At 44.7% G+C, this 72,089-nt stretch overlaps 1 protein-coding gene across 1 annotated transcript; it reads right to left on the reverse strand.

Moving 5' to 3' along the window:
* Positions 1-20,385: 20,385 nt before the first annotated feature.
* LOC123405390 (3beta-hydroxysteroid-dehydrogenase/decarboxylase-like) lies at positions 20,386-56,709 on the reverse strand. The gene is made up of 9 exons (XM_045099096.1): positions 56,338-56,709; positions 54,449-54,538; positions 46,257-46,390; positions 23,852-24,010; positions 22,963-23,085; positions 22,802-22,881; positions 21,907-22,111; positions 21,726-21,803; positions 20,386-20,723 (listed from the first exon to the last, which is right to left on the reverse strand). Exons 1-8 carry the CDS (start codon positions 56,594-56,596, stop codon positions 21,756-21,758), a joined length of 1,098 nt encoding a protein of 365 aa, XP_044955031.1. The 5' UTR covers positions 56,597-56,709; the 3' UTR covers positions 20,386-20,723; positions 21,726-21,755.
* Positions 56,710-72,089: the final 15,380 nt, after the last annotated feature.

Here is a 72,089-nt window from a genome sequence, read left to right on the forward strand (position 1 = left end):
TGAGTGTGTAGATGCACTAGTGTCATGCTTATAAGGTGTAGTGTGATAGGTTTTGAGTGCATAAATATCTTGTGGTGCATATGGTGTGAGGAACACCCCCCCCCCCCACATGAACATAGTTCATGTACATCTAAGTTGTGAGCATGTGTTTGTGGTGGATGAGCTCCCTACTTGAGTGATCTAAATAGATGCAATATTTAGTGTTGTCCAAGAACATATTTTGATGTGTGTAGTGGAGTGGATGTGTGTGTGTGGGACACCCCACCTTTGCAAGCAAAGCTCTGCACCTTCACATGTCCATATGTGAGAGGGCATGGTGATTTGTATGTGTGGATAACTTGGTAGAAGTGGTTGTGAAGTTGATGTGCATGACACAAACATGGGGTTCAAACCCCCATGTCACTTTGTCATTGTGCACATGAACACAATCTTTGTAGTTGTTGTCTTAGTAGGAACTACATGAAATGATGCACTAAGTACTAGGCATGATTTGGAGTAGTGTCCTCTTCCTTAATTTGTGGTCATTTGTTCCAAGTAAGTGTCCACATATTATAGATGATTTTGGGGTAGAATATCCCAAGGAATCTAGTGGTGGAGTTTGTTTTGCCATTAGGATACTTTATGGAGTTGACATAGTCAGATTTGTTGCAAGTTTGTTCCTTGATTCCATGGAATAGGTGGAGCCCAAGGGCATGAGTTTTGTGTGATAGTAGTAGGGGTTTTGCTCTACACCATAGTGGTGTCATTTATCACTTGGTGTTCCTTGATTGCTATCAAAAAGCTTCAGAACAGAGACAGAAACTCACGTGCAGGAATTTTCACTAAGTCCGTGAGATCTGATGGTTTTGGGAAAGTTTGTGGCCTTGTATCTTCTAGAGTTTAATTCCTTTTGCTGTGATTCGTGCTGGTGCTTGTAGTGTTCTTGGTTGGCAACAGTCACATATGTTATTTGTCATGTTTGGAGGCCTGTAGCTATGTTGCATGTAGCTCCCAAAGAGCTAAGATGCAGATTGTGGCAGATTATGTAGTATAGTCATTTTGAACAATGTGTGTGCTTAGTTGATGTTGTGGTGTTCTTCCATGCTCCAATCCATTCATGTTGGGTTGTTATATGTCTTGGCAACCTGGGAATACCAGATATGTGCCAATTGTGAGTGTGGTGTTGAATCTTCCACGTAGAGCTTCATATCTTGTATCGTTGATTCCCGTTGATCCGTAGCTCCGTTTGCAATGTTCTTTATATGGTTTTGCATCATTTTCACGAGCCGCAACTGTTCATGTCATTCTCATGAACGTCAAAATATCTTAGTGTAAAGTTCTGTCCAGAAACTTGCAGTAGATTAATTTGCTTGTGCTAGTGATAGAATTAGTGATGCATGCCCAATTTTCATGTCATGCATCATGTGATTTTTGCATCTTGTGGTGCTGCTGTTCATTGGTTGTTATTCTCATGTTGGGTAGCACCAGGATCGGAGAAGGAATACGTGGAGTCAGGAGAGTACGTGCAGGACGATCCAGAACCATTCCAAGCTGAGGATATCACAGGCAAGATGATATGACCTTGATTCCATCTCTAGACTTGTTATGCTAGTTTTCGTTTCCATGTCGTATTGCTCGCTTCCAACCACTGAAATTAAATTGCCTCTTCATATGCCATGAGCCCAAACACCGTTCTCCTTCCTAGCAAAACTTGTATGGCTAAGTAGGCTTTGCTCAGCTACTAATGTTAGCATTGCTAGTTGCAGGTGCTTTGACTTATGTGATAACATGAGCTTTGATATCATTATCTTAAATTCTGTTATTTAATTAATGCACCTATATACTTGGTAAATGACGGGAGGCCTAGCCTTTTGCTGGGTGCTTTGTTCCGTTATTGCCGCCTTAGTTACCGGTTACCGGTGTTTGATTCCATAACGATCGCTCCTAACACGTTCGGGGTTGTTATGGGGACCCCCTTGATAAATCGCGTAGTGCTAAGGCTTGTCCAGCAGGACCCAACTTTGGTTTTAATCTTCTAATCGCATAATAATCTGCATAGGGAATAGCTACCCCGAGGAATTTAATCAACAACCCGGGCCAGTGCTCCTCAAGAGTGTTGGCTCCACCTGAGCGATGTCCGGGGCCCCACTGGTCACCCAGAGGTTTAGCCATCCCGACGTCTAGCTCATCCGTCGTGTCCTGAGACTGAGATACGCGGCTCTTATCAGGGTCGTCAACACGACGGGAGGTCCTGCTAGCCTTGTCTTACCTTAGCGGTATATCTTGCGTGTAGGAATCCCAGTGAAGCTTTGGTTCTCCCAGAGTTGAGGTTTTCCTCTAAGGAATCCGATGAGATCACGAGATTCGTGATAGAGGGTGCCTTTGCAGCCTGTGTTCGTTTGTGATGGACTAGTTGGAGCACCCCTGCAGAGTTTAATCTTTCGGAAAGTCGTGCCCACGGTTATGTGGCAACTTGGAATATTTTGTTAACATCCAGTATTAGAGAACTTAAACATAAACTAATAAAACTGCCAACTGTGTGCGTAACCGTGACTGTCCCTTCGAAAATCTCTCTACGATCGGGAACACGGTGGGGTTATGAATGCCGTAGGTAGGTGTTCAGGATCACTTAGTGATCAAGTAATCCCAACCGCTAGTGTAGACCACCTTCACTTCTACTTTGCGTAAGTTAGCCACTTAATCAAGCATAGGATGCTGCAGCCTGATACACTTCACCCCTACCCTACCTAATAACATGACTAGTTCTGGCACCAAGGTCTTAGATTGCTGAGTCCCCGTGTCTCATGGATTCCTCCGAAACTCCCAGCAGGTACAGGTACCCCAGAGACAGATGATCCCAACGGCACCCAGCTGGCCTGGCAGTACGACGAGGAGACAGACCGCCTCTGCGTGAACTATCTAGAGGACTGAGCCGTGGTCGTGATCGTGGGCCTGCAGACAGGGTAGCATAGCATTTCCATGTTTTGTAGTCCGTAGCGGAACTACCTTGATTGTATATGTGATGTACTCTGAGTTATTAATAAGAAGACAGTTGAATCCCGAATTGTCTACTTGTATTATTATTTGTGCTATGTTACTTGCTTACGAAACGCTTAGATGCGCTTCTTTCCTATTCGGGGGCCTCGACCCCCAGATCGGAAAGGACCGCATCTTGGTCGTTACAAGTTGGTAATCAGAGCCTTACGACCATAGGAGCCTTTGTGTGATCGTACTTGGCCGAGTCGAGTCTAGAAAATGTTTTGAGTCTTAGTTATATCGGAGAGTAGGATTCTTTTTTCTCCTCTTCTATGCTCTGGTGAGGTTCCCGTCTTAGGAAATCTTTAACTCTACTCCTTTTCTCTCTCAAATTTTTTTTTAGAATCACGCGGGTATTTGTGAAATCTATATGATTTCGATGTGACGGAATCATGTCCTGGTGCCTCCTATCTACTCTAAGTATCAGGGAGTTGAGCTCCAAGGATTATCGCGCACATCGCCATCATTCAGATTTTTGGGTATCTAAGAACGGAGGGTGTTCGTTATTGCTTCAATACGGGTAGTGGTGAGATAACCCCGATGTCCCCAGTACTGGTGTAGATTGTTCGGGGGTATTACCACACTTTGTATCGTTGTGATCACGAGGATCTGTTGTAGATGAAGGTCTAAGATGCTGGTTGTGTGTTGAAGGAAGTGATACAGGTGACGGGTTAGTTTAGGAGTTGTGTGAAATACTCCTTGTATCCGTGTACCTGATTGCATGACCAGTTATTTCGGGAATTCATAGGTGGGATATCTAGTAGTATCCTATAGGACTATCTTCTTACAGACGCTTGATTGAGGTTTGGGAATTCTCGGTCATATGTTTGTTCCGAGCAGTTCCAGCTCACACTTGTTTGCAGTGGTCCTTATCGGAATTTTGTCGTCTGTTACTTTGAGGATGCACTCTTGCTATGTTGTTTGAGTGCAATGCTAAATTCTATTTAGATATTCTGTCTTTTGATTCAGCAATATCTTCAATTATTCCGTGGACTAATATGTTGTCCGTCTTCAGGATGGCTCCACCGACTCGTCAGACCCCAGGGCATGAGGATATGCCGCCTCCACCTCCTCCTCCTCCACCGCCGCCGCCTCCTCCTGCAGAGGCCTGGCAGGCGATGATGGCAGCTACTAATGCAAACACTCAGATGTTGTTGCAGTTGATCCAGGAGAGAGCCAATCATCAGCAGGGCAATTTCCAGCAGGGTGGCAATCACTTTGCCAATCTGAGTCAGTTCGTGTCAAACCAGCCTAAGACGTTCACTTCTTGCGACCAGCCGTTTGATGCGGAAGATTGGATCCGTTATATGAACAAGCATTTCGAGTGTAGCAATGTGCGTCCGGAGGATTATGTCAAGTTTGCTACGTTTCAGTTGAAAGGGCAGGCTTCTATTTGGTGGCAGCAGCTTAAGGACTCCAGAGGTGGCAGGGTGATGTCTTGGGACGAGTTTTGTCGTGACTTCAGGTCCCACTACATCCCTTCCAGTTTTGTTGAGGAGATGCATGAGAAGTTCAGGCGTTTGAAGCAGGGCAGCAATTCTGTGTACAAGTACAATGTCGAGTTCCACGAGCTGGCCCGTTACGCGTTGCAGGATGTCCCGGATCAGAAGAGCAAGATCTATCAGTTCAGGGGTGGCTTAAAGGAGGACTTGCAGTTAGCGCTTGCGTTGCACGGTCCTGAGGAGTTTGATAAGTTCTACAACTTAGCTCTCAGAGCAGATGCAGCCTTGCTCAGGGTGGAGAATTCCAAGAAGCGCTTCAGATATTCCAGCTCTTCCTCGACTCAGGTGGTTCAGAAGCAACAGAAGTTTTGGGTTTCTCCTCCTCCTCCTCGGCACTCACAGCAGCTGAAGCACTCAGGTGGACGTGGTTCTTCCCACCCACCCAACCCTAGCTTCCAGCAGAGATACCAGCATCAGAAGCAAGGGCCTCCTCAGACTCAGTTCCGGCAGCCAACAGATGTCACTTGTCACAAATGTGGGCAGAAGGGTCACTATGCCAACAAATGTACTTCTCAGCTCCGTCTGCCACCTCCTCCTCCAGGCAAACCTCCAAGCAATGCTCTTGTCAAATTCAACCCCAGATCAGCTCGAGTCAACATGGTGAATGCAGCTGAAGCAGACAACTCCTCTGATGAGATCATGGGTAACCTCCTCGTCAATGATTTTCCTGCTAAAGTGTTATTTGATTCTCGTGCTTCGCATTCGTTCCTCTCCATTCCATTTGCATCCAAGCATAATGTTCCTATTGAAGAGCTTCCTAGCCCGTTGTCAGTAGTTTCACCGGGCAAGTTCATGCATGCTAGTACCCGTGCTCCCAATGTTTCTATCAAGATGGGCAATTATTCTTTTCTAGCCTCTCCATATGTCTTGGGCAAGTCCGACATCGACTTGATTCTTGGTGTGGACTGGTTGGCCATGAACAAGGCGTCAATTGATTGTGAAGCTAAAGAAGTCAAGCTTACCCACTCTTCGGAGGATGTGATTATATTCGTGGCGCGCGATGATACAATCCGTTTGTTCTCCTTGAATGAAAAGGGTGAGATCAATCCTATTGAGAAAGTTCCAGTAGTCTGCGAATATCAAGATGTGTTCCCTGAAAAGCTACCAAGCATGCCTCCGCACCGTGAAGTTGAGTTCGTCATTGAGCTTAAGCCAGGCACAGAGCCAGTGTGCAAACGGCCGTACAAGCTGGGTCCAGAAGAGTTGAAGGAACTCAAGAGGCAACTCGATGAGCAGGAGCATTTGGGTTTGATCAGACCAAGCTCGTCTCCGTGGGGATGTGGTGTTCTATTTGTCAAGAAGAAGGATGGTTCGGACCGGCTGTGTGTCGATTACCGCCCATTGAACAAGAAGACAATCAAGAAGAAATATCCACTTCCGAACATAACTAAGTTGTTCGAACAGTTGAAAGGTGCTAAAGTATACTCCAAGCTTGATCTCAGAATGGGCTACCATCAGATTCGCATTCGCGAGGAAGACATTCCGAAGACGGCATTCAGGACTAGTTTTGGCTCGTATGAGTATACGGTCATGTCTTTTGGTCTGGCTAATGATCCTCCGACTTTTTGTCGATTGATGAACTATATTTTCTCACCGTACAAGAATGAATTTGTCTTGCTCTATCTCGACGACATTCTGGTCTTTTCTGAGGATGAGGAAGAACATGAGAGACATCTCAGGTTGGTGCTTGATAAACTGAGGGAATACAAGTTGTATGCCAAGTTTTCCAAGTGCGAGTTCTGGCTGAAAGAAGTGGTTTACCTTGGGCATATTATCTCTGCCGAGGGCATTAAGGTTGACCCGTCCAAGGTTCAGGCCATTGTTGAATGGGAACCTCCGCAGAATGTGAAGCAGCTTCGAAGCGTTCTTGGTCTTGCCGGATATTTCAGAAGATTCGTTGAGAACTTCTCCAAAATCGCCAAGCCACTCTCTAGTCTTCTTCAGAAGGGTGTCAAGTATGTTTGGTCTCCAGAGTGTCAATTGGCTTTCGATACATTCAAAGAGAAGCTTATCTCCACTCCGGTATTGGCCCCTCCGGATGATTCCAAGCCGTACCAGGTCTTTTGCGATGCTTCTCTCCAGGGTCTCGGTGCAGTCTTGATGCAGGATAGGAAGGTGGTTGCTTATACCTCCAGGCAGCTGAAGCCTGCGGAGAAGAACTATCCTGTGCACGATCTCGAGCTAGCAGCTGTTGTGCACTCCTTGATGACTTGGAGACATCTCTTGTTGGAACGTAAGGTTGAAGTTTTCACCTATCACAAGAGCCTCAACTACATCTTCACTCAGCCTAACTTGAATCTTCGGCAAACACGTTGGGTGGAAATGCTCCAGGATTTTAATCCGAGTGTGGAGTACACGCCAGGCAAGGCAAATATTGTGGCAGATGCATTGAGCAGGAAGGCATATTGCAACGGTCTGATTCTGCAACCTCTCCAGCCGTGTCTTTCTAAGTCTTTTAGGAAGCTTAATCTTCAGCTAGTTCCTCAGGGTTTTCTTGCGAACCTTCAGATCTCTCCTACCTTGGAAGATCAGGTCAGAGCAGCTCGGCTACTTGACGCTATGGTGAAGAAGGTCAAGATTGGCGTGGGAAAGAGTCTCCCCAAGTATAAGTGTTTCACTGTTGATGCCAGGGACACATTGTTTTTCGAGGATCGCCTTGTCGTCCCGAAAGGTGATCTCAGGAAGGTGATCATGGAAGAAGCTCATAACTCTCTGCTCTCTATTCATCCTGGAAGTTCCAAAATGTACAATGACTTGAAGCAGACTTTCTGGTGGACTCGTATGAAACGTGAAATTGCACAATTCGTAAACGAGTGTGATGTATGTCGAAGGGTGAAAGCAGAACATCAAAGACCAGCGGGCCTCTTGCAGCCTTTGCCGATTCCCGAGTGGAAGTTCGATCACATTGATATGGACTTCGTCACCGGGTTTCCGAAGTCCAAGAAGGGCAATGATGCTATCTTCGTCGTCATCGACAAATTGAGTAAAGTGGCTCATTTCCTTCCAGTCAAGGAGTCCATTTCAGCAGCTCAGCTGGCAGAGTTGTACACCTCCAGGATTGTCTCTTTGCACGACGTACCTGTTGGGGAACGTCGCATGGGAAACAAAAATTTTCCTACGCGCACGAAGACCTATCATGGTGATGTCCATCTACGAGAGGGGATGAGTGATCTACCTACCCTTGTAGACCATACAGCAGAAGCGTTAGAGAACGCGGTTGATGTAGTGGAACGTCCTCACGTCCCTCGATCCGCCCTGCGAACAATCCCGCGATCAGTCCCACGATCTAGTACCGAACGGACGGCACCTCCGCGTTCAGCACACGTACAGCTCGACGATGATCTCGGCCTTCTTGATCCAGCAAGAGAGACGGAGAGGTAGAAGAGTTCTCCGGCAGCGTGACGGCGCTCCGGAGGTTGGTGATGACCTTGTCTCAGCAGCGCTCCGCCCGAGCTCCGCAGAAACGCGATCTAGAGGAAAAACCGTGGAGGTATGTGGTCGGGCTGCCGTGGAAAAGTCGTCTCAAATCAGCCCTAAAACCTCCGTATATATAGGTGGGAGGGAGGGGGCCTTGCCTTGGGGCTCAAGGAGCCCCAAGGGGGTCGGCCGAGTCCAAGGGGGAGGACTCTCCCCCCCCCAAACCGAGTTGGACTAGGTTTGGTGGGAGGGAGTCCCCCTTCCTTCCCACCTCCTCCTTTTTTTTTCTTCCTCTCTTGATTTTCTTCTCCTTGGCGCATAGGGCACTTGTGGGCTGTCCCACCAGCCCACTAAGGGCTGGTGTGTCTCCCCCAAGGCCTATGGGCTTCCCCGGGGTGGGTTGCCCCCCCCCCCCCCCCCCGGTGAACTCCCGGAACCCATTCGTCATTCCCGGTACATTCCCGGTAACTCCGAAAACCTTCTGGTAATCAAATGAGGTCATCCTATATATCAATCTTCGTTTCCGGACCATTCCGGAAACCCTCGTGACGTCCGTGATCTCATCCGGGACTCCGAACAACATTCAGTAACCAACCATATAACTCAAATACACATAAAACAACGTCGAACCTTAAGTGTGCAGACCCTGCGGGTTCGAGAACTATGTAGACATGAACCGAGAGACTCCTCGGTCAATATCCAATAGAGGGACCTGGATGCCCATATTGGATCCTACATATTCTACAAAGATCTTATCGTTTGAACCTCAGTGCCAAGGATTCATATAATCCCGTATGTCATTCCCTTTGTCCTTCGGTATGTTACTTGCCCGAGATTCGATCATCAGTATCCGCATACCTATTTCAATATCGTTTACCGGCAAGTCTCTTTACTCGTTCCGTAATACAAGATCCCGCAACTTACACTAAGTTACATTGCTTGCAAGGCTTGTGTGTGATGTTGTATTACCGAGTGGGCCCCGAGATACCTCTCCGTCACACGGAGTGACAAATCCCAGTCTTGATCCATACTAACTCAACTAACACCTTCGGAGATACCTGTAGAGCATCTTTATAGTCACCCAGTTACGTTGCGACGTTTGATACACACAAAGCATTCCTCCGGTGTCAGTGAGTTATATGATCTCATGGTCATAGGAATAAATACTTGACACGCAGAAAACAGTAGCAACAAAATGACACGATCAACATGCTACGTCTATTAGTTTGGGTCTAGTCCATCACGTGATTCTCCCAATGACGTGATCCAGTTATCAAGCAACAACACCTTGTTCATAATCAGAAGACACTGACTATCATTGACCAACTGGCTAGCCAACTAGAGGCATGCTAGGGACGGTGTTTTGTCTATGTATCCACACATGTAAATGAGTCTTCATTCAATACAATTATAGCATGGATAATAAACTATTATCTTGATACAGGAATTATAATAATAACCATATTTATTATTGCCTCTAGGGCACAATTCCAACAGTACCTATGATGATCTCTTTAGATCGCGGAAGTATCTTCACTTCCAAGTTCTGGGACTCCTTTCAGTCTGCTATGGGCATGAAGATCCGCTTCAGCACAGCGTTCCATCCTCAGACTAGTGGTCAAGTGGAGAGAGTGAATCAAGTTCTTGAGGATATGCTGAGAGCCTGTGTTATTTCTTTTGGCATGAAGTGGGAGGATTGTCTGCCTTTCGCGGAGTTCTCGTATAAAAATAGTTATCAAGCTAGTTCTGGCAAGGGTCCGTTTGAAATTCTCTATGGAAGGAAGTGTCGTACTCCGCTCAACTGGTCCCAGACAGGCGAGCGTTAGATCCTTGGCAATGATATGATAGAAGAAGTTGAGGAGATGTGTCGGATCATTCATGACAACCTTAGAGCAGCGCAGTCCCGTCAGAAGAGCTATTACGATAGCAAGCACCGTGACATGTCGTATGAGCTTGATGACTTTGTCTATCTCAAGGTGTTGCCTATGAAGGGTATGCAGTGTTTTGGCATCAGAGGCAAGCTTGCGCCTCGTTTTGTTGGCCCGTTCAGAGTGGTTGGCAAGAGGGGCGACCTTGCATACCAGCTCGAGCTTCCGTCAACCTTTACAAATGTCCATGATGTGTTCCATGTTTCTCAGCTTCGGAGGTGTTTCAAGACCCCCGAGCGCACTGTGCATCTTCAAAATATAGACCTTCAGCCTGACCTTTCTTATCGTGAGCATCCAGTTGCGGTTCTCGAGGCGACTGAGCGCAAGACCTGTAACAAGACTGTCAAGTTTCTCAAAGTGCAGTGGTCACACCATTCCGATAAAGAGGCTACGTGGGAACGCGAGGATCACCTTCGTTCCGAATTTCCCCATTTCTTTTAGTCTTAGATCTCGAGGGCGAGATCTTCTTTGTAGTGTGGGAGAATTTGTAGTGCACCAAGTGTAAAGCTTCCCCTTTTTTGTAACCTTCCATGTGGGACCACCTTGACATTGTCATGAGAGCTATCTATGCATGTATGATTTCATGTGTCACCTTGTATTCTTCTTTTGCCTGCATGCATCCATGCCATACCATCCTTGCCATACCTTATGATTCTATGTCATGATTGCATGTGATCTTGCTAGGTTTGATTTTGTGATCTTGCGATTTCATGTGTTGGTGCACATGTCATGATGTGGTGTGAAGTAGTGGGGTGTGGTGCTTGGCATTATTTTCAAATCCCCCCCCCCCTTGTTAGTTTCAAACCTTTTCTCTCTTTTATTCCCAAGCTCAAAATTTCACTTGCTCTTTACCTGGTTTTAAAATGTCCTCTGTTTACTAAATATTGTGGGTATTATGTTGTGCAAGATTTGGTGTTTTGCTAGGTGTTCTAAAGGTGCAATGAATCACAAAACAGTTATTATAATTGCTGTTTTGTATTTATTTAATTGCCCCATAAAATTCCTTTTGCATTTTTTTAATTAGCTCATGTATTTTCAGATCCACGGGCATTTTTGTTTTGATTTAATATTCAGTAGTTTGACCTGTGGGCTTTTTCTTTTCTCTGTGCTTTAGTTAAATAGGAAATAGCCAGAGTTATATTTTTCTCTTATGTGTCGCTCTGGTGGGCTTCCTCCCACCCAGAGAGGCCCATCTTCCCCCTGTCCTGTGCGCTAGGCCAATCCCGCGTCCCTCTCTTCCTCCTCTCGACGTCATCCCTGTATGACTGCATCTCCTCCTCCCGTTCCTCCACAGTGCGATCCAGTGGTCGAGCGCCCTCCCCGAGGTAATATAACACAGAGGGAACCTTCCTCCTTCCCTAGGTTTCCCTCTCCTTCCTCCAGTGCGCCGCCACCTTCTCTCTTCTTCTTCCTCCCCCTCTGGTAAGCCTCTGTACGAGTAGCAGAGAGAGAGAGAGTTCGACCGCCGCGTCTACCCCGCCGTCTACGTCGAGCAGCGCCGGCGGCCATGTCCAGGGGCACGGAGTAGGAGCCCGCGCTCCATCCCGTCCTCGGGAAGGCCACGGAGCGACCTCATCCACGGGCAGCTCCACGTCAATGCCGCGCTCTCGGTGGACTCCCTCCTTGTTCCTCTGCTGCGGTTCATCGATAGGGGCTTCTTCATCAGCGATCTTCTTCCCCTCCAGAGTCTACTCCATCGATCGGCGCCCTTCCTCCTTCCCCTAGGTTAGCAGGAGCTCCTCCTTCCTTCCCCTCCGTAGATCGGCCGAACCTGGTAGTGCTAGCGTTCTCTGTACGTAGCTTGGTAGCAGGGCGTGGTGCATCGCGTGTAGCTGAGATTGTGGGTGTGTTGCGCAGGGGGATGCTCCCTCTCCCCTCGTAGTAGCAGCAGGCGACGGCCTCCCTGTCGTGCAGCAGAAGCAACAGCAGAGAGGTGCACCCAGCGTCCCTATCGCCGGCGAGCATCAGTGCACGCGCAGGAGCAGGGTAGATTCAGTTGAGGTGCTAACCTATCTCGGTTTAGCCCTCCCCTCTGCCAGACTTCTATTCATAGCATAGTGGTTGGAGTATCGTGGTTGTTCTCGAAAGGTGCAGGGTTCGAGTCCCCGATGGTGCACCGCCCCTTTTTGGGTTTTATTTCCCTGTTCGTTAGTAGTAGCATCAGCAGAGGGTCAACTAGCTATGTGCCCCTCTCTCTGTCAAAACCATGACAACAGTAGAGTGGTTGCACCACACGCCACCAATCAGGAGGCCCTGGGTTCGAATCCGAGGCCTGCCCTTTTGATTTTTTTTCCTTTCCTTTCTTTCTTTTAATTTTCCTTTGCTATTTGTTGTTCCACCTTGTGCCTAAATAATAGGCATAAAGGAGTGCATCTTGTTTTCCTTTTCCTGTCCAGAAGTTATATGGTGTAGGTAAGATATGTGAGTGTGGTGTATGTGTTCATATGTGTGTATGCATGGATGTATGAATGTGAGTGTGTGGTGAAGCTAGCCTAAGTGAGTGTGTAGATGCACTAGTGCCATGCTTATAAGGTGTAGTGTGATAGGTTTTGAGTGCATAAATATCTTGTGGTGCATATGGTGTGAGGAACACCACCCCCCCCCCCCCACATGAACATAGTTCATGTACATCTAAGTTGTGAGCATGTGTTTGTGGTGAATGAGCTCCCTACTTGAGTGATCTAAATAGATGCAATATTTAGTGTTGTCCAAGAACATGTTTTGATGTGTGTAGTGGAGTGTATGTGTGTGTGTGGGACACCCCACCTTTGCAAGCAAAGCTATGCACCTTCACATGTCCATATGTGAGAGGGCATGGTGATTTGTATGTGTGGATAACTTGGTAGAAGTGGTTGTGAAGTTGATGTGCATGACACAAACATGGGGTTCAAACCCCCATGTCACTTTGTCATTGTGCACATGAACACAACCTTTGTAGTTGTTGTCTTAGTAGGAACTACATGAAATGATGCACTAAGTACTAGGCATGATTTGGAGTAGTGTCCTCTTCCTTAATTTGGGGTCATTTGTTCCAAGTAAGTGTCCACATATTATAGATGATTTTGGGGTAGAATCTCCCAAGGAATCCAGTGGTGAAGTTTGTTTTGTCATTAGGATACTTTATGGAGTTGACATAGTCAGATTTGTTGCAAGTTTGTTCCTTGATTCCATGGAATAGGTGGAGCCCAAGGGCATGAGTTTTTGTGTGATAGTAGTAGGTGTTTTTCTCTACACCATAGTGGCGTAATTTATCACTTGGTGTTATGTATGTGAAAACTATGCCTAGACAAAGTGGGCATGTGGCTGAAAAATTCCAGTTTAGTGAAATCTGGAATTTCACTAAGTCTGGGATTTTGAAAACATTTTCGTCTCTTATAGATGAGGATGTGCTGGTCATTGTATTGAGAACTAGCCGTAGTTCAGTGCTAGGATTTTGAACCTGATATGTTTTTGAAGCTCCCTGTCAAATTGCAAATCATTTGGACTCCAGTAGGTTGTGTTTTGATTGCTGTCAAAAAGCTTCAGAACAGAGACAGAAACTCAGGTGCAGGAATTTTCACTAAGTCCCTGAGATCTGATGGTTTTGGGAAAGTTTGTGGCCTTGTATCTTCTAGAGTTTAATTCCTTTTGCTGTGATTCTTTCTGGTGCTTGTAGTGTTCTTGGTTGGAAACAGCCACATATGTTATTTGTCATGTTTGGAGGCCTGTAGCTATGTTGCATGTAGCTCCCAAAGAGCTAAGATGCAGATTCTGGCAGATTATGTAGTATAGTCATTTTGAACAATGTGTGTGCTTAGTTGATGTTGTGGTGTTCTTCCATGCTCCAATCCATTCATGTTGGGTTGTTATATGTCTTGGCAACCTGGGAATACCAGATATGTGCCAATTGTGGGTGTGGTGTTGAATCTTCCACGTAGAGCTTCATATCTTGTATCGTTGATTCCCGTTGATCCGTAGCTCCGTTTGCAATGTTCTTTATATGGTTTTGCATTGTTTTCACGAGACGCGTATGTTCATGTCATTCTCATGCATGTCAAAATAGCGTAGTGTACAGTTCTGTCCAGAAACTTGCAGTAGATTAATTTGCTTGTGCTAGTGATAGAATTAGTGATGCATGCCCAATTTTCATCTCATGCATCATGTGATTTTTGCATCTTGTGGTGATGCTGTTCATTGGTTGTTATTATCATGTTGGGTAGCACCGGGATTGGAGAACGAATACGTGGAGTCAGGAGAGTACGTGCAGGATGATCCAGAACCATTCCAAGCTGAGGATATCACAGGCAAGATGATATGACCTTGATTCCATCTCTAGACTTGTTATGCTAGTTTTCGTTTCCATGTCGTATTGCTCGCTGCCTACCACTGAAATTAAATTGCCTCTTCATATGCCATGAGCCCAAACACCGTTCTCCTTCCTAGCAAAACTTGTATGGCTAAGTAGGCTTTGCTTAGCTACTAATGTTAGCATTGCTAGTTGCAGGTGCTTTGACTCATGTGATAACATGAGCTTTGATATCATTATCTTAAATTCTGTTATTTAATTAATGCACCTATATACTTGGTAAATGACGGGATGCCTAGCCTTTTGCCGGGTGCTTTGTTCCGTTATTGTCGCCTTAGTTACCGGTTACCGGTGTTTGATTCCATAACGATCGCTCCTAACACGTTCGGGGTTGTTATGGGGACCCCCTTGATAAATCGTGTAGTGTTAAGGCTTGTCCGGCAGGACCCAACTTTGGTTTTAATCTGCTAATCACATAATAATCTGCATAGGGAATAGCTACCCCCAGGAATTTAATCAACAACCAGGGCCAGTGCTCCTCATGAGTGTTGGCCCCACCTGAGCGATGTCCGGGGCCCCACAAGTCACCTAGAGGTTTAGCCATCCCGACGTCTAGCTCATCCGTCGTGTCCTGAGACTGAGATACGCGGCTCTTATGAGGGTCGCCGACACGACGGGAGGTCCTGCTAGCCTTGTCTTACCTTAGCGGTATATCTTGCGTATAGGAATCCCAGTGAAGCTTTGGTTCTCCCAAGAGTTGAGGTTTTCCTCTAAGGAATCCGATGAGTTCACGAGATTCGTGATAGAGGGTGCCTTTGCGGCCTGTGTTCGTTTGTGATGGACTAGTTGGAGCACCCCTGCAGGGTTTAATCTTTCGGAAAGCCGTGCCCGCGGTTATGTGGCAACTTGGAATATTTTGTTAACATCCAGTATTAGAGAAATTAAACATAAACTAATAAAACTGCCAACTGTGTGCGTAACCGTGACTGTCCCTTCGAAGGTCTCTCTTCGATCGGGAACACGGTGGGGTTATGAATGTCGTAGGTAGGTGTTCAGGATCACTTAGTGATCAAGTAATCCCGACCGCTAGTGTAGACCACCTGCACTTCTACTTTGCGTAAGTTAGCCACTTAATCAAGCATAGGATGTTGCAGCCTGATACACTTCACCCCTACCCTACCTAATAGCATGACTAGTTCTGGCACTAAGGTCTTAGATTGCTGAGTCCCCGTGGCTCACGGATTCCTCCGAAACTCCCAGCAGGTACAGGTACCCCAGAGACAGATGATCCCAACGGCACCCAGCTGGCGTGGCAGTACGACGAGGAGACAGACCGCCTCTACGTGAACTATCTAGAGGACTGAGGCGTGGTCGTGATCGTGGGCCTGCAGGCAGGCTAGCATAGCATTTCCATGTTTTGTAGTCCGTAGCGGAACTACCTTGTTTGTATGTGTGATGTACTCTGAGTTATTAATAAGAAGACAGTTGAATCCCGAATTTTCTACTTGTATTATTATTTGTGTTATGTTACTTGCTTGCGAAACGCTTAGATGCGCTTCTTTCCTATTCGGGGGCCTCGACCCCCAGATCGGAAAGGACCGCATCTTGGTCGTTACATGTAGGACATGGCGAATGAGGACCAGATCGAAGGGAGGTAGGAAAAGAGGGGAGATGAATGGATTACCTGGTGATCAAGTCTTCATTCGTACTCGCCGGAGTGGATGCGGCACCTGTGCTGCGTCACCCTTGCCCTGGTTGGTTTCACCAACACGACCGGCAGCGTTGCCGCCTTCCTCGTCTCCTTCCTGTAGATGAACAACACCTGCAGGATAAAAAAGAGAATACGATCAGTTTGAATATTCAAGGACTCCACGCCTCTGCACTGGATCCCTTCGTCTCCCACTCCCATCCACTGTCGCCTGGCTCCGGTGAGTTCCTGGCTAGGCCGCCGCACTACCCATCATTTCTCCCTTCTCTCCCTCACCTCCCTATCTCCTTTCTGCCCAGAGTCATAGATGCCATGGATCTGCCCGGAAAGCCGTGCTCTAGCCTTCCTTGTCGTCACCGACAACCCACGCCTCACCGCCCGCCTGCCCAGCCCGTGCCGCGTACGAATTCATCCCCTGCAACTCCAGCCGCCATCGCAGCTCCGCACCCAGCCACCGCGTTGACCCGATTAGAAATCCAACATGCATGCATCGCGGGTTGAATATACAGACCAGAAGGGACGATGCCGAGGATGCCGAGGGGCCGGCGGCGAGGGGATGAGGATGGGAGGGAGGGGAGGAGGGGAGGGGAGGGGCGGTCGCTGCCCCGGAGTGAAGCGGGTCGACGGCGATGGGCCGCCGCTGATGCGCACCCGAGATGCAGAACCCGCGCAACCAAGAAGAAGAGCCGGAGTAGGGGCCTTTCTATGAAGATGAAATGTTTTTTCCCATTAATTGGAGGACTGCGGGTTAAAAGCAATAAAACTTAGGGATTGATTTACAAAAATGCCACGACGGACGACCAGAAACCCTATTTGCTTTATTATTAGGGAGAGATTGAACGTCTCATGTTCACCTCCCATGCCAATTCATCTGACTTAACTCAAGTGTCACACCATCATCTCTCCCACGCACACACACAAGTTGTGAAAACATCGGATGTAGTTTAAGCAACACCACCCAACTATCCTTGACCATGGACATGGCTACTCGAATAGTTTTACACTCTCCAGAGGTTGCACACTTTACCCACAAGACTCGGGAAACTTCCGTGGCAATCCACGACAGGCGGTAATTTTCCGTACTCGAGTTAAGTACCCGAACAATGCCTTTTACATGACAATAATAACAAAGATTCAACTCCTTGATGCCATCCCTCGTGATGTACATCACAAGTATCATCAACGAGGGCACGCAATGGTTTGGCCAGTGTCTGTGAAAACACACCATGGTCGTCCTTTCCGGCACGAGCCCGTCTCAAGAGTGACTACGTCACTTCCGCCACTAGTAATGTGGGCCCTCTACTAGTACCAACCATAGTAATCAACAAAGCCCCGTCCCATAAGGGGTATCATGGTTGTACATATAAGGTTGGGACGGTCGACAAATCTTAAATCTCTTTGTTTCTTAAAACACACACATCTTGCCTTGGTACACCACTTCTTTCTCAAGTTCTCACGTAATCTCAACACCATTTCCCTCAGGAATTAGTGGCACCTGACGGGGTTCTCGAGAAGTCTTTGAAATCATTAATTTTCCATCACCATGCATATTCCCATCCCATTGTGGAGCAACTACTAGCATCCTAACTACTTCCCACACACACAACCCTCATAGGAAGGTAGGGTCATGCTTAGTGCAAGTCTCAATGAGGAAACATCGGAGACAACCTACCAAGGTGGTTATCGATTCAGGATGATTCGGATGCAACGAAATAAAGGGTCGTATCAAATGCATAAAAGGGTTTCATAGTCATGGTAAAAGGGTTGCTTGCCTAGCTCAACAAAGTCTCCAGGGTTTTCAAAGTCTTCTAGTCCAAGCTCTTCGTCAACAACGCAATCTACCACCACGATTTAACGGGCAAAATTAGGAGCAAGGCAAAACAAAGAAAATAAAGTCTTCCTAAAAAATGTCATGCCATTTTTGTAAAATAGTAGGATACTTATAAGCTTGGTAAAAATTATTGGATTTTGGTTTTTAAGTGTAAAAAGTGTCAGAAAGCATTTTAGCAGGTGTTTAAAATATCCAAAAGTAGGTTTTTAAATAAAACAATGGATAAAACTCTCTTGAAAATTACAGAAGTGGCACCACTGAATAGTTTAGGGTTTCAGAAGATTTTAGGATTTGAAATCTTTGCATTTGGACCAATATTTAAAACTAGGGGATTTTTGCAACTTTCTGATAAAATAGGAAAAAGAAAAACCCACCTATGCCTTCTGGGCTGAAAGTGACGCCAGTCCAGCGGGCTCAGATGAAAATGGCCCACGGCGGAGGGGTGCGTGCGGCGCACGGCTGTTTAAACCTGACTGGCGGGACAGACCGATCAGTATGAGAGATAGGGGAGACATCGGAGATGATGATAGGTGGAGCCCACCTGTCCCCCCCCCCCTTGCGATAGGGAGGAGGAGGTGCTCGCTGGCGGCGATTCATGTGGCCATTCGATGAGTGGGTGGCACACCTGTGTCAAGGCGCACGTTGGCTGCTGGAGGAGAGGGACGCTAGAGAGCCCTTGTTTGCGTGTGGCGAGAAGTCTGACGGTGACGCTTTGGGAAGGTAAGGCCTCGGTTGCCCTACGCACCAAATAGAGAGAATAGACGGGAATAGGTCACGAGGTTGCGGTGGCTCGAGATCGAGGAAGAAGGGGCAACAGGGAGGGCTTTCACCGTGCAAACATCGGCGGCTAGAAGCGGCGAGCTCCGGCTCAATCCCGAGCGTCTGGGCACCAAAATGGAGAGGAAGAGAAGCGAGGGCATGATTGGGAGGATGAGGAAGCGACAAGGCGGAAAGGAGGCTTGGGAGTGTCTTAAATAGCCGGGCCACGGTCCCTCGTGTGGCCTTGCGCCGAAGAGGCCATGGCAATAGCCAGAGGGAGAGAGAGCACTCGAGGGATGCGTTTGGGGCCCTTGTGGACGTGCTTTAACTTTAGGGGGAAGGAGAGAGAGAGGAAGGGAAGCACGTCAGGACGTCGCGCGTGTGAGATCACTTATTGGCCGGTTCGAGCGGTGTCGACACATGCTATGGAAGTCGCCAGAGAGAGAAATAGGAGGGGCCCGACTTCTTGGAGGTTTGCAGACGTCAAGGGGAAAACGGGGGACAAGGCCCCTCCTCCCCAATCTGCTGGGCGCATCGGGATGCTTTGGCTATAGTGCGGCTGGGCACTGTAGCATGCTCTAGAGCACCCTTTTGGCATGCCATTTCATGCTTTGCGTGTCTTGGGCACTCCCAAGGATGTCCTCTATTCCCTGGGGGTAGTGGGGATGCTCTTTGGATACTTTAGAAAGGAGGAGAATGGTAGAAATAGAAAGGAGAGGGAGAGAGGCCTCTGCCTTGGTAAACCAGAGAGGTAATTGGGATTTTTACCCACCACAATCATTGAACTAGAGATGGATTTTCTTACTCGGGGTAAAAGATAACAATGTGTGCTTGTGGTAAGAGTTTGGAGTGAAGGAGAATAGTAGAAGGGGTGAAAGAAGCAGTTTTACTAAATCACCACCAGGTGTTTGATGCTGTTTTGAAAAGGTAAAAATTCAAACTTGTAGTGAGATTTAACAAGATCAATTGATGGGTAAGAATGAATGGGATCACAAGTTTCTGCTCGTTTGAGCAAAGTTGGCAATGTGAAAAACCCTAAAAATGGATAGCATGAGATTTCTCTAGACTTAGTTGGGAAAATCTATCCCCAGAGATGCACAACTTGGTGTAGCTTCCTTATTTGTGGTCTAGATCAGTCCTACAAAGTTTGAGATCAATTGGATAAACTTGCAATGTAAACTTGCTCAAAATTTGGTTCTGGACAAAGATGGTTCTAGTATTTTGGTCAAGCAAATCAACTTGGATTGATATGAAACTTGGCAAGATCATCACATATAGCATGTGTGACCTCTAGAATTTTCGTGGAATTTATTAAGAATATTCCCGTGAAAGTATTTCAAACGCTTGAAATAGGCAGAAGTGGTTTTGAGGGGTTTGTCCTATATTTTGAATATGATCATATGTTGAAACTCTTATATATGGGCAATATATGTCCATTGAGTCTCCCTTAATTTTCTCAAATATTTTCGAAGAAAGAAAATATTTTTTCCTTTATAAATGACCATTTTTTGCCTCAGAAAAGGGTATTTAAATAAAATAGTGAACAGATTTTAAAATAATAATTTTGGGGTTTTGGGAAGTCTTTTTGATAATAGTATCCAAATAAAATATTTGGTGCAAAACATCCTCCCTCATTTGAGGACTTGTAGTACAAACCTCAATTCATGGGGTTTTGAAAAGCTAAATTAAATAAATGTTTTTTTGTGAAAATAATATTTTATAAAAATATTTTTTGGTACTATACACATGGCATGGTCATTGGGCAAGGGTTTGCATCAAGAATATGAGTCTAGAGAGTAGGAGGAAGTTTGTGATTTAAAACACAAGCAAAGAAGCAAGCGAACAGCAATCAGTTCAAGCATCACATCACACAGAAAGAGTTTTAATTGGTCCTAATTTTTGAGCTATGTTAACTTACTCACGAGTGTCAAAACACAAGGTTTGATACAAATACACTATTTTAAATAACACGTTATACATATCACGTGATTAAGTACTCATAGAAAGAAACATCTATATTTGTCCCGGTAAAATCACAAGGCAATGAAAAACACTTAAGAAATTTACATGTCCTAACTGACATCGATAATGGAAGAGCCTGCTGGAACATAAGGCATCATCGTTGCATGCGTCAAACTGACATACAAAGTTTATTTTGGGTACCAACCAACATCGTGATCCACACGAGAAGGAAGAAAAACAAGAAAATAGGCACACTAACGCATAACAATTCACCATAGTTGCTCAATCCATTGCTTTTTCCCCAATGATGGGCCAACTGATGAAGAATAATGGAAGCTAAGTAGGTCCAACTCATTAAAAATATAGAAACAAGACCTAGTTTCAAAGAGTTCAAGAAAAACACCATGTATTATTTATTACTACATGATTATACTCTATTTACTAGCAAGGAAACAAGTGAGTGGTGAACACTTGGATTTTTAGTACATGAAACGATAGATAAAATTATATTCAAAAGGACTTTGAATAGAGCAAAAGCCTCACATGAGACCCTTCCATGAGATTTATACACAAGATCAACATAATGTTATTTTTATGGAGTTATATCATCACGTTTCACATTTTCTTATACCATTTTATAATAAATAGTGTTGCTCTAATGTATCGATTAGTACCACCAAAGTAGCCTAACAATACAAGTGAACAAATTGAATTCGTGTATGGTTTCATATAGGTCATTGCAGTGTATATGTTGGAACACTATTTTTACATGCATAACATGGTTATGTTATATCTTGTGAGGGATAATAGTGATGAACAATCATTTGATGTGTAATTCCTAACATTTTTTATTTATGCAAATTTATTGCAAGATTATACATAAATATATACATGGTAGTTACCTCATGTGATATGATTCAACTTAGTGATTTGATATGATGCAACTTAGTACAGTCAATTGAATTCTAAAGAATGTATACTTTGTTCATCAAAAATGAATTTTCGACCACGTGCACACAAGAAATGTCCACATTTAACATCTTAGTATTCGGATGCATCAACAAGGAACTTTTCATATTAACTGTGCATAACAATTAAAATATGAACAAAACAATTGGATGGCAATTCACGTTAAGAATTTTGCAATTTTTCTAGCAAACCCTCAAGTATTGGGTTTCACCTACAAAAATCATGCAATTTATATATTATTGATTGATACTTTAATATGTTGTGTAGTGGCATCACTGGGTGGGGTTGGTACCATGTTGTTACAATATTGCCAAGAGGGAAGGAGATACATGTTAATTCCGTTTCGTACCTTTATATTTTCGAGATCATTGTGCATATCTCACGCTCTTAAGTCATGATAGTGCTCAATAGTTTTCTTGACACCCTCCTAACATTTAAATACATAGATAAGTATCAACATATTCGTATAATTAAATACTAAATACCAAAAAAGAAAATCAAGCCCATCAAAATCGTGTTGTAGTAACAACCTGGAGGGAGATGATCGGTTTGTAACCAAGTTCTTGAGTAGCTTTGTTGCAATTGAATGTTCTGTTCAATGTCAAGTACTTAATATTCGTCGGTGTGAGCATAGGAGGTTCAGACATTCCATAGTGAGATAATATTTTGTTGTAGCTCCAATCTAGCACATATGCTATTGGCACTAGAAGATGGGAAGATATTCTTATTTTGGTCCTGTTGCATCATAATATGGTAAGTTATTTATATGCTTTATTCCAATTTGTGATCATACTAAAAAATAGATATCTTCCTCTCTAGCATGAAATGACATCAATCGACCTTACTTAAAGTGTATATAACTTATTAAACCGAAACTATGAGGCATGGTATATAGGTAAAAAAACTATTGATTATTTACTTAGTACTTGTGGCTATTTACTAAAAAGGCAAAACGAGAGGCATAGTAGAAACAACTCACAATAAACAATATCTCAAGAGAAACTTTCACTTATGATGTATTCAGTCTTTTATACACGGCAAATCACACGTATGAGTGTAACAAGCAAAGAACCAACGTGTTTTTATAGATAAACTAAAACACACTACATGTAAACAAGACTAGTTACATTACGTCCATAAAATTCTCTATAGACTTGTGTACATATAGGAACATGTACAATCACATGTGGAGGACAATGCGCCTTTTGATTCGTGTGAACTTTTAGATGTAAACCACGGCACATTCATGTTTTCCAATAATACGAAATTCCTTGCAAAAATGTCATGGCATAAATTTTATTGCTAAGGGACTACATGAGTGCACCAACATATATAGGTGGGGTTGCCTTTTTTCAAAAACAAGATAAAATTCAAATCTAAGAAAGGCACCCATTTTTTATCCTTAAAAGATTAAGGAAAGATTACCTTTTATACCCAAGTTCTTCCAAAACCATAAAATAAAAGTCCCACAAATTCATTGGCTCTGTATTTGTTATAAAGTACGCCTAGGAAAGATAAATGATATCACCAACATCATTATGATAATCATTAAATAATTTGGAATTTCAAAAGATAAAAATACACACTTTGCCTCCAATAGTCATTGCACCCTCTTTTGTAGAGAGAGTTCTCTCGGCACAAACATGACCATGCGCCACATTGTCGACATACACAAAATCATCATCGTTCTTGCCATCACCAATAATGAACTACAAGAATGTACAATCGGTTAGGCGCTTTAAAGTACATGGCAACAAGTTTCATTCCAAATACGAGATGTTTATTCAAGGATATACGCTAATTAAATTATGGTATGGGTTGATACAAGTGCATCAGTATATAGCACATGCCACAAGTTCACAAGTTTGGTCGATTAGCTCTAGGGTTGGAGTTGGTGCACCCGAGCATACTTTTTGGTTTTCACACCATAGTTACAAGGAAATTATAACCAAAGTTGCACTTTGTGAGCCACGCCCATGTCTATCATAATAACAATATGGGAGGATATAAGACAACCTAATAATTTAATATAATAATTATGTGAGGAAAAACATATCAAATATGAAACTTTCCTTTTTCTTGCTATGAATATATGTGACTACCAAAGTGGGCTATATAAATCCTAGATCTAGCATCACTCCAATATTTGAGTTGTGTGAATGTTCTCATCATATTATTGTATCATATCGCATTTCAGATCTTTATAATGTCAACTTGATACTCTCAAATATCTAAACAAAGGTCAATGGAGGTCTATTTGGTTCTCATACAATCATTATTTGACTAAATTAATTGATCACGAAAAGTGCGGTGATCCATAATATAAATATATAAAATATGTACATCTCAAAATCATCATTACCACATCATTTTGGTGGGTTCGACAAGGGGGGTGTTATACCCTATTAGCAACAAAAAATATACACTCATTTTTTGATATGATTATATTTGCATGCTATATATACATATACTTACCATCGTTGCTGCATAACGAACTAAATTTGGCACTATTATACCACCAGGACCAAAAATGGAACTAGGACGTATACAACAAGTGAGAAGGCCACCATTTGTGTTCGCCCTCATTACTAGCTTCTCAGCTTTTGCCTTCGTATGTAAGTATGCGTTGGGAAACTAATTGCAAACAAACCACAATATAGTTAGCCAAAGCATATACTTCACCTAAAGTATGCAAACTTGTGTAAGCAGAGAAATGATAAAAGTGCTAACCAAATAAACAATTTTTGGATGGGCGAAATAAAAATTCTCAATGGTACCTACAGATGGACTGCATAAAAATAGGAATGATCAAATTTTAAAATGAGATACCATGCAAAAGGTGTGACCTATCTCTCTCTCTCTCTCTCTGTCTCTCATTTCTACTTTACCTCACAATAGTCGTTACATATATGATCTACAATCTATGGAGATTTTTTTGATATATCATAAATATACCAACAATTTGTGATTTTCAACTAGATGAAAATATTATGAATGAAGGAAATATCAACAGAAAATACTCATTTCTTTGACATGAAAGTGTCCTCACATAAATGAAATACTATTAGGAAATAAATCATACATACACATGAACATGGAAAGTTGTTAGCTGAACATTGTGTAAAACAACATAGAATATTTGAATAGTTGAATTTATGGAAAAATAATTTGTAGGTAAATAAGCTGTATAGACCAATGAATAGGGTTGGCTAGAATTTTTCTGAAAATAGCATCCCTAGGTATTTTGCAATGGTACCAAATTTTGTGTTGGTGGAGAAAATAAAAAACTTATAAATGAAATAAAAATAATAAAATACATTAAACTGTTGGAAATCTTTCCTAGAGGCAATAATATTGGAGTATTATTTATTTTGAGGTTTATAATTAATATTTAAATTATATACTATAAGTGATATGGTTCTCTCAAGGTTCAGAGGAAAACTAATGAGCACATGTAGGGTTGTAAACGGTAAAACACAGTTCCTAGTCTTTCCTCTAGAACTAGCTCAAGTGTTGCATGATGGTTATGTTTTCCTGGTCATGGGCATAGTTAAGTGTAACAACGATGCCGACAATATTGAAGGCACAATGTTGGAAGATCTCTTGTTGAATTGATCCAAGTTGTATGTTGTACTAAGAGGTGATATCGTCACAAGTGTATAGTCCATAACACGGGAAAGATAACATATGCAAAAAATCCTTAGATCATGAGATTATTGAGTCACTCCATATTAGCAATGCACCGTGGGTTGTTATAACGTCAACCATCATAAATGTAAGATGGGTGACTAGATAGCTAAAGTTTGGGATTTCGCTCCTCCAAAGACGGAGAGATATTCTTAGGCCCCTCTTAGTATGACAACACCAATCATCATTCAGCCACACACAACATGACTTGGTCACAGGGATCCTGAAACACGATAACCGGAAAGGAAAACAAACCCCATAACGAGGAGACTTCCATAGTGATCATGTGTTTGACTCACGGGATGGCGAAATATCTCACCTCAAGTTTTGTAAAGTACCACAGAGAAAAAGTAATATCATATTGTAGCTATAGGTTAACTCAATAAAGATTTGTGTGAGCATATGGGTAAATAGGGATATGTCCATGGTCCTCTTATTGATCATTGATTGCAAAGTATTTTAGTCATATCTATATACCGAACTTGGAGGGTTGCACGTTTAAGAGTTTATGATCTCTTGAGTACTATTGGAGTTAGGAGTTTGAGAAAATATTACCGAAAAGTTTGGACATAATAGAAATTGTTTCGAGAGACAACCATAATTGTTTTTGAAAATCAGACGCATTTCGGAGAAAACGAGGAAGCTGGAAAAAATCGATAGGACCTAATAATAATATAGGAGAGATTTTTTATTTACCGGGAGACCCCCCCCCCCCCCTTAGATTATTCAAGATGCCATGATCTTCCCAAATAGGATAAACTCTACTAGGGGGCAACTATATGGGCCTAGAGGCCTAATAAGGGTGGTTCCCCAATTGGATTGTGCCACAGGCTAGGGAGGATGGGAGTTCGAGGATGACTCGTCCTCCTTGCCCGACGCCCCAAGGGAGGAGTTCCCCTCATCGAAGTTGGCTAGCCCCCTCCTATATTAATACATATATGCAAGGGGCAACCCTATTCAGACACAAGTTTCTATTGCAACTTCGGGCTCCCTCTCCCTCTCCCTCTCCCTCTCCCTCCCTCCCTCTCTCTCTCTCTCTCGCTCCATCCCTCCATCCCTTCCTCTCTCCACCCTCCCACTCCTCCATCCCTCCCCCTCCCCCTCCCACTACCTCCCCCTCCTCCCTCCCTCCCTCCCTCTCCCTCTCCCTCTCCCTCTCCCTCTCCCTCTCCATCTCCCCCCCTCTCTCTCTCTCTCCAAAAAAGTACAAGAATGTTGCAAGGCTAATTTCCCTCTTATAGTTCTCCAAGATCAACACCTTTCATACTAAATAGCTAGGCATCGACAATGACAATCCGCGGATGAAGGAGTGGATGAAAAGGGCCAGCTATGGGAGGTATGTGTGCCAAAGAAGCATCTATCATTATACGTTGTTCATGAGATAAAAAGCATCTTTGTTTAGTTGGTAGAACCCACACCAATATCATATTGACTCTCTCTCATCCAATAAGAATTTTTATCTAGTAGCGTGCAAGAATGGACATGGCGGGTAAGATTTGAAAACGTTTGGCATCAACTCGACTGTACTTGCCAGGTCATTGTTGTCGGCATTGAGGTGTGAACTCTCTTTTTTATCATTTATTTATCACTAAATGATCTAACAAACAAATTAGGCGCGTACAATTTCTTTTCCTCCCACACGACCTACGCCTAGCTTTGGACAACGAAGCACTGCTGGATCGTTGATCTCGTACGTGTGGAATCCATAGAGATATTGTTATTTTTATATTTTTTTGAGGGACTGCTTGTGTGATGGTTTGAGGGACTTAACGATCTACACCAACTCTTCTTCCACCGCAAGTCAAATATGGCAACAACCTTATTTGACCTCGTATGCATGTTCATAGAGATCCTTGGATCTTGATCCATAGACCGATTTTTATGTTTCCTACTATGTTTCCCAACATAAATAAAATAAGGAAAGGAATTTATTAAAGAAAGTAAAAATAGGAAAATGGGAAAAGGGAAAATGTTACGAAAAGTGGTCTTACTAATCTGATTCTCCTCCTCTTTCTCTGTTTTCACAATATCACCCACAATAATTATTACCCTTGCCACAAATATTTGTAATGGTACCGCAAAAAAATATTTGTAAGGGAACAAGCCAGGAGCAAACTTCTTAGCTCCTCACTACCCCCCCCACACACACACACACATATCTTGCCCACCACGAGGGAAACACCTCTTTGTTCTTTGTCCCTTTCTAGTGATGCACTATATTTCTGTAGTCTTACCTAACAAAGTAACTCTTCGGTTGAGCACTCATATGATTCATGATTCACCCTAGTACTTGCTTCTCATAAAATATGGAACAAATTTGTATCTTGCTTAGAGAGGCATTTTTACCCCCAAGTGCATTGGGTCCCTGAATTTTCAAAACTAATAGTCATGTTTTAAAGTTAAAATTCGGAAGAAAAAACTCGCATGTACATCTTCATATGATGTACGTGCTTGTATTTTTTTTGTTAATAATTGGTTTCATTTGTGTGCTGCCTCACTAAGTTACTTATCAGAAACTATATACCTAAGAGAGTCATCCCCGCTAAGTTATTTATCTCGACATATAAGCATGCCACCACACCATGCAATTATGAATGGGATAAGGCCGCACATCAACATGCAAGCATGCACGGGAAAAGTCCCGCCACAACATTCAATCATGCATGACAAAATGTTTTCCATTGAGTTATTCTACTTATATCAATAAATATTGTTACAACTATACATAATAAAATCTAATAGGTCATATGTATTTTTATTTTTGTTTTCATGCTAACAACCTAAATTTTCATTAACCAATTCCTACAACACACGAGGTATCCTCTAGTTATGGCAACTTACTTACCGACATACTGAATGTTATTTTCCACCCATGCAAGACTTGCATGATACTATTAGTTACATGCTATCAACACAAATGTTTATTCTCTAGCTCTACATAACATGACAATGCCTAAAAACAAACAAATCCTTGCCTCAAACTATACATAGTCATTATGATAATTGTTTGTTGCTAACATGGTAACCCCTTACTATAAGAGTTTTCTATTTCTCTGCCCCTCAATGTTTGGTCTTCCTCAATTTCTCTGCCCCTCCCCCTCCCCCTCCCCCCCCCCTCCCTCCCCCTCCCTCTCCCTCCCCTCTCTCTCGCTCTCTTTCTCTCTCTCTCTCTCTCTACTTCTCCAAAAAAGTACAAGAATGTTGCAAGGCTAATTTCCCTCTTATAGTTCTCCAAGATCAACACCTTTCGTACTAAATAGCTAGGCATCGACAATGACAATCGGCGGATGAAGGAGTGGATGAAAAGGGCCAGCTATGGGAGGTATGTGTGCCAAAGAAGCATCTATCATTATACGTTGTTCACGAGATAAAAAGCTTCTTTGTTTAGTTGGTAGAACCCACGCCAATATCATATTGACTCTCTCTCATCCAATAAGAATTTTTATCTAGTAGCGTGCAAGAATGGACATGACGGGTAAGATTCGAAAACGTTTGGCATCAACTCGACTGTACTTGCCAGGTCATTGTTGTGTGTATTGAGGTGTGAACTCTCTTTTTTATCATTTATTTATCACTAAATGATCTAACAAACAAATTAGGCACGTACAATTTCTTTTCCTCCCACACGACCTACTCCTAGCTTTGGACAACGAAGCACTAGCACTGCTGGATCGTTGATCTCGTACGTGTGGAATCCGTAGAGAGATTGTTATTTTTTTTTTTTTTTGAGGATCGTTGATCTCGTACATGTGGAATCCGTAAAGAGATTGTTATTTTTATATTTTTTTGAGGGACTGCTTGTGTGATGGTTCGAGGGACTTAACGATCTACACAAACTCTTCTTCCACTTCAAGTCAAAATTGGCAACAACCTTATTTGACCTTGGATGCATGTTCATAGAGATCCTTGGATCTTGATCCATAGACCGGATTTTCTGTTTCCTACTATGTTTCCCAACATAAATAAAGTCAGAAAAGGAATTTATTAAAGAAAGTAAAAAAGTAGGAAAATGGGCAAAGGGAAAATGTTATGAAAAGTGGTCTTACTAATCTGATTCTCCTCCTCTTTCTCTGTTTTCACAATATCACCCACAATAATTATTACCCTTGCTACAAATATTTGTAATGGTACCGCAAAAAAATATTTGTAAGGGAACAAGGCAGGAACAAACTTCTTTGCTCCTCACTACCCCCCCCCCCCCACACACACACACACATATCTTGGCCACCACGAGGGCACCACCTCTTTGTTCTTTCTCCCTTTCTAGTGATGCACTATATTTTTGTAGTCTTACCTAACAAAGTAACTCTTCGTTTGAGCACGCATATGATTCATGATTCATCCTAGTACTTGCTTCTCATAAAATATGGAACAAATTTGTATCTTGCTTAGAGAGGCATTTTTACCCCCATGTGCATTGGGTCCCTGAATTTTCAAAACTAATAGTCGTGTTTTAAAGTTAAAATTCTGAAGAAAAAAACTCGCATGTACATCTTCATATGATCTACGTGCTTGTATTTTTTTTGTTAATAATTGGTTTCATTTGTGTGCTGCCTCACTAAGTTACTTATCAGAAACTATATACCTAAGAGAGTGATCCCCACTAAGTTATTTATCTCGACATATAAGCATGCCACCACACCATGCAAATATGAATGGGATAAGGCCGCACATCAACATGCAAGCATGCACGGGAAAAGTCCCGCCACAACATTCAATCATGCATGACAAAATGTTTTCCATTGAGTTATTCTACTTATATCAATAAATATTGTTACAACTATACATAATAAAATCTAATAGGTCATATGTATTTTTATTTTTGTTTTCATGCTAACAACCCAAATTTTCATTAACCAATTCCTACAACACATGAGGTATCCTCTAGTTATGGCAACTTACTTACCGACATACTAAATGTTATTTTCCACCCATGCAAGACTTGCATGATACTATTAGTTACATGCTATCAACACAAATGTTTATTCTCTAGCTCTACATAACATGACAATGCCTAAAAACAAACAAATCCTTGCCTGAAACTATACATAGTCATTAGTATAATTGTTTGTTGCTAACATGATAACCCCTTACTATAAGAGTTTTCTATTTCTCTGCCCCTCAATGTTTGGTCTTCCTCAATTTCTCTGCCCCTCCCCCTCCCCCTCCCCCCCCCCCTCCCTCCCCCTCCCTCTCCCTCCCCTCTCTCTCGCTCTCTTTCTCTCTCTCTCTCTCTACATCTCCAAAAAAGTACAAGAATGTTGCAAGGCTAATTTCCCTCTTATAGTTCTCCAAGATCAACACCTTTCGTACTAAATAGCTAGGCATCGACAATGACAATCGGCGGATGAAGGAGTGGATGAAAAGGGCCAGCTATGGGAGGTATGTGTGCCAAAGAAGCATCTATCATTATACGTTGTTCACGAGATAAAAAGCTTCTTTGTTTAGTTGGTAGAACCCACGCCAATATCATATTGACTCTCTCTCATCCAATAAGAATTTTTCTCTAGTAGCGTGCAAGAATGGACATGGCGGGTAAGATTTGAAAACGTTTGGCATCAACTCGACTGTACTTGCCAGGTCATTGTTGTGTGTATTGAGGTGTGAACTCTCTTTTTTATCATTTATTTATCACTAAATGATCTAACAAACAAATTAGGCACGTACAATTTCTTTTCCTCCCACACGACCTACTCCTAGCTTTGGACAACGAAGCACTGCTGGATCGTTGATCTCGTACGTGTGGAATCCGTAGAGAGATTGTTATTTTTATATTTTTTTGAGGATCGTTGATCTCGTACGTGTGGAATCCGTAAAGAGATTGTTATTTTTATATTTTTTTGAGGGACTGCTTGTGTGATGGTTCGAGGGACTTAACGATCTACACAAACTCTTCTTCCACTTCAAGTCAAAATTGGCAACAACCTTATTTGACCTTGGATGCATGTTCATAGAGATCCTTGGATCTTGATCCATAGACCGATTTTTCTGTTTCCTACTATGTTTCCCAACATAAATAAAATCAGAAAAGGAATTTATTAAAGAAAGTAAAAAATAGGAAAATGGGCAACGGGAAAATGTTACGAAAAGTGGTCTTACTAATCTGATTCTCCTCCTCTTTCTCTATTTTCACAATATCACCCACAATAATTATTACCCTTGCTACAAATATTTGTAATGGTACCGCAAAAAAATAATTGTAAGGGAACAAGCCAGGAACAAACTTCTTTGCTCGTCACTACCCCCCCCCCCCCCCCCACACACACACACACATATCTTGGCCACCACGAGGGCACCACCTCTTTGTTCTTTGTCCCTTTCTAGTGATGCACTATATTTTTGTAGTCTTACCTAACAAAGTAACTCTTCGTTTGAGCACGCATATGATTCATGATTCATCCTAGTACTTGCTTCTCATAAAATATGGAACAAATTTGTATCTTGCTTAGAGAGGCATTTTTACCCCCAAGTGCATTGGGTCCCTGAATTTATTTTCAAAACTAATAGTCATGTTTTAAAGTTAAAATTCTGAAGAAAAAAACTCGCATGTACATCTTCATATGATCTACGTGCTTGTATTTTTTTTGTTAATAATTGGTTTCATTTGTGTGCTGCCTCACTAAGTTACTTATCAAAAACTATATACCTAAGAGAGTGATCCCCACTAAGTTATTTATCTCGACATATAAGCATGCCACCACACCATGCAAATATGAATGGGATAAGGCCCCACATCAACATGCAAGCATGCACGGGAAAAGTCCCGCCACAACATTCAATCATGCATGACAAAATGTTTTCCATTGAGTTATTCTACTTATACTAATAAATATTATTACAACTATACATAATAAAATCTAATAGGTCATATGTATTTTTATTTTTGTTTTCATGCTAACAACCCAAATTTTCATTAACCAATTCCTACAGCAACACACGAGGTATCCTCTAGTTATGGCAACTTACTTACCGACATACTGAATGTTATTTTCCACACATGCAAGACTTGCATGATACTATTAGTTACATGCTATCAACACAAATGTTTATTCTCTAGCTCTACATAAGATGACAATGCCTAAAAACAAACAAATCCTTGCCTGAAACTATACATAGTCATTATGATAATTGTTTGTTGCTAACATGGTAACCCCTTACTATAAGGAGGTGTTTGGTTAGCGAAATTGTAACTTAATCCAATTACGATGGGAACGGATGCCGTTAGTTTGTGTTTGTTTGGCCACGGCTGTAATCCGATACCTGGTATCAGGTCCCATCGCTATACAAAAGTGATTACGCACCAAGTCGACCGTATTCGGATCCCGTTCCAATGAGCTGCTCAAAGGCACGACGTATAGAAAAGAGGGAGAGAGAGCAGCGGCAGCCGCCTTGTCAGGCATATCATCCGAGGTACATAGAGCAGGGAGATCCGATCGAATGGCGTGCATGCTCGAGCGCCGGCCGGCGGCGAGCGGACCAGGCAGTGGCACGCTTACTGCGGAAGAGCAGGGGTTGGCGGGAGCCATGACATCTGAACAACGACGCGCATGCTGGGGGAGATGGGCGGCCGGCGGCAGGCGGCGTGTGAGATCATAGCAGCGGCACGCATGCTCGGGGGCCGGCTAACAGTGCGCTTGCTTATGGGCCAACCGGCGGCGCACATGCTTATAGGACGCCCGGTGACAGCTGACAGGTATCCAATACCATTACCGGTACGAACCAAACAAGTAAGGAAGTAATTCAGTACAACTCCGAAAACTCTGTGATCTGATTACGTTAGCGTTGACATTACCGTTTCTCTAACCAAACACCTCCTAAGAGTTTTCTATTTCTCTGCCCCTCAATGCTTGGTCTTCCTCAATTTTTCCGACACGTCGTCCTCAATTTTTCCGACACCAACTAATTTTTCTCACTTTTCCCCTCCATTCCGCCATCTACCCTCACCAATGCCCAAACACGGGTTTCCTGCTGGTCAAGAGGGTTGACTGTTAGCCTCCGTGGTTAGGGACGAGTGGGACACACCATGCCATGTGGCGCTCTCAAAATTGGTCATGTTCATGGCTGCATGCATGAGTAATCACATCGTGGTCGGTGCTTTCACACACTTGCAGGGAGTATGCACCACGCGGTTCACCGTTTGGAGAGTTGCGTCGTCAGTGTGCCCGTCAAGCCCCTATTAATTGATTTTTTATAGTCGCGCATCACCGAATACCATACAATCCCCTCCCATTGCCACCGACAATCTCTCCGTCGTGCGCCTCCACCAAAACCTTGCCGCCTCCCCGCATCCATGGATGTAGCCGATGATTCTGTGCAGTGTGCATTCCCGGCATGCCGCACACAATCCAGGTCGACTAAGCGTGGCTCCTCACCTGCTGCAGCATCATGGTCCTGCCTAACATGCACTTGCCGGGAAGATGACACGTGAGCGTCAGGGGGCTTGCAATGGAGCATGTACCTACCATCGGGACGTCAGGAAGTTGCATGCAGTACGTGCTTTTTGGAAGAGCCTATCGCTGGAGGAGTTGTCGAATCCGGATTGTGTGCCAAGAAACCGACGATGGGAGGACAACACCTCCCTCGTCCAGCACTATGCCATCCACTACCTGGTGTCGCGCAACAACATCCACGAGAGGTATGCCTTTTGGGAAGGGCGAAACTTCGATGTTGTCATGGTCACATCCTCCGTGCAATTTGGCTTGGACGAGGACGACCAGGTTTCACCGCCGCAGTCCACACCCACATATGCAGGAGGAGGCAACGACAAGAGCACCAGTGAGGCCTCTGTGTTCCTAAGCTGGAACCGGGGACACCAGGGACGAGCTCTTCAGTGCGCGGTAGTGACCTGAGCATCCCAAAGTAGGGTCCGGGCATGAGCCCCCGTGGCAGCCCCATGCTAGTCCTAAAGCCCGAGCATGGGACGAGCTCGCAGGCCCCCCTCCTCGTGCCAAAGCCTGCGCCTGGGACGAACAAGGGGTGATGGTTAGCGAGCCCGGTGACCCTGCATACCTGGCGGGCCTCCTCCTGGCAATGTGTGAATCCACAAAGGGGCTGCAGTGCCACACTAAGAGCATCTCCAACCGCCGCGCGAAAAGGAACGCGCGCGGTAAACCGTCATTTTAACGCGCGCGGGACAGAATGGCGCGCTCCAGCGGCGGCGGGAAAACAGCGCGCGGTAACCGGTTCCGCGCGCGCGAAAAGGCGGCAGCTCGCGCGTCATTTTTGCCGCGCCGCTTCGCGCGCGCCTATAAAAAGCGCAGCGCTGCCGCTCCCTCGCGCCGCCACCGCTCCACTCTTTCTCTCTCTCTCTGCCTCTCGCGCCACCGCCGCTCCAGCGCGCCGCCACCGACGTGCCACCATGCCGCCGCGCCGCCGTTCTGCGTCCGGCTACCGCGGCGTCCGCGAGCGCCCCAACGGCGGGTTCTACGCCGAGATACGCTCCGGCGATCTCCGGCTTAGCCTCGGCACGTCCAACACGGCGCACGAGGCCGTCCACGCGTTCGACGCGGCGGCGTGGCGCCTAGGCAGGCCGCGCCGCCAAATGAACTTCCAGGACGTCTACACGCTCCAGCAGGCGTTAGACGTCGCCCCGCCGCCTCGTGTAAACTCCGCACAAGGCCGTGCGGAGCACACTGCGCGGCAGCGCCGCCTCCTCGTCGCCCAGGAGGACGAGCGGGTCATGGCGGAGTGGCGCCGGCGCCACCCGGAGGACGTCGCCTACGAGCAAGAATATTGGGCAAGGCGCCACGAGGAGGACACGCGCCGGCGCCGCGAGGAGCGGTTGGACAGGCGTCGGCGGAAGGCATTGGCGAGTGCGCAGGCCGACCTCGTCAATGCAGGCGGGAGCTCCTTCTTCACTGAAGAAGACGAGCGTTGGTTCGACATCTGGTTGTCAACCTCTGACGACACCAACGACGATGATGATGGTGCAGATGATTGGAGCGACTGAGATTTTAGTTTTTATGTTTTCGAACTATCTAGCACCGAATTATCTATCTATGTTTTCGAACTACCTATGAAGTTGCAATCTATGTAAAATAACTTTGTATGCTTTTTATTTGAATGCAATCTATTTAAAAAATGGTTTACGCGCGCTGCATTTTTAAGTGCTGCTGGAGCGGCGCGCGCGCTGCCTTATAGCGCGGCTGCTGGAGCATGCGCCTAACCCCGCGCTAAACCAGCCGAAGCGCGCGCGGCAAACGCATTTTTTGGACGAGGCGCGAAGCGCGGCTGTTGGAGATGCTCTAATGACCTGGTTGACACGCCGGGGCTGCAACATGCAGTTGTAGCCTCGGTGGAAGAAGTCAACATCAACCTCATGAGCAAGGACGATGACGACAAGCACGAGGTGGACCGGAAGGACGACGAGGACGGCTCCTTCAGCCTCGACAGAGGCTCCGACGTGGACGATGATGATTAGTAGATTATGTTTATGAATTAGTATTATTATGTCAGTAGCTATGTCTAGGGTTTATGACTTGAAGTGCTGATCACTCATACCAAATGGTTAGGAATTTGAATTTTTGTTGTCCCAAGTGGATCAACCACCAACATTAGAGCATATTTTTTTTCTAGTAAAAATTCAGGACCAAACTACATCCCACTTGTAGTTCAAATTTGAACAATTTTCGATAATTCACTATAAGTCCACTAAATAGATGGAATATAGTAGTAAATACTCTTAAATTATTGAAACTTGGTAAGTGGCCATCCAATGTGTCCTACTTTCGATGAAAAATTAGATGGCTCAATTTTCAAACTTATTTGAGACACTCCCTTCACACAAAAAAGTCATTCCTCGGACGAGCAAAATGGAAAATTATTTTATTATTAGAAATATATCCATAATTCTTATGGCAACATTGTTCATAATGGTAATACCGATAGATGTGCCAAATTTAGGCATGTTATCATGGACTATGCCATGGATTTGGCCATGACCATGGTCATATGCCTTGAAATCCATGCAAGTTCATACTAAATAGACCAATTTTGTTATGTTTTCTTCAAACTAGTTGTATTGCAAGTTTATGATTTTTCCCACAAACGAGGGCAGATAGTATGGATGAATACAAAGGCATTCCATTTTTTGAGGCTTTTGTCATTTTCTTTGAGTTTTTCCAAGTTGGGTCAAACTTGTAGTGTTGACCATTCATACCACATGGTTAGGAACTTGAACTATTTGTGTCCCAAGTGGATCAACCACTACGATTAAACATAAAATGTTTTTTTGTAAAAATCCATGACCAAACTACATCACACTTGTAGTTCAAATTTGAACTATTTCTAATAATGAAAGCCCAATTGCTCCCTAGGGTGGTATTGATAATTGATCACAACATATGCATCATTGGACTAATATGTTTATCCAAGTATATTTTAGAAAAGTTCAAAAGATGCATTGGCTAAAGTCTTGTGTGGAGATGCTCGTTGATGCAAGGAAGGAAAATAAGATTGGCTCAAGCATCAAGCTAGAAGACTCTTCATTCTATATTTGTGAGAATTCACTTTTGAGTCCATAGGAAAGCCAGTACTATTAAAAGGGGGTGAGGTATTAAAATGAACTGGTTGCTCAAGTGCTCAAAGTTAGCCACCAAAAATAATGAGTCATTTTCCCACATAATCTTTCTGCCCGAAGCCTCATACAAAAAATCGGTGCCAACAACTTTTCCATTTCGGCACTACCGGTTTTCATCTCAGACAGAACCCTAGCATAGCCACCAAATTGGTGCAACCGAAACCATATCGGTGCTACCGAGTTTAGATGACCAACTTTCTGTTCCCTCGGTATACAAAATTGGAATTTTCGAGTTTGAGTATCGGTGTCACCGAGTTGTGTCATCTGACCGTTAGCCATCTTTTTTGTGCCACCGAGTTGTGTATATCGGTTTCATCAAGCTTCATAAGTTCCTGCCTTTAGTACAAATTGGTACCACTGAGTTTATGACTTCGGTGTCACCGAGTTGCCCACTTTAGGTGTAATGGTTGGATTTTCGTTGCTGACTATAGAATCTCATCCACCCATCTCTCATTCGTGGGAGAAGCACTCAGAACACACACTTCATTGCCAGATCCATTTTCTAAGAGAGAGCCACCTACTCATATGTTGAGATCAAGATATTTCAATCCAACCATTTGAAACTTGATCTCTAGCCTCCCCAAACTTCTTTCCATCAAATCAATCTCTCCTACCCATACCTATTTTGTGAGAGAGTGATTTTGTGTTGAGGAGACTATCTTTTGAAGCACGAGAGCAAGGAGTTGATCGTTCTATCACATCTTTTACCTATTGGAGGGTGGTGCCTCCTAGATTGGTTAGGTGTCGCTTGGGAGCGTCCTACTTCGTGTTGTGAAGTTGAACCGAGATGTTTGTAAGGGCAGGAAGATTGCCTACTTCGTGAAGATCTACCATGAGTGAGGCTAGTCCTGTGTGGAATAGACAAGGCCGCTTCTACGTGGACCCCTTGTGGGTGGATCCCTCCATGGACTCTCGTAGCCGTTACCCTCTGTGGGTTGAAGTCTCCACTAACATGGAAGTATGATAGCGCCACCTATCGGAACCATGCCAAAACACGTCGTGTCAACCTCATGCATTTGATCTCCCTACCTTACTCATTTACTTTACACTTGCATGTTTTACATTCCGCTGCTATACTCTTAGAACTGCACGTGTAGGGTGTACTTGACTTGTCATAACACCCTAAACTTTCCCTCAACTAAAATTGGGAAAAGCAAAGTTTTTATCCTGTCAAGTAGTCTAATCACCCTCCCCCTCTAGACATACTTTCGATCCTACAAGTGGTATCAGAGCTTTGGTCTCCATTGCATTGGTTTCACAACATAGGAGAGTATGGCGTCTAGTGGAGGAAGTTATCACCGTAGAGGTCCATACTTTGATGGCATTAATTTTGCTAGTTGGAAGCATAAGATGAAAATGCATATTCTTGGTTTTAATCCTTCTGTATGGGATGTTATTCGTGTTGGTGTGCAAGGTGGTTTCCTCGAAGAAGGGCATGAACCAGATCGTGATGCGATAGGAAGAAGTGAAGATGTAGCAATTCATCGCACAAGCGTGTGACATCATCTTCAATTGTCTATGCCCCAAAGAATTCAACAAAATCAGCCGCCTTGAGAACGCAAAAGAAATTTCGGATACTTTTATCGATATGCATGAAGGTACTGATTGTGTGAGAGAATCTAAGTTGGATGTGTTTCAAAGTTAGCTTGATAAGTTCAAGATGAAGGGGTGGTGAAGGAGTCGTTGAAATGTACTCTAGGCTAGCTCTCATCACAAATGAGATTGCCGACTTAGGAAGCGAAGAGATGGCCGACAAATTCATCGTTAAGAAGATACTTAGAGATCTTGATGGAAAGCATGACACCGTGTGCACATTGATCCAAATGATGCCAAACTACAAAGATCTCAAGCCAAGTGAAGTCATTGGTAGGATTTTTGCTCATGAGATGTCACTCAAGGACAAAGATGAACTACGCAACAAGTCAAGCAATGCTTACAAAGCTTCAAGCAATGCTACCGCTACTTCAAAGGACAATGTTGCCACTGATGAAGAGATAAGACTCATGGTCATAAAATTCAACAAGTTCTACAATAGTAGAGGCAAAGAGAGAAGCTCAAGCTCAAGACATGGTGAGAAGCGTTCATCTAGTTGTGATCGAAACTGCTACAACTGTGGGAATCCCGGACACTACTCCAATGAGTGCTTGACTCCCTACAAATGAAGAGAAGAGTCACCTCGAAGAAGAAGCTCAAAGGATGAGTCACCTCGCAGAGAGAGATGGAGTAAAGATGATCGTTATGAACAAAGACACTCACGGAGAGGCAAGGAATCGGAGAAGACGAACAAATACACCAAGAGCATCTCTAGAAGAAGACATCAATCTCATGTTGATGAATGCGTTTCTGGCTCTGAGTCTAACAACCAATCCGAGAGAAGCTATCACTCCGACTCCGACTATAGTCAAGATGATGGTGTTGCCAGCATTGCACTCGTTTTCTCCAACTCCTACGACTTATTTAATTCACCAAATGAGGGGTTTCGAAACTGCTTCATGGCTAAAGGCTCCAAGGTATCACATCCCGAGTATCTTGATTTTGATAGTGATGAGGATGACTTGTTAGGAGAAGATGACTTGCTCTTTGATAAGACTAGTGATAACACTGAAAATGAACTTGCTAATTATCATGCAAGTCAAGAGAAGTCGAATGATGATGATAAGAAAGAGATTGAACGACTAACTAAAGAACTGAACACACTTAAGTTAGCTCATGAAACTACTCTAGAAGATCATAGAGAGCTTTAAAGAACTCATGAGAAGCTACGCTTCGAGAAGCAATCAATGATGATCTCCGAAAGAAGAGTTCTTCTTATCTAGCCAAACGACTAATATTGTCTACTTTTGTTCCTCAAGTTAAACCTAAGAACACTAGTAAAAAGGCAAGAAAATTTCTTCATCTAGTAACAACAATGTTAATGCTAAATATAATGATATTTTTGCTAGTAGCTCTCTTGGTTTCACTAATAATTCTCTTAGCCAAGTTACACTTGAGGAAGAAAATGATTTATTGAAAGGGATTAAAGAGAGAGGTGTCTTCAAAAGTCTTGCCGGGAGTAAGCAATTTGAGGAAATTGTGCACAAGCAAGGAGGACATCGGAAGAAGCAAGGTGTTGGCTACTTCAACGTCAACGAAGATGTTTGGGAAGAAGGTCCATATCACATTCCCAAGTTTGTTCCTCAAGAGGAGAAGTATGGTCCTACTCCTCCCAAGGGAACAAGCTCACGAGATAGCCTTCTACCACAAGACCACAAGGGAAAAGGAAGGCTTCAATAGGAGCTTAACTTATTTGAAGAGGAACCCCAAGTCAAGGTCAAGTGGATTCCCAAGGACACTACTAGAACTACCTCATCTAGTGCTACCACAACTCCAATGATTCCAATCAAGTTGATGTGGATCCCCAAGAGGAAGAACTAGAAAGTTCTTGATGGGTGACTCCGCCAATGAAATTCACTCTTATTCTCTTCGGCAAGAACTATATGCAATCAACCTCAACCATATGCATTAGTTCAAGGAGTCACACATTCCCTCAAAGTTAAGCAACGGACATGGTAATTGATGTATCTATGGACATCATCCCATGTGTATTTCACTCCATGTCCATAGATGTTCTTGTGTATGTTCCTTGTGATTTGGGACTAACCCATGTAGGTGAGAAGAGTAAGAAACAACATGGAGTGGTCCCAAGTCAAGATGATCTTCTTCAACATTGAGCATCCACCACTACTTCACCTACTTGAAGTCTTCTACGACAAAACCCAAGGTTAGTTTGTCCCTCTTAGGGGGGATGTCGTATCAAGGGGGAGCTTTGCTCTGAAATCTTGACTATAAGCATCTCCTAAGGATATGAACACATTAATGCTTTTATGTAAAAGTGGCAACCCCACTTGTGCTTAATCGATGAGTATGACCTATGATCAAGTATTCTTACGTGGATCATAAGTCAATATACTCATATATATATGACTTTGTCATCGCCCAAGTGCTTGATAGATACTAGAATGTCTGGGCATGTTCACCATGTTCTATCTGTCATCTTATTGTGTGAGCATGTTGGTCTGCATTTTTTTGCTCATTCGAGGACATCCAATTGTTGTTATTTGGCTCTTGATTTCTCTTTTGCCAATTGGATGGGCAAGAATGCCTAGGACCCTCCTCTAGATATCTATGCTTTCTTATCTCAAGTTTTATTCATGCTGCACCACCAAACTTGAACAAGCACTTCTCGATCCCTCTGTGTGAAGGAGCACTCGGAGTTTCGTCTCGACAAAGGCTGCACTCCAAAACCTCTTTGTGAATCTTGGTGCAACCAACCAAAAAATCACGGTTCCACCAAATTCCAAAGTTGATCTAGGTTTTTCATCTCGGCACCACCGAGATCACCAACTCAGTTACATCGAGTTTTCCTATCAACTGGAAGGAGTGGAACTCGGCGACACCGATTTTGTCATCTCGGTGACACCGATAGTGACGGGTATAAAGCTTTGCGGATTGAATGTTTAAAATCACTTCCTCAAACGTTTTGACCCTGAACCTTAATCTGTCGTGCAAAGTGTTGGAAATATGCCTTAGAGGCAATAATAAAATGGTTATTATCATATTTCCTTGTTCATGATAATCGTCTATTGTTCATGCTATAATTGTATTAACAGGAAACAGTGATACATGTGTGAATAAATAGATCACAATGTGTCCCTAGCAAGCCTCTAGTTGGCTAGCTCATTAGCTAATAGATGATCATGGTTTCCTGGTCATGGCCATTAGATGTCATTAATAACGGGATCACATCATTGGGAGAATGATGTGATGGACAAGACCCAATCCTAAGTGTAGCACTAGATCGTATTGTTCGTATGCTAAAACTTTTCTAATGTCAAGTGTCTTTTCCTTTGACCGTGAGGTTGTGCAACTCCCAGATACCGTAGGAGTGCTTTGGGTGTATCAAACGTCACAACGTAACTGGGTGACTATAAAGGTGCACTACGGGTACCTCTGAAAGTGTCTGTTGGGTTGGTACGAATCGAGATCGGGATTTGTCACTCCGTGTGACGGAGAGGTATCTCTGGGCCCACTTGGTAGAACATCATCATGAGCTCAATGTGACTAAGGAGTTAGTCACACGATGACGTGCTACGGAACGAGTAAAGAGACTTACCGGTAACGAGATTGAACAAGGTATAGGTATACCGACGATCGAATCTCGGGCAAGTTCTATACCGACAAACAAAGGGAATTGTATACGGGGTTGATTGAATCCTTGACATCGTGGTTCATCCGATGAGATCATCGTGGAGCAAGTGGGAGCCATCATGGGTATCCAGACCCCGCTGATGGTTATTGGCCAGAGAGGTGTGTCGGTCATGTCTACCTGTCTCCCGAACCCGTAGGGTCTACACATTTAAGGTTCGATGAAGCTAGGGTTATAGGGAATTGTTATAACCCAGCCCGTGAGCCTCCTACTTTCAGAGCACTCCTACGGGGTTATGGGTGTCGCTTGGGAGCCTCCTACTTCGTGTTGTGGAGTTGGACAAAGATGTTTGTAAGGGAAGGAGATCGCCTACTTCGTGAATATCTACCGTGAGTGAGGCTAGTCCTGTGTGGACGAAAGCCGTGGTGGAATAGACAAGGCCACTTCTTCGTGGACCTCTTGTGGGTCGAGCCCTCCATGGACTCTCGCAGCCGTTACCCTCTGTGGGTTGACGTCTCCACTAACATGGACGTACGATAGCGCCACCCATCGGAACCATGCCAAAAATTACCGTGTCAACCTCACACATTTGATCTCCCTACCTTACTCATTTTACTTTACACTTGCATGTTTTACATTCCATTCATATACTCTTAGAACTGCATGTATAGGCTGTACTTGACTTGCCATAATTGCCAAAACTTGCCCTCAACTAAAATTGGGAAAAGACTAAGTTTTTATCCTCTCAAGTAGTCTAATCACCCCCCCCCCCCTCTTTAGACATACTTTTGATCCTACAAATAATTAACTATAAGACTACTAAATAGATGGACTATTGTAATAATCCTCTAAAAATATTGAAACTTGGTCAGTGTGCATCCAATGTATCGTACTTTTGATGAAAAATTGAAAGGCCCAATTTTCAGACTTATTGTGGCACTTCCTTCACAAAAAGTCATTTCTCGGACAAACAAAATGGAAACTTATTTTCTATTGGAAAAATGTTCCTAACTCCTATGAAAACATTCTTCACAATGGTAATACTTATATATATGTGCCAAATTTGGTCATGTTATCATGGACTATGCCAAGGATTTGGCCATGTCCATGGTCAAATGCTTTGAAATCCATGCAAGGTCATACATACTAGATAGTCCAAATTTGAGAAGGATTTTTAAGACTAGTTGTATTGCAAGTTTCTGAATTTTTCCCACAAACTAGGGCACATATGATGGCTCAATGCAAAGGCATTTAAATTTTTGACGCTTTTTCATTTTCATTGATTTTTTTTCCAAATTGTGGTCAAAATTGCAGTATTGACCATTCATACCAAATGGATAGGAATTTGAACTTTTTTTATCCCAAGTGGAACAACCACCAACATTAGAGCATAAAAAGTTTTTTGTAAAAATCTAGGACTTAACTAAATCATACTTGTAGTTCAAAATTGAACAATTTGAGATAATTCACAGTAACTTCGCTAAATGGATGGAATATAACAATAATACTATGAAATTATTGAAACTTGGTTAGTGGCTATCCGATATGTCCTACTTTTGATGAAAAATGAGAATGCCCAATTTTCAAACTTATTTGAGGCACCCCCTTCACAAAAAAGTCATTTCTAGGACTAGCAACACGAAAAAAAATATTTTTATTAGAAAATATTCAGAATTCCTATGGCAACGTTGTTCACAATGGTAATACCCATAGATGTGTCAAATCTGGGCATGTTATCATGTACTATGCCATGGATTTGGCCATGGCCATGTCATGTGCCTTGAAATCCATGCAAGTTCATACTAGATAGACCAAATTTGTTAAGATTTTTTTCAAAGTAGTTTTATTGCAACTTTTTGAGTTTTTTTCCCCCGCAAACTAGGCACATAGGATGGCTCAATGCAAATGCATTTCAATTTCTTAGGTTTCTTTCATTTTCTTTGAGTTTTTTCCAAATTGGGGGTCAAATTTGGAGTGTTAACCATTCATACCAAATGGTTAGGAATTTTAGTTTTTGTTATCCCAAGTGGATCAACCACCAACACTACAACATAAAATGTTTGATTTCTAAAAATACAGGACCAAACTAGAGGACACTTGTAGTTCAAATTTGAACAATTTCTAATAATTCACTATAAGTCCACTAAATAGATGGAATTTAAAAATAATACTCTGAAATTATTGGTACTTGGTGAGTGGCCATCCAATGTGTCCTACTTTCATGAAAAATGAAAGGCCCAATTTTCAAACTTATTCGAGGCACTCCCTTTAGAAAAAAATTCTCATTTGTAAGAGAAGCAAAATGGAAAATTATTATTTTTAAATTATCAGAGTCTCGGACATGGAAATCCTATTGCATGTACCCTTTTTGTGCCTTTTTTAGGCAAAAAGCGATAAACAAGCAATTTTGAATACTACGAAAAAAATCACACCCTCGGTGGTATATGATACTAGATATAGCAAATCGACGGTTACAAAACACATGTACACACTAGGTCAATTGGCGCTCGCGCTGCTCTATAAGGTGGTCGTCTCGAGTTGGAGTACCCTTTCTGTCGCTTTTTTATCACCATTTCTCCTCTGGGCCCACCTACGACCGCGCTGCCACTGGCATGGTGTTCCATGCATTAGTAACTAAGGCCACGTACGACCGTGCTAACACTGACAGATGGGGCCGGAGGGCCTGTCCCTCACCCCAATGACTTAACCACGTACGCCAACGTGACAACTCACATATAGGCCCGTCAGAGGCATCCCACCGACAATAACTAAGCCATGTACGATTGTGCTAGTGCTGACATATGGGCCCGGACGGGCTGTCCCTTGTGTGAGTAACTTAACCCACATACGACAACACTATAGCTGAAAAATAGGCCTAGATGGTCTATCCTACGTGTTAGTAACTAAGCCCACGTACGGCCACACTAGCGCTGACATGAAGTGTCCCACACATCAGTAACCATGCCAAGTAACGGTCAAAGACTTTGACCCAACAACAAACCCCATTTGGGCTTGTCTTTTGTAAGGGTGGGCCACACAATGAAGAGGAAAAGTGAGGACTCCAAAGGAGCATAGGAAAAACTGAGGAGGACATATCAACGAGGGGCGTGAAAATTGAAATCCCTTAATATAATGTGGCAACAATGGTGACGAGTTTTTTGTTGGCATATGAAAACATGGATCTTATAGTTAAGCTATAGGAGATGTACTCAAAACTGAAATCGCTAATTGGATTAACAGTTTGTGAAATAAGTAATTTTAAAGTCAAAACATGCAAACAATGTGGTGGTGTAAGCATGAGGTGGAATATTCTTGCATACATGCATGTACACTCCCTACATGAGGAATTTCCATTAGAAATTACCATCACATGAAGACTAATTTACATATATGTATCCCACTCACAATTTCTAAAAATAATGTTTGGTTAATGCACAAGAAGAGTAATAGGCACGAGTGTTTCAAACCTTTTCACCACAACTAATCCACCATTGATGATTTAATGGTATGTCCACCAATTTAAATGACAAACTTGGTGCAATATTTGTATGATTTAATATTAAGATGGTGATGTTCAAACAAACCTAGATCCTCTAACTTAAATCACTTGACTTTGTGTCGTCGACGTGTGGACCACCTTATTGTGGGACTCACATGTGAATCACCACAAAAGGCAGGTGAGTCATGTTCAATCAGCATGTAAAATTCCAAGTTCAAACACAAATTCATTTATGATATTTGATAAATAGTCAAACAATGTATAGTGACGTGTACTATTTGGCGTTCAATTTGTTTTTTCTCGCACCTCATAGAAAAAAATGTATTTAAACTTGAAATTTACATGCATATATTTAATATACAATATTTTCTTGAAACTTGAAGGCGTAGTTTTAACATGGTTTTCATCGGTTTCCACACGGCATTCTCCCACGGTCTCCCCAATTGTGTAATGAGCGTCCACGGAAGAAAAAAAAACTACTCCCTTCATTATAGTTTAGAAGACACGGTTAAATTTATGTGTATTTTTACAATAGACAAGGTTTAGGGCGTATTGCATTTATTTCTAACAGCTAATTACTACTCCCTCCGTTCCAAAATATAAGTTTTGTAAGCGATTTCACTAATGGTTTACATACGGAGCAAAATGATTGAATCTACGCTCTAAAGTATGTCTATATACATCCGTATGTAGTCTACTAGTGAAACCTCTAGAAGGACTTATATTTAGGAACGGAGGGAGTACTTCATTATACTACTTCTATATGCATGCGTAATGTGAATGTTATTTTTCGGTCATTTTCACAATAAATCAATAACCATCTATGTTTCAGAGAATTTTCAAGCACATTTTCTAAGACCGTGACGGAGAGAGTACGCAGCATGCAAGGTACTAAATATGATTAATGCATGCATTCAATTTTGCGGGTAACCTTATCTGGATATGGCGTTGATTCATCCACGTTAAAGAGGCCATGGACTCCATCGAATACAACACAGCTCGAACTAGTGTATATGAGCCTTTTAACCTTGCATGTGGTACAAGCATCGATGACATTCTTTGTCCCTGTGCACGCGGAAGGAGAAATGTCTGTGAGTAAATTAAGATTGCATAAACCGTTTGTATGTTCACAGACGACGGCATAACTTGTCCAAGTTCATCGAGTTGACGGCAAGCATTCCAAACTAAAGGACGTGTGACGGAAATCTGAGACAATGTCGCTCTCCCAGGAGCAGCTCGGGCGGACTGCGCGCCGTCGCGGCGGGCTCCCTCCTGCCTCCTCCCTTCCCTCACCGCCGCCAAAAGGCGCCACCGGGTAAAGCCCACGTGGCATCGTCGGCGGCGGGGCTGTATTCTCTCGGGGTTGTATTCTCTCTCGCGCGCCTCGTCGGGTCTCGAGCGGCTGCCGTTGATGCATGAACATCGATGGTGGGTTGCTTGGAGCTGGGCGCGGGCCTGGCGCCTTGCCTCACGTATTGGGGTCGGCTTCAACGCCACTAGAAGCTGGCTGTTGCGGCTGGGGGCGACGGCCGGTGCCCGCGGTAACCGGATGCCGGGGCGGCGGCCCCGGAGCTTGGGTGGCTCCTATTTGGTGTCAGGACGGTGTTGGCTGTGGATCGGAGCGCGGCGGATCGAGGGTTCTGGCGCCTTGATCTAGAGTCAGCGAGGACGTTCGGCTCTGGCCTGGGCGGAGTGGAGGTGCAGGTGTGAAGTGTTAGACCCGACGATCTTAAGAACACTTTCAGAGAAGAACCGAGTGGTTTCGAGGTGATTTCAGAGGCGAATTGCGAGGGATTCGGTTACAAGAGGAGGAACCTAAGCCGGCCAGGAACACTGGCGGCGCAAAAGGGGGAAACCCTAGAGGAAAAACATAGCTCCATGAGCTGGAAATCCATGGCTTTATAGCCTTACAACGTAGTTAAAACGAGGTAAAGTAGGGTAGAAAGGTGGCCGGCGCTCAGCGCCGTTGTCGGATGGCTACAGCAACGCGGGAGAGTCTCGCAGCCGTCGGATCAATCATCGAGGGCTCCAGGAGTAACTGGCACGCGCGAACAGGTATGGGCGTCTGGAGGGCGTTAGATCAAGGATCGACGGTTGTGGTCGCTTGGCGCCATCGTTTGAATTCGAACGCTGCGGGCTTCGTCTTCGCTTGGTCCTGACAACCCCTCCCCCCCCCCCCCCCCCCCCCCCGCGCGCAACATCAGACCTGACCCCAGAGATGAATTGCGGAAAAACCTTTTTGAATGAAAGCGGCGTCTTCCCATGTGGCCTCGCTCTCATCCAAGTTGGTCCATTTGATGAGCCAACGAACCACTGCCACTTGTATGTCCCCTTGTGTTCTTGGAACAAGCTTTCGCTGCAGCAGCTTCTCTGGTTCTAGGAGGATGGAACCATTCTCATGGAGAAGGGGTAGGTTGGGGTTGGGTATTGCTCTTGGCCCCAAGTGTAGCTTGAGTTGACTCACATGGAAGGTGGGGTGGAGCTTGCAGTGATTAGGTAGGAGTAGTTTATATGCCACTGGTCCCACCTTCTGTATGATCCTAAAGGCGCCATAGTACTTGGAATGAAGTTTGAGGCACCTGTGGACACTCAAAGTGGTGTGTCTGTAAGGTTGTAGCTTTAGGTAGACCATGTCACCCACTGCAAGTGATCTGCAAGTGATCTCTCTGATCTCTTCTTATCTGCAAAATGCTTCATTCTTTGTTGAGCCTTGATCAGGTTGGCTTTAATTTGAGCAGCCACTTGTTCTGCAGTTAGGATGGAGCTGAACTCTTGTGTGCGCTCTGGTGGATATAATGCAGCTTCAGCCAACATAGATGGGGGCCTATTGTACAGTGCTTGGAATGGAGTAATCTTCAGGGAAGTGTGGTAGCTAGTGTTGTACCACCATTCTGCTAATGAGAGCCAGTGCATCCATTTCTTGGGCTGAAGGAAAGCCATGCACCTGAGATAGTTTTCCAAACACTAGTTCACTCTTTCTGTTTGGCCATCAAACTAGGGGTGGTAGGAAGTGCTCATTTGTAGTTTAATGCCTAGCTTCCTGAATAATTCTTGCCATAGATGGCTGGTGAATATTTTGTCTCTGTCTGTAACAATGACAGAGGGGAGCCCATGGAGTTTGAAGATGTTATCTGTGAATGCAGTGGCCACAGTGCTAACAGTGATTGGGTGCTTCATTGCAATAAAATGCCCATACTTGGTGAATCTATCCACAACCACCAATATCATATCCTTGTTTTGTGATGTGGGCAGTCCTTCAATGAAATCCATACTGACATGAAACCATGAAAAATCAGGGACGAGAAGTGGTTGAAGCAGTCCAGGGTACTTACAATGGTCTGGCTTGTTGATTTGGCATGTGGGGCATTGTTTGATGAAATCTACAATAAACTGCTTCATGCCAGGCCAATGGAACAACAACTTAACTCTCTGGTAGGTGGCCCTGTGCCCAGAGTGTCCACCCAGTTCAGAGTTATGCAGGGCAGCTACTAGCTTGTTTCTGAGGGTAAGATCATTCCCAATAACTATTCTATTCTTGTATCTTATAATTCCCTGCTGAAGAGTAAAGTTTGGGAGTGAAGCATCAGAAGTGGCCAGTTTGGTTAATGAGTCTTTGCATTTCTGGTCTTGAATATAGCTGTTGGTTACATCAGAGATCCACACAGGTTGTGCTTTAGAAGCAATCAAGGAGTGCAGTTTATATTGGACTCTAGATAATGCATCAGCTACCCTGTTGTTTTTGCCTTGTTTATATTCCACCTTGAAATTGTAACCTAGCAGCTTGACCAGTAGTTTGTGTTGTATTCCTTCAGTCAGCTTTTGTTCTTGGATCTATTTGAGGCTCTGTTGGTCTGTTCTGATGATCAAGGCAGAAGCAGCAAAGTAATGCTTCCAGTGTTTTAGTGCTTCAATGATGGCCATTGCTTCCTTATCATAAGTAGACATAGCAGCAGCTTTTGGTCCAATGGTTTTACTAAAGTATGAGAGAGGTTTTCCCTCTTGCATTAGTACAACACCTATACCATAAGCACATGCATCAGTTTCCAGAACAAAGGGAAGTGTGAAATCTGGTAGAGCAAGCACAGGAGCCTGGGTCATCTTGTGCTTAAGTAAGTTGAAAGCTTCCATTTGCTCAGGGCCCATTTATAATTATCCTTTTTGAGGGACTCATACAAGGGTTTACAGATGTAGCCATAATTCTGGATAAATCTTCTGTAGTATCCAGTGAGTCCTAGGAAGCTTCTTAACTGTGTAACATTTGCAGGAGTAGGCCACTGCACAATGGCTTCAATCTTGGAAGGGTCAGTAGCAACACCATCACCTCTAATAACATGTCCCAAGTATTCCACCTGTGGTTGAGCAAAGGAACATTTGCTGAGCTTAGCAAATAATTGGTTATCTTGTAAAACTTTTAGAACTAGTTGCAAGTGTAACAAGTGCTCTTTCATATTTCTACTGAAGATAAGTATATCATCAAAGAATACTAGCACAAACTTCCTTAAGTAAGGGGCTAGGATGGTGTTCATTAACAGTTGGAAAGTTGTTGGTGCATTAGTTAATCCAAAGGGCATGACCATGTATTCATAGTGTCCACAATGGGTACTAAATGCAGTTTTTGGGATATCTTCCTCCTTCATTCTTATCTGGTGATAGCCACTTCTGAGATCAAGTTTGGAGAAAATTGTAGCTCCTTTTAACTCATCCAGCATATCCTCAATGACAGGAATTGGGTATTTGTTTTTGACAATTTGTTCATTTACTTTTCTAAAATCATTGACAAGCCTCCATGTCATATCCTTCTTCTTAACCAGAAGAGCAGGTGATGAATAAGGATTGTTGTTGTCTCTGATTACTTGATTCTTGATCATGTCTTCCACTATGCCTTCCATAACATCCTTTTGGTGGTGAGGAAGCCTATAAGGTCTTTGATTGATGATTTTAGCTTGAGGAGTGAAAGTGATCACATGATCAATGGATCTTTTTGGAGGGAGGGTTGTGGGTGCACTGAAAACAGGGGAAAATTTATCTAGTATATGTTGTACTGGTTCAGGCACCACAAGGTCCAGCTGTTCCCCCATTGAGATTCTATTAAGGAATAAAACAGCTCCACACACTGGCTCCTCAGAAAGGCTCTCCTTGATTGATAGTTCAGGAACAGGAGCAGTAGGAAAACTTTCATCTTTGAGAATAAGCTTTTCTCCATCTTTCAGTGTAAGCTTTACTTGCATCTCATCAAAGTCAAGTTCTACAGGGCTGAAAGATGCCATCCAATCAGCTCCTAAGATAATATCATGCCCTTGGAGTTTGAGAACTCTGAAGTCTGTGGAGAATTGTGTTCCTTGCAAAGAAAATGGTGCTTGCGGAGCAATGAATTCAGACCACAGTGTTTCACCATTAGCAACTAGGACTTGTTTTCTCTTGGTGGGGTTAAGGAGCACTTAGCTAGAGCTGCTATTTTTGGTGTAATAAAAGTGGCAGTGCTACCACTGTCAATTAGGGCAGTAGCAGGGGTTGAGCCCATCATCACAGTTAATGTGAAACTCAACTTTTTAGCAGTACTCAGGCCTATCAAAGCATGCATAGATATTTGGAGAGGGGTATCATCAGCTTTAGGGAAGGGAGGTGGTTCACCATCTTCAGTGATTTCAGTATAATACACCAGTTCAGCATCATCAAGGTAAGATTCTTGGAGAGCATTTATCTGAGCCTGACTTGCTAACTTGCACACTTTCTTATGACCAGGGAACCAAGGTTCTTTGCACTTGTAGCAGATACCTTTAACTCTAGCCTGTTGAATTATGGATGCAGTGTTAGTTGGGCCAGGTTTGCCAGGATCAAACTGTAACTGTTTCCTTGCTTGGGAGGGGTAATTAGGAGCAGGGGAAACTTTTCTCTAGGGTTGAGCCTGTTCCATCCTTTTGGCTAGCCAGATGGCTTATTGTAAATCAGGGGGCTCATGACATTGTACATGATGCTGGATGTTATCATTTAACCCAGAAATGAAACTGTGTTTATAGTAATCATTTGGCAGTACTGGGTTATCCCTTCTCATTAAGTTCATAGCTTGTTCAAACTGGAGAACATAGTCATTAACAGTACCAGACTGAGACAGGTTGTGAAAAGCTCTCACATTGTCACAAACAGATGTTTCAGAGAACCTCTAACCCACAAATCTGCAAAATCTGTACCAGGGGATAGTATTTGCCACCATACTAGTGCCTCTCCACCATTCAATAGCTGGTCCTTTAAGGTAAGTTACAACAATCTCTGTTTTCTGTTCTATTGGTGTTCTAGCAGCCTCAAAGTACATCTCAATTGTTTGTATCCAAGAATCAGTGCCAACACCATCAAACTCAGGAATATTGTATTTAGTAGGCTTAACTAAAGTGAGTGTCCTTCTGTTATCCTGTGGTGTTCCCAGTCTTCTGTCCAAATTAGCATCCCTCTACTCTGTATCTAACTGAAGAACTTGATGAGGTGGATTAGCTGCAGGTTGTGATCTAGCATCTGGTGGTTGTTGCTTCCCAGCAAAATGGGGGTGTCTGTAAGGGTGTTTAAGACTGCCATCCAAATTTAACTCCTTTCCTGTGTGCTTATCCACTAAGGTTGCTGAATCCACTGTATCAGGGGATTTGAAATGATCCTACCCTCTCTAGACTGGTCCTTGTGGTGTGTGAATCACAGCACTAGCTTGGGGAACATCCATAGGGTTGGGAGGGTTTTCTCTGGGCTTTGGGAAACCAGATAAGAATCCTGATAAGGTGCCCTGTAGATCAGCTAATGATTTTTGGACTGAACCAAAATTTGTTTGCACATATTCTCTGAATTCATCAAACTCCATACGGTCCTGTTCTCTATTCCTTTGGAGCAACTGGACATCTAGTTGTAGGGAGGAGAATTCTAACTGGTCTGTGGAGGTAGAATTACCAGGAGCTGCCATGGGATGAACTACAGAAGGTGTTCTTGCTGGCAGAGACCAGGAACCTTGCTGTAGAGATTTACAGGCGCAAAGGAGGGGATTTTACCACAGCCGGAGCTGCAACCTGACCCTTATGCTGTGAATCCTGCCGCCGCCTGCACCGCCGCCTGCACCCGCCGCCAAGTACACCGGATCTGGGTGGGAGGTGGGATTTTAACATGCAAGCAGGGAGCTTGGGCAACCACTTACCGGCACCAAACCTGTACCGAACATCACCGCCGCCAGCGCCACCAGCATCACTGCCGACGCGATCCGAGGAGAAATGGGGGAATTTTACGGCTCCTCCAACCCCTTTTCGGCCTCCAGATCGAAGACGCCGCCAAGGAACAAGGCTTTGAATACCACTTGTCAGACCCGACGATCTTAAGAACACTTTCAGAGAAGAACCGAGTGGTTTCGAGGTGATTTCAGAGGCGAATTGCCAGGGATTCGGTTACAAGAGGAGGAACCTAAGCCGGCCAGGAACACTGATGGCGCAAAAAGGGGGAAACCCTAGAGGAAAAACATAGCTCCACGAGCTGGAAATCCATGGCTTTATAGCCTTACAACGCGGTAAAAACGAGGTAAAGTAGGGTAGAAAGGTGGCCGGCGCTCGGCGCCGTTGTCGGATGGCTACAGCGACGCGGGAGAGTCTCGCAGCCGTCGGATCAATCATTGAGGGCTCCAGGAGTAACTGGCACGCGCGAACCGGTACGGGCGACTGGAGGGCGTTAGATCAAGGATCGCCGGCTGTGGTCGCTTGGCGCCATCGTTTGAATTCGAACGCTACGGGCTTCGTCTTCGCTGGGTCCTAACATGAAGGCTGCGCGCGGATCTGACAGGCTGGCGGCGTTGTTGCGTTGGGGTGCAGGGTGGCGCTGGGTGGCGCTGGGCATGGCGCGGATCTGCTGCAGGGAGTGGGTGCGGTGGCGCCGGTGCGCTCGAAGCATGGTCACGGGTGGAGCCGGTGGACATCGACCATGGGGATTGTGTGTTGTGCAGTGCTTTGGATCTGTCTAGATTCGGAGGTGTGGTGGAGCTCCAGGCGAAAGCCCAGCCCCGACTTTCGGTCGGTGCCGACAACGACGGCGCCATGGAGTCGCCATGGAGTCGTTCTTCTTAAAGGCGATGTTGGCGGCTACGTCGTTTCCTTCTTTGAGGCACCGCCTTGGAGAGTCAGCATATTGCAGTTTGCACGGATCTCTTCGTCGTCGGGGACAATGGACGTCGGGGCGGCAACTCAGGGTGGTTTCTGTTGGTGCGTCGAGATGGCGATCTCAGGAACAATGTGAGCGGCCACTCTATGAGTTGTGGCTCTATCTCGACATTGATTGGGTGGCATCCTTGTCCTGCTTGGGCGGTAGGGGTGTCGGCTCGGTCGATGCGCCCCAGAGAGGGAGGCCTGACTTTACGTCGGGGCGGCGGCCCCGGATGTGGTGCTACATTCGTGGTCTGCGAGCGATTGCCCTAAGCAGCGTGGGCTGCGGACAGCTGGATTGTGTGGCGTTGCTGCTCAATGGGAGCGGTGGTATGTCGACTCGGCGGCCCCGGAAGGCGGTCCCGGTTGTTTGCGCTGGGCGCGACGGAGCGGTGCCTGTAGGGGCCGCGTCCCTGAAAGTATCATTATGTCGTCCAGACTTATGTGGCAACGATGATGGTGAGAGCGAGGTCAGCGACGCGGCAATGGTTGCGGTAGTCGGCTCTTCTCCAACGTGTCTACGATATTGCCTCGGATTGTTTGTTGCTGTGGAGTTAAAGCTGCGGTGGCGGAGCCCTGTGGTATACGATGACTGGCTACAGGTAGTCCGTCTGGCGATCTTCCGTGGCGCCAACCGTGCGTGGTTTTGTTTTTCTGAGTTTTTCATCAGAGTCGGAGCTGCGTTGTGTGGCTGTAGGTCGATATGTCGTTGTTTAAGGTGGGCTTTGTCCTGGGTGTTTCATTATGTGGGAGGGGTTTGGCCCATTTGTTTCGGTTTTTGTCCGATTTTCCATAATTAATTGAAGAATTCTCTTCGGCTTAATTAATAGATGAGACAATATTTGTTTCTGTTTTAAGAAAAAAAACTAAAGGACGTGTAGTATCTTTTAGGCGGTAAATTTGACTTACCCTCGACGCTGACCTTGTAGTGAAGTGTAGTATCTTTTAGGCGGTAAATTTGACTTACCCTCGACGCTGACCTTGTAGTGAAGCTGGAAGTCGTTCTTGCGAGGATCCGGCGCAGCAGTGTGGAAAACAGTTTCTACCCCTTCGAAGGCTGCAGAACATAATATTATTATTTAGGCGCATTCTCTCTCTCTCTCTCTCTTTAAAATTGTAGTCATAGTAAAATCTTAATTTATTCAAATTACGATGGATTTAATCATGGTTTTAAATAGCTGCCATAACCTTACAGCAGAGTGTTGCTAAATGGTCTCATATACAAATCGGTCATTATAAAGCTATAGCTTATTTAAAGATCCATCGTTATTTGACATAATTCAATAATTCGTTTAAATTTAACTAGCAATCGCGCATGTGCAACCACAGAAAATTGATAGAATCTTGAAGAGCTTCCCTCATCGTCTTCTACTCCTGCTACCTTCTCTCATGACATGTGCTAGTATGGCTCTGGTAATCCAAGCTATACTGTGTGGCATGTGCTAGTATGGTTGTGGTCACTTTGCATCGGTTGCGAACCTCGCTCTTATTTCTTCACTCAAAAGATAAGTCACATCATTCGTTCTCAGCTTCTCGACACGGCAATGTCTTGATAGTGTGACGATGATATAATGGACACATCAATAAGACTATTCACGATAGAAGTTACATAGGTAATTACATAAATGTCATCTAAACAAAAGAATATTATGATAACCAATTAATTAGAAGAAAGATAAATTAAGTAACATAGCTAGTAGTTATTCATACTATGAGTAACACAACGTAAAGCAAAACAAGATGAATCTATATATTAATAAATGAGAACCTTTATATTACCACTTTCATGTCACTATGCATTATAAAAATGATAACTTAAAATAATAACATATAAATATTATTATTCTATGTTACTGTTTCTTATTATGGATAGTCTGATGTCATGTGGGACGACATTTGATATAGGTGGTTAAATTACTATGTAAAGAAATATTTTCAATACTAGCATTTATTGCTAGATTTTTTTATCATAAATGAATTCCGATAATGCCAGAGGGTTACGGGCCTGGCCTAACAGAAATTACGGAAGGGATGACTTGTGATTTGTGCTCAGTGCTCTTCTAATTGCCTTTACTGGACTCAAAAGAAAATTCTAACTGCCTTTACTGGTTGCTTTATATATAAAGCAAGAAAAACCATTTTTCATCTTGTTTTAACCCTAGGCCTTTATTTCTATCCAGTCTATGAACCAACCATTGCGTAGGTAGCAGTACTAATAAAAGAACAAAAATAAAACATCTACACGTATTATCATTGAAAAAAAATAAGTCATGTTCCTTGAATTTTAAGTTGGTGTAGCAAAGCCTTAAAAAAATGCTAAGTTACGTACAAAATTTAAAGTAGGTGTAGCAAACGGGAATGCTTTTGAAGCTCGGCCTTCATGGAGGCCTTTAAATTTAAAATTAAAATTTCATAAAAATTCATAGTTTTACATTTTAAAAATTTTGAAAAAAATACAGAGATAAGTGAAGGCGTAACACACATGTGTGTAAATTCTAAAAAAAATATGTTCAAATGAGGATTGTACAAAAAAGATAAATTTAAATTTTTTTAGCTCATGATACTATTCATCGTTTCATATCATGCATTAGTCTTGTTTGTGCAGATCGTATTTTAAGGTATTTCATCCTAGAATTTTACACAACACAGATACACATAACATCCTTCCTTACTTGCATATTTGTTTTCAGATATTTTTAAAACAAAAAAATTGAATTTTAATTTTTTTTAAAATTTCGGCCACCATGCAACTCGACCTCCAAACATCCATTCTCGTGCAGCAAAGCCTCCTAAAAAAAGGAGAAAGTTGGCATCTAACTGAAACATGCGGCAGTAGACAGAGCCCGAACTACGTACCTTGGGTAAGCTGGGCTAAGTCGCAGACGTCGGCGGAGGTGTACACAGCAAGGCCGTTCCGGAGGGCAGCGCCGAGGATCCCCTCCTCCTCGGCAGGTTCAAGAACAGCCACGGGGGCGAGGTCGGTGATCCGCACCCGCCACTCGCCGGAGCGGAGCAGCGCCGCCACCAACTGCCTCGCCATGAACCCCCGCCCGCCGGTGACCGCGCACAACCTTGCCTCCCGGCGGTCACAGGCGCCGACGGGTGGTGATGCCATCTCGGCCGACGGCCGGTTCAACGCCACTAACGTGTAGAGACTTGCTCGCTGTAGGTACGTGCTACTACGAGCCTTATCACACGTGCCAGTAGTGGCGCTATGCAATTGGAAAAGCTACCCTTCCTTTAAATAGGCTTTATCGATGGATGCATGATTGGCAGCACTGTCATTGAAATAATACTCCCTTGTTGTGAATTGAAGGCGGCACCACTGTCCTGGTGTGAATTGAATGTGACACACACGGTGGCACCACTGTCCCTTCTGGCATGAATAATTAAGGTGGCACCACTGTGCCACCGTGTGTGTCCTTGCATGAACAGCTCTTCCCCATCTCAATTCTGTTGTGCTACAGCATTCGGTGGAAGGATACAGCTTCGGGGTATCCGCCATGTAAGTCTGGTCATTACTCGTTAGCATGTTAAGCATTTTCAACCAAGGTAATATAAATATGACAAAAGTATATTTTCGTCCCTCAAGTTTCTTAAAAGTATAGAATTGGTCCCTCAAGATTTTTTGATACATATTTGATCCTTCAAGTATCAAATTCGGATAAGTTTGGTTCAAAACCAGATTTTGAGCACTGACCGGGGATTAACCATGTTTGAGCATGTTGACCAGGGTTGATCCATGAACAGTAAATTAAATGTTGGAAATATGAGCAATTTATCATAGGATTTTATTAAAAAAAAGCTAGGGAAAACATGACTATCATAAAATAGATGAAACAAGACATGAAATATAAAGATGAGACGACGAAAGACATGTGCACATAGATCTAGAAGAGAACATATGTAGAGCCGTACTATATACACAAGGCATCATATGGAGTGATGAGCAGAAACGTAATATATCTAGAAGTAAAACTATAGCAAAAAGTTGTGGTAGGAACTCAACGGAAAAGAACATGAGTACGTACTGTGTTGCAGCAACAGTCCGGTTGGTGTTGGCGTTGTCGTTGGGCATGTTACTGAAGAGGTGGTCGATGTCGGGGAAGTAGTCGTCGTCCGGAAAGAGATCGTCAGTGTCCGCGATGGAAGCCAGTAGTCGCACTGAGCGCTCCCCAAAAACCTTATCGCCCTTCTTCCGTACAGGACTCGAAGAGACGTAGTTTCGAAGGCCTACTGTCCCGACCTACGATGCACGTCGCAAGACGGGATGGGGAAGAACGTAGCAGCAGCACAGAGAAAGGAACCGGCGGTGAGAGGGAAGTTCTGATGCGTCTGCTCTGGAGAGGAGTGACCTCTCTTTTATAGACGCAGGAGAAGGAGGCGAGAGACCAACAACGGGAGCCGAAGAGAGCGAGGGATACGAAACAAACGAACAGCAGCGTTCGCTTTCAATATCCACTACAACAAAAATATGTTCAGCTTCTTCGAGTGATCTTTCGTATACCAGTCGTGCGTGGCAAAAATTTAGTTCGGCTCGGCTCATTCCCGCAACCCGCGACGCGACGAGGCGGGCGGCGGAGGAGGAGGAGCACGCGTGTATGTGTCTCTTGTTCTCAAGCTCATACATGTGTGGAAACATCCTCCCTTATAAGGAGGTCCAACTCCCACTAAACTAGCAATATGGGACTAAAAATTTCCACCTCTTGCCTTGCACAAATGGGCTGCGTGGGCCTCTAGGATTTATTAGGAATTTTCCAAAATTATATATTGGGCTGGCCCTTAAGTATACAAAATTCCAGCAATCCCCCACCAGATCCCAGAGGCACACAAAATTTGCCTTTGGTTCCAAAACACTGTTTTATATACCGATACTGCAGTGGAGACCGTTAAGTTAAACTTCCACCTAGAACTCTATGCTACATTAGTAAGCAATTTGAACAGTGGACTAGACCTTGAACTGCAAGTTTTCTGCGAATCTAGCTTCACACAGATCCTTGACCGGTACTAGGCTACCGTGGGACTTCCCCGCGGATGGAGCTTATGTGTCATACTCCGAGACCTTTCGTGAGTATACTAGAGAGCACCGTACTCTCATAGATTGCAAAGTTTAACAATCTGACTCATATAGGTATGTTCTTTAAAAGATGTTCTGCAAGACAACATCTCTGCTTCAGTAAGCCACTTAGAACATATTAAGATGTATATCAACCTGCCATGCAGTTTAGGAAAGTATTGCATCTTCATGGAGTGGTATTATTAATGATAAGGATACTTTTCTCTCAGTTGACCAACAACTTGTCTTCCACATCTAATTCATGGGATCTCCGATCACAAAGAATAGGTTACCACTGTGAACAACTCAAATTGTGGGTCATATACCCATCTCCCTCGATGCATTATCTATCACATTACGTGATAGACCCTTAGTAAAAGGATCTGCCAGATTTTTAGAAGTTTGGATATAATCCAATGCAATAACTCCGGAGTTTCTCATTTTCCTGACAGATTTTAACCTTCTCTGAATGTGTCTTGATGACTTCATGTTATCCTTTGAGCTGCTCACTTTTGTGATCACAGTTTGATTGTCGCAGTTCATAAGGATACCCGGTACAGGTTTCTCGACAACCGGCAAGTCACTCAAGAGCCGGCGAAGCCAATCTGCTTCGACCGTAGATGTATCTAGTGTTGTGAGTTCTGCTTCCATTGTTTTACCTTGTTTAGATCGTTTACTTGCAAGACTTCCAAGAAACAGTGCCACCTCCATGAGCGAATACATATCCGCTCGTGGCCTTTATCTCATTAGCATCAGAGATCCAGTTTGAATCACTATACCCTTCAAGCATCTTTGGGTGTCCAGTATAGTGAATTCCATAATTTGCAGTGCCTTTCAAATAACGTAAAACTCTCTCTAGAGCTTTCCAATGCACATCTCCTGGTTTTGAGACAAACCGACTCAGTTTGCTAACAACAAAAGAGATGTCATGTCTTGTAGCACTGGCTAAGTACATAAGCGAGCCAATAATCTGAGAATATTTCAATTGGTCTCTAGCAATTCTTCGATTCTTTCGAAGCAGCACGCTCGCATCATATGGTGTGGGAGAGGACTTGCAGTCACTATACCCAAAGCGACTCAAGATCTTTTCCACATAATGAGATTGAAGCAACGTAATCCCAAAATCTTCGTCTCTCAACAACTTGATGCTCAGAATGACATCAGCCACTCCTAAATCCTTCATCTCAAAATAGTGAGATAGGAAATCCTTGACCTCTTTAATAACATTCAGATTTGTTCCGAAAATCAGTATGTCATCAATATACAAGCAAAGGATAACTCCCTCGCCCCCACCATGGCGATAGTACACACATTTATCAGCTTCGTTTACTACAAAGCCTGCTATTGTTAGAGTTCTTTCAAACTTCTCATGCCACTGCTTGGGTGCTTGCTTAAGTCCATATAAAGACTTCAGCAACTTGCATACTTTCCCTTCCTGACCATCTACTACAAACCCATCTGGTTGTTCCTTGTAAATTTCCTCATCCAACTCTCCATTTAGGAAAGCAGTCTTAACATCCACTTGATGAATGAGAAGACCCTCTGAGGCGGCTAGTGAAAGTAGTACTCGAATAGTGGTCGGTCGAGCCACGGGTGAGTAAGTATCAAAGAAGTCTTCACCTTCCTTTTGGGTATAACCCTTAGCCACGAGCCGTGCCTTGTACTTTTCGATAGTACCATCAGGCTTAAGCTTCTTCTTGAATACCCATTTGCATCCTATAGGTTTGCACCCATAAGGACGATCAGTGATGTCCCAAGTTTCATTTGCAAAGATGGAATCCATCTCACTACGGACTACTTCCTTCCAGTAGTCAGCATCTTCAGACGCATAGGCCTCTGAAATAGAACTGGGAGTGTCATCTATGAGATACACAAGAAAATCATCACCAAAGGACTTTGCAGTCCTCTGTCTCTTTCTCCTGGTAGGAACTTCATTGTTCTCCTCCACAATATTTTCAAAGTGTTCCATCGAAATGATAGGTTCAGTAATTGTGACTAATTCATGGTTTGATGAATTAGGCATCTCCTGATTAGATGAGGTAGCTATATCCTTCATGGGAAATATATTTTCAAAGAAAGTCGCATCATTCGACTCCATGATTGTACCGACATGCATGTCAGATACCTCAGATTTTACAACCAAGAATCTATATCCAATGCTATGAAAAGCAGATCCCAGAAAAACACAATCCACAGTTTTTGGTCCTAGCTTGCGCTTCTTTGGGATTGGCACATTGACTTTCGCCAAACAACCCCAGGTTTGTAGATAAGAGAGTTTTAAACTTTTATTTTCCATTCCTCGAATGGAGTTATCTCTTTGTTCTTTGTGGGAACTCGATTCAGGACATGACATGCAGTCAATATCGCCTCCCCCACCATGCCTTGGAGAGACCCGATGTGTCTAACATAGCGTTAACCAAATCAGTTAGAGCACGGTTCTTTCTTTCGGCTATCCCATTTGATTGAGGTGAATAGGGAGGCGTCCTCTCATGTATTATACCATGTTCCGCACATAAAGAATCAAATTCATTTGAGAAATACTCTCCACCACGATCGGACCTAAGCCTCTTGATCTTTTGATCAAGTTGGTTTTCTGCTTCAGCTTTATAGATCTTGAAAAAGTTCAAAGCCTCATCCTTATATTTAAGAGGATACACTCGGCAGTATCTAGTGGAGTCATCAATTAGTGTCATTAAATGTTTCTTTTCACCTTTTATCAAAATGCCATTCATTTCACATAGATCTGAATGTATGAGCTCTAGTGGTGCAAGATTTCTCGTTTTGGCAGTCGTATGAGACTTACGAGGTTGTTTGGCTTGCACACAAACTTGACACTTAGATCCCTTGACGGTGGTAAAGCTAGGGATTAAGTTCAATTTGATTAGTCGCGACATGCAACCAAAATTAACATGACATAGACGTGAATGCCATACATTTGATTCACTATTGTTGTAAACATGATTAACAACTTTATTGCAAACGTCTGCCAAGGATAAACGGAACAGGCCTCCTGACTCGTAGCCTTTACCAACAAAAGTTCCATACTTGGATATTACAAATTTATTAGAATCAAAGACAAGCTTGTAGCCATCTCTACACAAAAGAGATCCGCTAACAAGATTTTTATTCACGGAGGGGACATAATACACGTTCTTCAGCCGCACGACCTTCCCCGAAGTAAACTTCAGATCGACCGTGCCAACACCACGAACAGAAGCACTTGAACCGTTGCCCATCAGCACGGTGGAAGTCTCTGTGGACTGATAAGATAAAAACATGGAAATATCACCGCATACATGCACATTAGCACCCGTGCCAATCAACCAATTGGAAAAATGACATACTGAAAGGATAGTGGGAAATATACCATACCCAGCATCCTCCACGTCAGTGTTACCAATGACAACATTAGCGGACTTGCCGCCTTTCCCATGTTGACGCTTGTCATAACGATTAGGGCAGTTAGGTGCCCAATGATCAGGATCTCCGCACACATGACAAACACCTTTCTTCTTTCATTCTTCTCCTTGAAGTTGGTGTGATGTACAACCTTGTTCTTCCCATCAAACTTTTCTTTACCATCAAACTTGCCCTTGTTCTTGAAATTGTGGGGCTGGAAGTTTCTCTTCTGTACCACATTGGCACTAGAACCTCCCTCAAAGCCTCGAGCACGTGTGTCTTTTTCTCTCGCCTTTTCTTCCACATCAAGAGTACCTATGAGACCCGGAACGGAAAACTCTTGTCTCTTATGCTTCAGTAAGGTAGCAAAGTTTCTCCACGAATGAGGAAGTTTAGTGATGACGCCTCCGGCAACAAACTTGTCCGGTAGCATGCAATTGAAGTGCTCAAGTTCTCTTGCAAATGAGTGTATTTCGTGAGCTTGCTCAACCACGGAGCGCTCTTCAGTCATCCTGTAGTCATAGAATTGTTCCATGATGTACAACTCAGTGCCAGCATCCGAGACCCCAAACTTGGCTTCGAGTGCATCCCGCGTATCTTTTCCATTATTAACTGACGCATAAGCATCAACTATGTTCTCACCAAGAACGCTCAAGATAGCAGACTTAAACAAGGTATCCATTTTCTAAAAAGCTAGCTCCTGTTGAGCATCATGATCTCCTTCAGGTTTGCCAAGAGTGGCGTCATAGCAGTTCATGGTTTGAAACCACAAAATAGCTCTCACGCGCCACCTCTTATAGTGGACACCCTCAAACAAAGGAGGTCTCATGGAAGCAGCAAATCCACTCGGGGTAAATTGCCTATAATAAGGTTTTTGGATTGTTGGAAATATGAGCAATTTACCATAGGATTCTATTAAAAGAAAAGCTAGGGAAAATATCACTATCATAAAATAGATGAAACAAGATATGAAATATAAAGATGAGACAACGAAAGACATGTACACATATGATCTAGAAGAGAACATATGTAGAGCCGTACTATATACACAAGGCATCATATGGAGTGATGAGCAGAAACGTAATATATCTAGAAGTGAAACTATAGCAAAAAGTTGTGGTAGGAACTCAATGGAAAAGAACATGAGTACGTACTGTGTTGCAATAACAGTAGGGTTGGTGTTGGCGTTGTCGTTGGCCATGTTACCGAAGAGGTGGTCGACGTCGGGGAAGTAGTCGTCGTCCGAAAAGAGATCATCGGTGTCCGTGATGGAAGCCAGTAGTCGCGCTGAGCGCTCCCCAAAAACCTTATCGCCCTTCTCCCGTATAGGACTCGAAGAGACGTAGTTTCGGAGGCCTACTGTCCCGACCTACGGTGCACGCCGCAAGACGGGATGGGGAAAAACGTAGCAGCAACACAGAGAAAGGAACCGGTGGCGAGAGGGAAGTTGTGATGCAGCTGCTTTGGAGAGGAGCGACCTCTCTTTTATAGGCGCGGGAGAAGGAGGCGAGAGACCAACGACGGGAGCCGAAGAGAGCGAGGGATACGAAACCAACAGATAGCAGCGTTCGCTTTCAATATCCACTACAACAAAAATATGTTCAGCTTCTCCAAGTGATCTTTCGTATACGAGTCGTGCGTGGCAAAAATTTAGTTCGGCTCATTCCGGCAACCCGCGGCGCGCCGCCTCGTGACGAGGCGAGGCGGGCGGCGGAGGAGGAGCACGCGTGTATGTCTATCTTGTTCTCAAGCTCATACATGTATGGAAACATCCTCCCTTATAAGGAGGTCCAACTCCCACTAAACTAGCAATGTCGGACTAAACATTTCCACCTCTTGCCTTGCATAAATGGGCTGCGTGGGCCTCTAGGACTTATTAGGAATTTTTTGAAATTATATATTGGGCTGGTCCTTAAGTAGACAAAATTCCAGCATTAAAAATAGCAAAACAATTCAAAGAAAACTGAAATTTTGTGGTCAACTAACATCTAAGGAGCTCCAGCAAAAAAAAATTGGCTTTTTTTTAAGCCAAAATTGGTTTTCTTTTTTGTCACGAGCTCCTCAGATGTGGAAACACCATACAAATTTTCACGCACCCAAATATCTTGGTTGGCACAAAATTTCAGAGTTATTTTATTTTTGTTGTCATTTTTTTGAATTTACTGTTCGTTAGTCAAACTTGATCAATGTGATCAAACTTGGTCAAACATGGTCCAACCTGGTCAACATGCTTAAAATCTGATTTTGGACCAGAATTATCTGGTTTTGAGACTTGAAGGACCAAATGTATAAAAAAAATCTAAAAATACCAACTCTATACTTTTGAGGAACTTGAAGGACTAAAAACATTTTTTCTTTTTATAAATATTTAACGGTCGAATGTGGAAGTTATAGAAATGTATCTTTCTTAGATAACATCTTATATTTTGGAAAGGTGGATAGTCTTGAACGTCTGGTATAGAAAAATGTGTTGTGAGCGTATCGTTCCATCAATAATTCTACACTTATGGGCTGCATCCTAGGGACATACAACCCTGGCCCCGATGGTTCCCAACTAACTCACGCCATTATTACCAAAGAAGGAAGGGGCCATATGCATTGACCAATTCTAATAAGGAAGGGGCCATATGCATTAACCAATTCACACCAATATGTTTGCTCAATGTGAGTTTCAAATTTTTTATGAAGGTTGAAGCGAATAGGCTGACACAGATAGCACATTTGGTTGTACAACACTCTCAAACGGCTTTCATGCTCGATAGACACATCCTAAAAGGGGTTGTGGTCCTACATGAGACACTCCACGAAATTCATTCTAAGAAGCTAGATGGAGTAATCTTTAAGGTGAATTTTGAAAAGGCCTATGACAAAGTAAAATGGCCTTTCTTACAACAAGCCCTACGTATGAAAGTATTCAATGAAGCTAGGAGGACAGAAGTGAGTACCTTTATTCATAAGGGTAGTGTGGGGATAAAGATGAATGATGACATGGGTCGTTACTTCCAAACCTACAAAGGATTAAGACAGGGAGATTCGATGTCCCCAATTTTATTCAACATAGTGGGTGATATGTTGATAGTTCTAATAGGGAGAGATAAGGACACCGATCTTATCAGGGGACTTGTTCCACATCTGGTAGATGGAGGGGTATCCATCCTACAATATGCGGATGACACAATCATTTTTAAGCCGATGCAACTCCTGCCATGTAGACCGTGACCTCACGAGGTGGTTCATCGGGTTCCCCAGCAGCTTCTACTTCCGGAGAGCCTCTAGGTCCATCACAGAGAGGCAAGCTAGATCTGGTGTATCCTATGGATGACTCGCCGTCATGGTTGCCGAGTATATCCTCAGTACCCACCATCTCATTCGGGAGGTTGAGCTCGTGGGTGAATCCGACGAAGACGTGTCGACGACCGTCTTGACCTCGATCGCTTTAGGAGCATCGAGCCGGCTCGACGATGCTGGTGCAGATGTCCGACCCCGGCGCCGATGCGTAGATCTGGCCGAAGGGGGCCTACTGATTAGATTTGGCTAAGTTGGCCTCAGACTGCCATCCTGGATTGTTGGTGTAGTGATTGCTACGACGATTCTTGATCATCATAGCAACCCCGTAACTCTCGAACCCTGGGCGGGTTTTCTTAGAGAACTCAATTCCACCTTGCGATAGCCCCACGATGGGTGTTAACTGTCGTGGTTTTGTCATGGCAGATGACCTTGTGAAAAGACTTAGTGGTGAGGCCATCGTCACGATGTGGTGACTCAAAGAGGTTAATCGGGAACGGGAGACGGCTTTACCCGGTGATGGGGTTATAGTCCTAGGACAGGGTCATAGGCCTGTCCTGTAGGTCCTACCCAAGGACTACCCCTCACAAGAGACAAGGCCGTTAGTCAGTTCCGACTGAACTGAGGACTTCCCATCATCCAGTCGGTAACGGACGCTCCACCATCCAGTCGGAGGTGAGCATTCGGAGTATATCAAACTAACCGACTGGATTCCAGTCTGTGCATCGTAACCCCCCAGGAGGGAAACGGTCGTACGTTTCCATGTGCCTTTATTAGCATTTAAGACATACGTTACCTGTAACGTAGGCATTTATTCGCCACTACTCCACCCCTGCGCACTGAACCGTTGTGGAGGGCAGCGCACTCTATATAAGCCGCCCTCCCCCACTAGTGGAGGGGTTAGCAATTCACTGTATTCCATATTCCACTCGACAACAAGCTCCCACAGCACTGAGACGTAGGGCTATTACCTCCACCGCAGAGGGGCCTAAACTCATACAACCTCGCCGTAGGTAAGGCTCTGTCCATCCTTTCGTACCCTACACATCTACTGTCAGACTTATACCCACGACAGTTGGCGCCCACCGTGGGGCAGGCGTCTAAGCGACTTCCGGCGAGTTTGCTACTACATCTTTTCGTCATGTCGTCCGGCGGAGATTCGAGCATGGGTCACAAGATCCTCTTAGGCGCTCTCTCCTTCATCATCAACGATTCGGCATGGTTTGGGGACGCACCTCTCAACGTCGAGGCGCTTCCCCGTCGCGGAGCTACGCACTTCCGTGCCGGCGCCCGCGGCATTCTTCTTCTCCAGCAGTCGGCTCCGGTGTCAGCCTACGCCGCCGTCGCGCGCCGCAACAAGCGGTCCTGCCGTCCTCGGCTCCAGCGTTGGGTGCAACACGCCCAGGCGCGCCAGAACGCGTCTTCGCAAGTGGCGGTCCTAGAGTCGGTTGTGGTTGCCCCGCCGTCCCAGCGCTCGGACTCGGATCCGACTCAGATCCCTTCCGAGTACTTGGGTCGCGGGCCTGCAGCAGAAGTACACATGGACAACTCCCATGAAAGTTCCCGCCAGGCTGGCCGGAACGAGCATGAGATCGGCGAAACATCCGGCGCTCGCCGTCCACCTCGCCGTTCTGCCAGTCGGCACACTCGGCGGAGGAACGTGGAGTTGTTCCGCACGCCCATCCTCAACTTGGCTGTCGCTGCCAAGATAGCCGATTCCCTTCAGCTGACTGATTCAGAGGCTGGCAGGGGGATCGAGCAAATTCGCGCCCTGCTGCACACGGCGCAGTAGCAAAACTCGACGGTCTCCCAGTCGCACAACAGGATCCACAATAGTTCTATTCGTGCGAACACGCATCGGTCAGTTCATAGCCCTGGTTCTCATCAGCGACACAGGGAAGGCAGCCGTTCCATAAATCCCGAAGATCGTCGACGTTCACGCACCCCTCCGCGGGGTGGGCCCTACGGGCCCCGACATCATGATGATCGGTGTTCAGTCGGTGACACTTACGACCCAAGGCCCGACGCGAAAGGGCATATCGCCCAGCGGAGGGTCGACAGGGGCCGAGCTCACCGTGATGGTCACGATATTGATCGTCCGAGTGGGAGCAGGACCATCGTTTCTGGTCCCGAGTGTTTCAGTCGAGCCATCCGTTCGGCTGATATCCCTCCCAACTTCCGATTGACGACGGGGATCAGCAAGTTTACAGGAGAATCCAAGCCAGAAACGTGGCTGGATGATTACCGAGTGGTAGTCCATATCGGAGGAGGGGACGACCACGTCGCCATGAAGCACCTCCCTCTGATGCTCGATGGCTCGGCGCGAGTGTGGCTGAACCAGTTGGCCCCCTCAAGCATCTACAGCTGGGCAGATCTGGCCCGAGTGTTCATCAGGACCTTCGAAGGGACGTGCAAGCGCCCTGCTGGCCTCGTGGAGCTCCAGCACTGTGTCCAGAAGCAGAATGAGCCCCTGCGCGATTTCATTCAGCGTTGGACGACCCTCTACCACACGGTGGAGAACGTCACAGAGCATCAAGCAGTTTGCGCCTTCAAGGCAGGCGTGCGGTACATGGATCTGTACCTGAAGTTCGGCCGAACAGGCGACATCTCCATGGGTAAGATGATGGAGATAGCGACACACTATGCAAATGGCGAAGAAGAGGACCGCATTCGAAGCGGCAAGCACAAAACAGTCGCTGATGGAGATGGGAGTAACACTCGGAAGCAGAAGCAAAAAGCTCCGTCCACTCCGCAGGCAGAAGCTGCAGCTGTTACCAACGCCAAGTTCAAGGGCAAGGGGAAGGCTCAGTTCACCCCCAAGAAAAAGCAGTTCAATAATCCCATCCTGGACCAGCCATGTCCGATTCATACGAAGATGGATGAAGAGGGGAACGCCATATATGCGAAGCATACCACTCGGCAATGTCGCCTCCTGATCCAGGGGTTCGGCGAAGGGCAACCGAGTGAAAAGGACAATGAACAGGACGAGGAGGATAAGGAGGATCCGTTCCCCTAAGTCCATGCAACACTGATGATTTTTGCTGACGTTGAGAGCAAGAGTCGACTGAAGCTGGTGAACAGGGAGGTGAACATGGTCACCCCTACCAACCCCAAGTTCCTCAAATGGTCTCAGACTGCGATCACCTTTGACCAGTCGGATCATCCAGCACACGTACCCACCCCAGGGAGACAGGCTCTGGTCGTCGACCCGGTGGTGGAAGGAGTCCGATTGCGCAAAGTCCTCATGGACGGCGGCAGTGGCTTGAACATCATGTACGCCGACACTCTCAAGGGGATGGGCATTCCGATGTCCAAACTCAGCGAGAGCAGCATGCAGTTCCATGGAGTCGTCCTGGACGAAAGGCCAAGTCACTCGGCCAGATCGCGTTGGACGTCGTTTTCGGCTCCGACACGAACTTCCGCAAGGAAAAGCTGACGTTCGAGGTGGTGGACTTCCAAAGCGCGTACCACGCAATTCTGGGCCGCCCGGCGTATGCACGTTTCATGGCCCGTCCATGTTACGTGTACCTGAAGCTAAAGATGCCAGGCCCGAAAGGCGTGATCTCTATGACACGCAATCGACAGCGGGCCGAAGAGTGTCTGCAGCAGGGGTCAAGGATCGCCGATCAGCAGATGGCTGTCCTCGAGCTTGACGAGTACAAGAAAACAGTCGACCCCGCTGACTTGATGCGTGCGAAGAAGCCAGCTTCGGAGTCTGCATTCCAGTCGGCGGGAGAGACGAAGAAGGTCAGCATCCACCCGACAGACGACACTGCTGCCCCGACAAACATCTCCACCACCCTCGATCCTAAATAGGAAGCCGAGCTCACCCAATTCCTCCGTGAGAACTGGGACATCTTCGCATGGAAGCCCTCTGACATGCCAGGTGTACCCAGGGAGTTGGCTGAGCACCGACTGCATGTGGATCCCACCGCTCAGCCTATCCGAGAACGCCTGCGTCGGTCCGCCGCACACAAGAGGAAAGCAATCGGAGAAGAAGTGGCCAAGCTTTTGGCAGCCAACTTCATTCGCGAGGTACACCACTCCGAGTGGCTCGCCAATGTTGTCATGGTGCCCAAGAAGGACAAGTCGCTCCGAATATGCATCGACTTCAAGCATCTCAATAAGGTCTGCGCGAAAGACCATTTTCCGCTCCCCCGCATCGATCAAATTGTCGGTTCGACTGCGGGTTGCGAGCGTTTGTCATTTCTGGATGCCTACTCGGGTTATCATCAGATCCGTCTGTATGGCCCCGATGAATTAAAAACAGCCTTCATCACCCCATTCAGGTGCTTCTGCTACATCACTATGCCATTCGGTTTGAAGAATGCAAGAGCTACCTTTATGCGCATGATCCAAAAATGCCTCCTCGACCAGATCGGTCGGAATGTGGAGGCGTATATGGATGATATCGTAGTCAAGTCACGCAAAGGTTCCGACCTGCTGACTGACTTGGCAGAAACATTCGCCAACCTTCGTAGGTACGATATCAAGCTCAACCCCGCCAAGTGTTCATTCGGCGTTCCCAGCGGAAAGTTACTCGGTTTCTTCGTTTCCGAACGAGGGATCGATGTCAACCCCGAAAAGATCTGGACCATCGTCCGAATGGAGAGGCCAGTCAGAATACACGATGTTCAACGGCTCACAGGTTGCCTAGCGGCTTTGAGAAGGTTTATCAGTCGACTCGGCGAGAAAGCACTCCCTCTGTACCGACTCATGAAGAAATCAGATACTTTCGAGTGGGCAGATGAAGCCCAAGTTGCATTCGACGACCTCAAAGTCCTACTTTCCACCCAGCCGGTTCTTGCTGCTCCGCTCAGTAAAGAGTCCCTTCTTCTGTATATCGCGGCTACAAATCAAGTCGTCGGCACTGTTCTTACAGTTGAATGAGAAGAAGAAGGCAAAGCATACAAAGTTCAGCGGCCAGTGTATTACGTCTCCGAAGTCCTGACCCCTTCCAAGCAGAGGTATCCCCACTATCAAAAACTTATCTACGGGATTTACATGACTGCGAAGAAGGTGGCTCGTTATTTCCAAGACCACTCGGTGTCTGTCGTTTCTGATGCTCCGTTGTCGGAAATCCTCCACAATCGGGACGCATCAGGCCGAGTGGCGAAGTGGGCAATGGAGATGTTGTACTGTGATATCAAGTTCGAGGCCAAGAAAGCTATAAAGTCTCAAGCTCTGGCTGACTTCATAGCAGAATGGGTAGAACAACAGCAACCGACCCATATCTACTCGCCTCATTGGACAATGTTCTTCGATGGGTCCAAGATGTTGATGGCTCCAGCGCTGGCGTTGTGATCGTATCGCCAAAGGGCGACAAACTCAAGTATGTGTTGCAGATACACTTTGATTCCTCCAACAACGAGGCAGAGTATGAAGCTCTCCTTTATGGACTGCGCATGGCCATCGCACTCGGCGTCCGTCGCCTGATGGTCTATGGCGATTCGGATTTGGTGGTTAATCAAGTGATGAAAGAGTGGGACGTCAGAAACCCCACCATGACCACATACTGCAATGCAGTGAGGAAGCTCGAGAAAAAGTTAGAAGGTCTAGAACTCCACCATATTCCGCGACTGAAGAACCAAGCAGCTGATGAGTTGGCAAAACTCGGATCCACTCGGAGACCAGTCTCGAGTGACGTCTGCCTCGAGCACCTCCACCTTCCCTCAGTTAAAGAAGATCCTTTCACAGAGGAACCAGTACAACCAAAGAGCTCGACAGATCCGACTGAAGTCGACGTACCTGCTGTGGTTGATCTGAGCATGGAAATTCTTGCTGTCATCCCCGATTGGACTGTGCCGATCATTGCATATATCCTGAGGCAGGAATTACCAGAAGACGAAGTCCAAGCCAGGCAGATAGTCCGCAGGTCAAAGTCGTTCACTGTCATTGATGGCCAGTTGTACAAGGAAAGTGTTTCAGGCGTTCTTCAACGATGCATCTCCCCAGAGGAGGGACAGTTAATCCTGGAAGAAATTCACTCGGGAACCTGCGGTCATCACGCCTCTTCAAGAGCAATCGTCGCCAAAGCATTCAGAGCTGGCTTCTTCTGGCTACCGGCGAACGAAATGGCTAAAGATATGGTCGACCGATGTGAAGGATGTCAGTTCTACTCCAACAAGTCCCACAAGCCAACATCTGCGTTGAAGACAATCCCTCTTGTTTGGCCGTTTGCGGTATGGGGATTAGATACAGTCGGTCCATTCAGGACAGGCCAAGGAGGATACACACATCTGTTGGTGGCAGTCGACAAGTTCACAAAATGGATTGAAGCCAAACCCATCAAGAAGCTCGACGCCCTAACAGCCCTCAAGTTTGTCAGGGACCTCATCTCCAGATTCGGGGTACCTCACAGCATAATCACGGACAACGGGACAAACTTTGACTCGGACAGATTCAAATGTTTATGTGCAAGCCAAGGTATCCGAGTGGATTTTGCATCTGTGGCGCATCCTCAAACAAACGGACAAGCAGAGCGGACGAATGGACTTATTCTGCAAGGTTTGAAGCCTCGACTCCTGCGAGAGGTGGGACATGCCACTGGCGCATGAGTCACCGAGCTACCTTCAGTGCTTTGGGGTCTCCGCACAACCCCGAATAGATCTACAGGGCGATCACCGTTCTTCCTTGTTTACGAAGCAGAAGCGGTCCTTCCGAGTGACTTGCTCCACAATGCTCCACGAGTCGAACTCTTCTCCGAAGCTGAAGCAGAACAAGCAAGGCAAGACGGAGTGGACCTTCTAGAGGAGGAGCGCGAGATGGCACTGACTCGCTCAACCATTTATGAGCAAGATCTGCGGCGTTTTCACGCGCGACACGTCAGGAGTCGTACATTCCAAGCAGGCGACCTGGTGCTCCGAGT

This window comes from Hordeum vulgare, chromosome 6H (genome assembly GCF_904849725.1).
Source record: "Hordeum vulgare subsp. vulgare chromosome 6H, MorexV3_pseudomolecules_assembly, whole genome shotgun sequence".
Lineage (NCBI taxonomy): Eukaryota > Viridiplantae > Streptophyta > Magnoliopsida > Poales > Poaceae > Hordeum > Hordeum vulgare.

Excerpts from the sequence above, each read along its gene's own strand:
- LOC123405390 (XM_045099096.1), bottom strand. The coding sequence starts at position 56,596 with ATGGCATCACCACCCGTCGGCGCCTGTGACCGCCGGGAGGCAAGGTTG. Across the intron at positions 54,539-56,337 it reads CTTAGCCCAGCTTACCCAAG|CCTTCGAAGGGGTAGAAACT; the intron begins GTACGTAGTTCG and ends TATGTTCTGCAG. Across the intron at positions 46,391-54,448 it reads CTACAAGGTCAGCGTCGAGG|GGACAAAGAATGTCATCGAT; the intron begins GTAAGTCAAATT and ends CCGCGTGCACAG.